Genomic DNA, 72,089 nt, shown 5'->3' with positions numbered 1-72,089 from the left:
AGTTATTCATTTGTTACTGTGTAAGTGGCGCAGAAGTTGCACCCAAGCTAGCACCCTGACAAAAAATAAGACAAACTGAGAAATACCAGTAAAATACCACTAATCACAGTAAAATAAATGTCACCTTTCTGCTGCCCTGTACAATCGTTTCCATGTTAACTATTTTAAAACTGCCTTTGGATCCAATACTGATTAACAGTTGGGCTGGGGATGCAATCCCAGAGAAGAAATCTTTTAAAATCCATTGCAAGATGGGCATATTCAGAAAAAGCATGTACCAAAATTGTTCTAAGTCTCCTTCAACGTAGAAGATACTCACTCTTACAATATTTGCAAGTGCAGTTCTCCAGTCCAGACTAAAACAGCTGCTGTTTTTTTTTTTTTTTTTTTTTAGATGAGGAATCAATGTAAAAGAAATGAGACTGGAGTACAAAAAAGGAGCTTGAAAATTCGACATTTACCATCCAAAATCTGTATCCCTCCGATGTTTTCTAACACCCTTGGGGAATGCAAAGCCTGAACCAGTGAGCTGCTGAGCAGCCCCAGCTTCTGCAAATGCTAACAGGAATGAAGGGTGCTCAGCCTTCAGTAGGAGCTCAAAACCCGCTGGGACCCAAGCCCCACTGTGCAGCATTATTCCCGAGCTGTGGCTGGCTGCAGATGTGTCCTGAACAGTGTTCTCACCCCAGCAGCAACGCGTCAGATGGGAGGCAGGATTATACAGCTTCAAAGCAGAGCATGCTCTGCTGCCCTCCAGAACGTTAGCCACATCTTTGGTTTTTATTCACATAACCGCACAAGTATCGGTCAAATTTAACTTCTACCTGTATGAGTCTATGAAGAATTTTGCATCAGCGGGCCTGCACACATCCTGGATCACTACAGAAGGTCCATACTAACTACCACTGACATGGAGTCCCTGAAAGTTATGGTAGGAAGTCAAGGACCTGCTTCTGCTACCAATTATAAACATCCAATCCCCCATCACTTCGCCCTAAAGTTTATTTATGGGAGCACGTGTTGATTGGGTGAGCAAAATATTTCATTCTGTATGGTAAGCAGATCAGAAGGATAAAAGTACAAAGCATGAGAAACCTGTTAAGTGCAAGCCTGACTGATTCAATTCCTCTCCTCGAGCAGAATTTCCTCCACACTCCAACAAAATAAAGACCAACGATAGTATTTAAAAGGGAGGTGTGGGGGAGAAGTTTTGCTAGCTGAAGGAGGTAGGCCATCTCAAGAAGAGAAACTCCAATCACCATCCGAAGCGATTTCAGAATCTAGTTACTTACAGAGAGCATCTTCAGGGATGCTGACACTATACTCCCAAGCTGATAACGAAAAATCCTTACAAGGGTATTTAGAAAGAGCGCTCAAATTGCACATGCTTGGAGTTAGCATCCACGAACATAATTTATTATGGTATTATAGCAGTTTGGCATAAAATAACACCCAACACTATCATTCATCGTAATATTTACCCTTCCAGCAGTGCTGGAGGAATGAAATTAAATGGTTCCAGTTTTCTGATGTTTACAATACACTTGAAATCACTGGAGTGCTTTTCAGTTTCAAAACAAGTGATGCACACCATTCCTGAGGAGCGCGAGCACGCTGTCACGCGGTTGCACCAGCACAGCGATGCATCTGAAATGAAAGTTAGAGGCTGGAATAACCGGAGGCAGAAAATTGTTCTAGGGGATTCTTTCATCCACTGCAGTTCTGGCACTTCTAAGAAATTGTTTTGGTACCAAAGGCTTTGGCAATGCCACTCTCTGATAAAAGTCAAGTCATTTTACCCAATACTTGACTGGGTAATCGATAATCCTAGCCAGAAAGGGCTTGGATTACTGCCCCCAGTTTGTTTTTGCTTTTATCTTTACCTCTAAAATTGAAATCCAGGAGCTCTTTGGAGAAGACTATTTCATTCTGACAGATAAAAGGAACACAATGTTTCCCTGTCACAGCTGGTGGATTAAAGACAGGATAACGTTAGGAAGCATCTCTGCTCACGGAGCAACCCACCAAGACAGAAATCTTCATTCATACATTGTCTTTACGGAAAATTACAGCAACACATCACAGTGAAAAAAAAAATATTGATGGAATAACGCATCTCGTCTTCAAAATAAAGTCATCTGAAAACAGAGGAGGGAGCTGCATTCTCGTGCTATCTCCAGGCCCAAAGCAGTATGCATGTACACACACTCACATACAGATACATGTAAGGCGCAGTGCTGCTGTATTTACCCCTCACCCCATATAATAAATTTCACCATACAGAGACTAAACATATTTTGAAGAAAAATTTGCTTACAACCTACCTAACAGGTAAAGTAGTCCATTGAAAGTCAACACCAGGTGAAAGGCACCATCTCCCATCTCAAGAACGTTGCATTTTTGTGTAATGACTTTCAGGGTATTTCAAAGGTTGACATATATTAAATTTCAAATTAGGACCTGCTAGACTCCATACACAAAGCCAGTCTCTGGTCTTAGAATTACCAGTTTGTTTCTTAATACACAGATGCCCTGACTCGTCCATGGAGATAGCCCGCAGCCAGAAAGCAACGACTACGGTGGGTTTATATTTGTGATCTTACTCTGTTCTTTTGCTGGTAGGAATCTAATCTTTGGGATGTTCTGTCACCCTTGCTGAAAAACGGGAGTGCTCACTGGTATTCACAAGAATGGTAGGTGCCACCCAATGGCCATAGCACTCTGCTCTTTTTTTTAATCACCAGGAATTTTAATTGACAGTATATGCATTAATAGGATCAATATCTATTCTGAAGAATAGCTGCTATTCTACAGAACCAGGCAGCGAAATTCAGAGGTGCAGTCATATAAGCCAAGGCTAAAATGGAGGAAAAACTACCTTCTACAAGGAGAGTAGTACTCTTGCTTCACTTCCACCTTCTTCAGGAGAAGAGGCACAAACCACTAATCATTAATGAGCGAAGGGGCAGGGTAGCAACTGCTTTCTGAAAGCCCCAGATTCTTTTAACGTCCTATATTTGGGGCTTCTTCCCTTTTCTTTTTTCTGCAGTACTTTCTGAACCATCACTTCAAAGGCTGTTGTGTAGCTTCTATCATAAACATCATTTTCTCCTGCCCTCAGGACACCGTTAATCCAAGGGAAGATACACCAGTGTGCTGTTGTCAGGGACACAGATGGTTGCAATCTGCACATCGATTCTACTGAACAGTTTTAATGTGGGATAAAGTAACCTAGCCCAGAATGATCTACATGTAAATGAGAAAACAGAAGAGCAATGCTTTCGGTGCAGATTCAGGTAGCACCTGATATTCAAGAGCAATAATCTTCAGTCACAAGAAGCACCTTCCCGCAGTGGATCCACCTGGGATGGGAGCACTCGTAAAAAGTATTGATCCAACGCCAGAACTGCAAAGATCTTACGGAGATGCTGTGTATGAAAAACTGAGCAGGATTTTAGGAGGGCCGCAGGGCTGATACCTGCTGTTTGCTCTTTGCAATTTATTCTGGCAATGACAATAAGACACTTGGAAACAAAAGGTGCAGAGTTGGGCTCAAGTACAAGCTAAAGCCTACAGTGTCACAGAGGACTGAACAGACATACAACACGCATCTTGTTATGCCAGCTGCCTTTCCTACAGGAGGGCAGCCTTAAACCCTTCCCTCCTCCCACGTTTCAGCATCTTTGTCCTTTTTTATGGCATTATTAATATCACTCAACAGTTATTTCTCCTGTCTTTGGTAACTCTGGAATACAGATGAAAGCCAGAGGGAGAGAGAAGCAAGTAAGAGGCAGGAGAGATACGCAGAGTGAAACCACGAGGAAGCAGAGAGAAGAGAAGAGAGCAGGGGAAGCCAAATGACACAGACGCAGTACCCACCTACAGCAATTGCACATGAGCATAATTAAACTTTAAAAAAGGAAAGCATGAGAGAGATACTTGTAGGAGAGACAAATGCTGCCAGTACAAAAATCTATCCTCAGCACTCAGAAGAATTTAAGAGAAAAGTGAGGTTAAAGCTACAAGGACCTGTATCCACCTTCCTCCAAAGAGACAAAGAGGTTTGCTAAAATGAAGATGGATTTCCCTGATAAAGCAAATGCTGTAGATGCGTTAAATATAGAAAGGCAAGTTGCAGAGAGAGCGCGCATGCAAACGCACACCAAGAAGCAGCATCACCTTATGTTTACAGAGCATAGGAGATGATAACAGAGGGGACTCTGCAAGGGAAACAAGAATACTTTGATAGCTAATCCTTAATTTAACTCAGTGACTTAACGAGAGGAAGAAAAATAACACAGAAGGGAAAAACAATAAGATAAAAAGGAATGGCTCAAGTCCCTTACACAGACAATTAACTTAGCAGGAAGCTAAATACCATCCGTGCTGGAGACAGAACCTCACTACTGTTGCTCCTACTTCCAGTTATTGTACAAACCTCTCTTTACATTAGCGGTCCCACAGAAACACCAGCTGACTTGTCACAGATATGGTCTGTTCATCTGCTCGACTTGCAGTTATATAGTGAAAAAAAGTTCTTTGGTCGAGTGATATCACAAAGAACAGCAGGCCACAAACAACAGTGGAGCTGAATAGGAAACACAGAAATATTTATATTGAAAACACAACCTGTGGATAAACAACGCACTCTATAAAACATAGTGTTGTGACTAGAGACAGGCACAGGTGCAAGATATACACAAAGAAGGGCTAGATCTTCTACCACGGTGAGTTACACTACACCATTTTATGCTGTAAGGATATGACTTCCATGTTTTCACTTCCATACCGAGGGAAGTCAAATCGCAGGCAGCTAGAGGGGCTCCAGAGCCCTGGGCGCAGTCGGCCAGCTGCCGTCGGAGGATGAGTGCCTGGTGCCATACCTGTACCAACACAGCCACTGGCCGAGTCGTAAGTGTTCCTCTAGGCACGGGATGATTAAGTACAAGATTCACTTGCAGGAAAGACAAACCAATGTGTGGATGGCAGACACCGCAACACAGCTCTGTCCTCCCAGAATCAGGATAGAATCTTTAATACTTCACACAATTTTAAACTGTGTACACTTTCTAAGTATCACTACATTTGGCTGGATCCCATTTGTGCTTTTTGTGTCTTCAGCATGTTCATTCAAAGAGTTAAATAATCCAGACATAGGTTTCCAACTCCACACAGGCACGTTTTGTACAGATGAGCTGCAAACTTTGGAGCCGGGCTCATCTAGCCACCTAAACCCGCATCTAAGACCAAGGCTGTGTCCTGCCTCCCTGATTATTAGGGATGCCCTCATAGATCAAGTGCTTGAAACTCCCTCAGCTTGGGCAAAGCCACAATCCAGGCAGATCTTCAGAGAGAGGAATAACAAAAGACAAATATTCATCTAAGTTTCACCTTAAAAACGTGTGACCTGGCAGAAATGGTCCAAGACTCTAAGCAGCTAAATTGAGCTAGATACATAACAACAACAGGTTTGTTGGGAATTTCCATTAATTAAAAGCCCATTAATAATCACGGCCCACCATATTTTCCTGACACTGTGCTGCCTTATGCTCCAAGTCACTCGTTTTGATCCACATCTGCTGATCTGCTGGTATGCCCTAAATATCAATTTGAAAAACATCCGATCCAGAGCCTCTGGCAATTATGCTCTGATATCATTATAATTAATCTTTCTTAGTTTGCATAGCACCTTTGTAGTAAAATGCTTTCTGGAAAAGAGACACTTCTGGATGGAAGAAGAACTGACATGTTATCTGTTATTTATAATGAATAAAAGTTAATACAAATTAAAGCCCCCAAACAAATTAGAAAAACTCCAAATATCTGAAACCAGAAATAACACTAAGAAAATCAAACCCAACTTTATATATGACCTCAGAATAAATACAAATCAGAAAGAGATTACAGCAAATAAACAAAAGTGTACATACATAAAAAATTATGTAGATAATGATACTTCAGCTTTGGCACATTTTATATCAGAGCCACTGCACATCTGTGGACAATGCTCCACGTCACATTTGGTGATATAAGGCACAAAAAAGTCAAGGTCACACATCAAATCTATGGCAGTGTCACTTCTCCATCTCTCACCCTATCCTCAAATCTATTAAACTAAAACCTGAAATCCTAATATGATATCACGTACAAAATTTCAGAGTAAGTTCAATGTCATCTCAGAAAGATTTGAATCCCAAATCAACAAGGGAATCTTAAAGGAAATAAGGCAAGTAATGAAGAAAAAACAATTATAAGGCTTTCCGTATGTTTGCATCCTCACCCTGAAACACTCACAATTTCTATATGAACTGTGTGTCAATGCAGAGACTCAACTATTTAGCAAATTATTTTTAGTGACATGAAATTCTCCAACATATATATTATTTTTGGTACACAAACTGTGTATACTAGTTGTATACATGTATATCCTAATTGTATGCAACAAAATTGGTGTCGGTAGTAGAGCTAGCAGGAGTTGCAGCATTTGGAAGCTGCTTATCACTTGTCAAAATTTGCTGGGAGGTGCCAATGGTCTATTTACTTCCCAGTTTGCCCTGGGAACTGAGTTACCTGTAAATCAGCACAGCACTTTTGGCTTCCATAGCTCTTGCTGATTTATAGCTGACCCCTTTACACAACATTAAAAAAAACCCCAAAACCCAGAGCAAGGCACCTGAGATCATTATTTAGGTTTATACACCAGCAGTCAGAGACAGGACGCACCAGCTTTATAGCTACTTCTGCAAACTGAATTACGCCATATTGCATGCTTCACCCCTATACACTACACCAAGTGGGGTCCTACACAGAAAAAATTTACACTTTATAACTGTAAGTAGACTGTAATGCTTTAAAAGCAACATACAAAAGGAAACAATTAAGATAAACGAGCCTCTACCCTCACACAGCTCATCTACTTTGCGGTACACGTAGGACAGACTCCAGGAGCTGGGACAACATCCCAGCCCTGCAAGAGGGAATCACACTGAGCGCAGGGATCAGTGCAGTCTGCGACTACTGCTGCGCCTCGTGCCACGCGGGGTCAGAGTGGGACCAGGGCTGCGGATGCTGCTTTGACTTGCTCCCAGTATCATTCAGAGGTCTACAGCTGGAAGAAGGGAGATGCCCGTTTTCACATATTCCTCTTTTTAGAAATTAAAAAAAAAAAAGCAGCAATACTCCAGCTAATGAATTTTCTTCCCAATACATTTCAACTATTGGTTGCAAAAATTCATAATTTAGGACAAACATTAAAAACAGCCAATAAAAAAACCCATACCTTTCTCTTTGGATGCACGCTTGCATTAAGTCCAATACTACACAAGTCAGCTGCTTGTTCTAGAGCAGTGTTAAAAAAATGAAAGAAATCAATCCAAAGGAGATATTTCATACTGAAGCTTTTGTATATCCAGAATACTTCTTAGACTCCTCTGCTCTACCATAAGCTCACGGTGTCTCTTTAAGCTTACTATTTTTCACCATAAAATGGATTTATAAAACAATGTGACAATGCAAATTACACTATGTATGTAGCACTAGCTCTTGGTGGCATTAAGCAGACTGCATCAGAAACCGGACAGGAAAACTTCAAAGCTCTAAGTTTTACAACTCACTCGAAACCTGTGGCAGCCAATGTAGTAACGGTTAAGAGAGCTTTTGGTTTCATTTATGAGGGAGGGAAATTTATTCTTTTGATTTGGAGGTGCTGAAGGGAGAAAATTAGATTCCTTTTTCCTCGAAGCGTCTTTGCCATTCCACTGTTTGACAGAAATCTACTGGACTCTAGGAAATGTTTAATCTGCTTTTTTGAAATATGGGCAGACGCAACTGCCCACAGCAAGTGGGACAAATACCAACTGCTGTAAGTTTATACAGCTCCATTGATTTTATTAGAATTAGATGTACAGAATAACTCGTCCTATAGAGCTTCTTAGTAGAGAGTCCAGAGTACATACTCTGCTGGAAGTGGTCCACGCTAAACACTGACCTCACTAAAAAGCATCAGAATCCCTAAACACTGACCTCACTCAAAAGCATCAGAATCCCTTACATTGTTCCTGAGGGCTAATGGAAACAAGGAACCAGCACTTAATGTGCTTCTCATATTATTGCAGCTAAAATGTCAATCGTGCCCTTTAAATCAGTAAAAAGTAAACTTATTAACCAACCTGAATTGAAATAAATAGTGAAATGATTTACATGAAAGCTGTTCCAGGCACAAATTTGTGAATAAATGGGGGCTGTTTAAAAGGCAAAAAGCAGCCTTCTGTTTTCTTCACTCCCAGCCACATGCTATCAAGATGTGATCAAGGTGCATTGTAGCTGGCTGTCTCCAAGCAAATTACAGTAGAGGCTTTAGGGTCCCACTTACAGCTGACATGTAACTCGAATCAATCACATTTGTTTTCATCATAAATTACTGAAATCCCAAGATGCTTTATGGTTCACCATACTTCACACATCCCTGCTCCCCTTTTCTAAAATGTCTTTAGTAATAGAATATACATGAGGAAGAAAAAAGTTTAATCTATATTGGTTTAAATGTGCAGCTTGTCAAAACAAGTTTTCCCTCTAGCTGACATTGAACTTTGTAATTACTCCTGAACATTGTGTTTTAGAGTGTCTCTGTGCTAATTCTATGGAGCTTGTGTTTTCTACATCCTGACTACATGCCTGCCTCTCTCAGAATGAACAGGAATATCGTGGCTTTTTAAAAGACACGTGTCTCTCCCCCTTCACTTTTCCTCCCTTAGGTTTTTTTATTCAGATATTTTAGCCCTCAGTTTTGTGGAGGCAAACTGCTGACTTTGAGGGCAAAACCTCAAGGATAAGGACAAAAAGCACAAGGTGAATTAAACACTCATATGCACCCCGAGTTTGACAACCGCACTCCGCGACTGCATTCTAGCACGCAGCCCAGACTCGAGCTTCAAGTGAAGCAGAGGTTCAGGGACAAGGGAAATCTTCCCACCTCTGAAGCTCTCGGGCATCACTTTCCTTCCAACTTCAGCACAAATACCTGAAAGAGTGACTTCTAGCATAGCCCTGGGGATAAAGTGCCTACCAGGCAAATCAGAGAGCAGGGTTCAAACCCACACCTCCCAGGCTGTTGAAGCATCTTAAAGCGGGGCCACACCTCCTCCAGAGAGCGTACTCCTGTGCAGCCAAACACGCAGAGGGTGGCAACAGAACACAGCATGTCACAGGCCAGCGTCCAGGGCACACGGCCGAACGGAGCAGGGAAGGGTGAAGCATGAGTGTAGATTAAAACACTCAACCAAAATTACAAAGATTTGACTCCTGCAAATAAAAGGCCTAAGTCCTGATGCAGAATTTATTACAGAGTACGTACCAAGTCTGCTTAAATTCAGTTCACTCATAACTATGCCTAGACTCAAAAGTGTAAACATTTCAAAATATACTACTTTTTTTTTTTGTAAAGTATCTCAGATGTCTCTGTGATTGAAGGCACATCATGAGTGCATAACTCAAGTTGAAAGACGGAAGGACAACACTAGCTGCAAATTATTGAACATGTTGTGAAGGACGCTCTCAGAAAACACAAATATACCAAGAAATGTATTAGCTCATATATAATCCCCATTAGAAGCCATCATCCCTGCGCTACAGGGCTGCTCTGCAGCTTTTGTGACATCTGCGTTAGTCAAGCAGGCAAAAGGTCACCAATAAGAATGATCCCAGTATAATATTCAGATTCAATATTGAATAATTAACGTTCTCAAAGGCTAAACAAGCTAAGCTGATTACAGTAAATGGCTTTCCCTCTTGCACGTTTGTAGAGGGAACGAAGAGAAGTCACACCAGAAGAGGGAAGAGATGATTTACAGAAGAGACCGCTGGCTGGCTGGAAAGAAGAGCAGAAACACGTATGAACTATTTTCCGCAACGGCACAGTCTTATCTCGATTTAAAGCTACCTTTTGTGTCAAGCTGGGAAGAAAGGGTCCACAAGGTATCAATACATCAGCATTTCGTTCTCTTTGTGACCTTTCAGAGGTGAGCCCATCTACCCAACTAGGCAATTTCCCCTCTCCCCTCGCATTCCCCAAGAGGCAGCTGGTGGGATAATCACCTCCTTCAGGATCCTGGAGGCTCAGAAACCACAAATAATGCACTAGGCCAGCAGTTCAGCACTCTCCTTCAATTACCAATATACGTAAGTCAGGAGAAGCAGGCAATAAAATATCCACTTTAAGGTAGGCTTTAAGAGGCAGAAAAAACAAACCCACACATACACCCTCCTCCTCTCCCCCATCACATAAAGGTACAAATTTGTTCTCCCCCCTCCTTCCTCAAAACATCATCTAGCAAGGAAAACTTTTTACAAGGAACAAAGCATATATTCCTCCTTAGACTCTCCTGTATCAGAAGGGAAATTTATCATTCTGTGTGCCTCAGCAATATTTTCTGCTTCAGCCTATATGCTTTCAAATTCCCTTCCAAACATAAAAGCAAAGCATTGATGAAAAGAAAATTGATGTCCCAACAAGCAAGAGCTCTTGCAGTCATTACAACCAAACAGCAATTGGCATGAACAGAGCCAACATTTAATACCATTTTAAGGTATAATTAAAAAGGAGAGCTGCTCAGAAAGGGCTCTTTACTATAAAATATGGCAGGTACACACTACAAATACTCCACCAGCTTCTTCCCATGTAGTGGAAGCCTAAAAACCTTCAGATGAGAATGTATGGTGGGTCTGCAGAAGCCCTTTACAATAACACTTAGGGGCCTTTCAGCACATAATAGACTTTGGCATCCTGTTCTCCCTGTCATTAAGGGTGGCACCGGGAAGATTTAGAGCTGGAGTTTGCCTCCTCCCTATCTCACCGAGCAAGTGCTATAAAAGGTTGGGGCACTTCCACTCCATGTCTGGTCACAGTCTGATTTAGGACGATTTGATGGGAGGACAAATAAAAACAGATTTGTTGTTAGATGCTTTGTCTCCTGTTGTAGAACTTGAGTAATTCTGCAGTTTAAAAGGAGCCGTGGAGTGGAGGGGAAAACCAGAGCAGTTTAGCAGCAGAGCACGGTAACCGCAGAGATATGAGCTATTTCACTGAATCAAATAGGAACTTCATTGCCAGGAATTTACGGGTGCAAAGCAGGGAGGTATTCAGTTATCTGGGATTTGGTACAGTTCTTTATCTACACAAGAGCCAGCTGCAGCTGGAACCGGACCCAATTTTCCCTGCAAAGCCTAGGATCTAAGTATAATCTCAATGCATGTAAGTACCTGACTGCGCAATGAGTAAAATCACAGGCATCACAGCCATCTGTCAAGGGCGAAGGTGCTGAATAACATATTGGATAGAAGACTCTGCAAGATGTCCTCACACATCTGATGGCTGGGTCTTCACGCTGAGCTGACAACCCCCTCGGGCACACCGAGTCCTCTTTTCTTCTTTCAGGACAAACATATTAATTTCAAGGTGTGGAAGCCAGAAATGGCTTTTGCAGTGTAGAAAAGCCCTTTATACAATATACCCAGGCCTTCTAGATTTGGCACCCGGCTCTCCCAGTCATCACAGGTGACACCCAAAAGATCTAGAAGCATCTCCATCTCTCAGAGAATATAGAAAATCTGCAATGAATTGGTGGCTTTAGTCTCTCAAAACCATTTGCTGCAACTGACCTGCAAGAGACAAAATTTTTCCAAATCATCTCTAACCCTTCAAATATAATTAACATCGATTTGTATGCTAGAAGCCCAAGGAAAAACTTGCCACCAGCAACTGTGGTGTTAAGCAATGCACAAAGCAGGACAGCTGCATTACAAAATCGCTGGAGGAGAACTGTAAGGTGGAGTTTCAACACCTAAAATATAACTAGTTTTCTGTGGATCAGCAAATTAAAACGCCATATATTAGAACCCCGGATCTCTTTCAGCTAGGGATTGTTCTGCAAGATTACATAGAAGTTTTAAAAATAAAATTATTTTGTCTTATGTGCAAGCCATATGCTTTCTGCCCAGTTTCACTGAAGACTTACAGGAAAAGCTCCTTTTAAAATCCCTCTTCACTCCGTTCAGGCTAGGTAACTCTCCTCCCAAGCAACCGACAGCTTTAGCAGCCTCTCGATTTAGAAACGTGCCGCAAATCCTTTTTTCTGGAAAGCTCAGAAAGCAGTCTGTACACAGCCCGCAGGAGCAGAGATGGCAAATGCTCATACTTCTTTGACTCCCAGCCAGATGTTTCAGAGCCATGCTAATGCAGCCTTCCTTGCACAACAGTGCTATCTCACCAAACTCTTGACACTTCCAAAACTGAGCACTTCCCTCCTCGCAAAGCGCGTACAGTGGTACCCCAGTTTATTCGTTCTACTTACTAGCCAGCATTTTGGGTCATCAGATAAAGCTGTGTCAAATGAATATTCTAAAAGAAATACAGTTCTTGTTGGAGAGACAGCAACACGTGACTCCATAATTGACTGGTTTAGAGAATGTCAAAATCTAGGCTGGAAACAAGATGGGCACTACCGTCTGACAGCCTATAGCGCACATCAGTTGAAAGCATATAAGAAAAATATCTAAAAGAAAACACTAAATATAGAAACAAATGTTTTAATAATCTCAGCTAAAGAATAAAACCAGTTGTTTCAAAGTATCAGGCCTAAAAATTTATTTAGCCACAAGAGGGAGACAAATACACAGATGGACGGTGTTCCACATTACGGTCAGTTTTCAATGGGAGAAAGTTTTATGGAAAACATGGAAGTGGTCAAGAGGCATCAATTTAACTTTGATTATGTAAATGAATTTCCCATGCATTAAATTTAAAGGATACCTGGTTCTAGTGAAATTCAAGTCCAAGCCAGAATAGTTGCATTGATGCTCGTGGTAACACCACGACATTTCTTTGCATATGCCAATTCCAGCACAGTAAGAGAATATCAAGACCACAGAGGAAACTGAATTTTCATTTTAAGCATCTTTCCTAGAATGAGGAGAGATCTTGTTGCAGTGATGAAACAGTTTGGTCATAAAAATCAAACTTTTCTGAAACATCAGGGTTAAACAGAGTTCACAGCATTCTCAAGATACACTTTTATGACATCTATAAGCCTATCATATGTCATAAATTAATGGCAGATACAGTACATTCTAATTATACCACCCATGTCTATATCATTTAAGTAATAGCTCTAAAGGGTGGATTAAAATGATAAAAATCTAAGGAATGGCTGCAGATAATTGTGTGAGGTGCTGCACCACACAGATTTACAACCTACTGTACAATATCACCCTCTGCTGGGCATCGGCGTGGAGAATTCGCATGGCAGCATCTCAGAGATTCCCACAATGCACCAGGGGCAGAACAAGACTGGTGGTGCCTTACTTGATTGCAGCACATTGTCCTTTTCCTGAAAAATGCAGCACATTTTTCCCTCTAAGGGTGACGGAGCACTGGAACTGGCTGCCCAGGGAGGTTGTGGAGTCTCCTTCTCTGGAGATATTCAAGACCTGCCTGGACAAGATCCTGTGCAGCCTACTGTAGGTGACCCTGCTTCGGCAGGGGGGTTGGACTAGATGACCCACAGAGGTCCCTTCCAACCCCTACTATTCTGTGATTCTGTGATTCTGTCCTATGCACAATTTTAAGCATTTAGGCTATAAGATTTCATGATGGCTCAGCATAAACTGATCAACTGACTCGATGGAACGAAATGGCAAAAGTACATTGGATATGTGGCAAATAAAATAATTTAGGCACCTGGTTTTACAAGGCTCTGCTTTCCCCTCACCTGCTATGGCTTTGAAAGTTCAGAGAACACTACACAAACAGGACGAGGCCCAAATTGCCTTTTACTTTCAAATCCTAGGGTAAAACCAAGTTATTTTAAAGAGATGAGCTGTTTGTAAAAGAGCCATTTCACAAACCAATGAAAGGAACAGATAACTTCATCCTTACTTCATGTCATTCGTATAAGCTGGTGTTTGCAACATCAGGCTACCCAGCACCACAGTTTGAAGTTGCACTTCTGGCATTCGGTCTGTAATACCACCGCAGCAATACAGCAAGACCTGTAAGAAAGTCCAATAACGCAGAACAGAGGGAACTGAAACATTACCTTACCCACTTTACACAGGCGGACCAATATTTAGATCTATTATTGCAGAACGTCACTCCGCGGATTAATTCACATTAAGACGAAGACGCGTTCGCACCGTACAATGCAGGAAGCTAAGGAAGGGCAGGCTGCAAGTCCCATGGCTGGGGACAGTGGGAGGGGAGGAGGTGGCTGCCTACAGGTGACAGAAGCTATCCCCAAATCAAGACAGAGTGCCCCCGGGCAACATCACATCCTTAGCTAGTCACAGCATCTTACTACCAGACTATTTTGCAGCCGGGAGTAGCTAGAAGGCAGCGCGATGCGCTCGCAGCTCATTCTTCCCACATCTCTGTGCAGGCTTTCACCACTGGGGAAATCACCTTTACGTCAGGTGTGGTTCCACTAGCTCTCCAGCCCCAACACTTTCCTGGAGTCAGGTCTCGACTGGAGTCCTTATCCTCATCGTTTGTTCATTTTATTTTAAAAATTTGCATTCTGACACAGGACCTATAACACCGGAAGCTGCTGTACTCAAGCCACTTTAGAAAGAACCATCCCATTACACAATTCTGTTCTGAGCACTTCCATACAGGTTGCAATTTTCCCTGAGTCCAGTGCACGCTGGAGTGAGCGCGCAAAGATGTGTTAGAGATCGCCAGCCTCTCCAGAGCTCCAGACTGCTGTGGATTTAAGGTGCATCGCACCGTGGAAAACGGATGCCGCAATGCCCCCACACTTTTAGATGCCCTACAGAGATAATGCAACCGAGCTTCTTTATTGTTTCCTGTATGTGAACGATAAGTTTAAAAATTATTTTTATTTCATTAAAAGATTAATTGATGTAGACTATGACTATATGCCATAGCAACACTTAGAAAAGCATGAAACGATGAATGCGGCTAGAAGGAAACACACACGCTTCCTAGACAAGTCTAGTTTTCAAAATTTTTGAAGTTCAGGCAATCAAGATTATTTCTGGACTTTTTTTAATCCACTGTGAATGGGAGACATGCAGGTCAAGTGTTGTACAAACTTACTTTCAAATTAAGACTCTATTTACTGATTCAGGTGAAAGGAAAATAAATCAAGCTTAAATTGAAATCAAAGCGATTGTCTCAGTTCGCGTCATACAAGTTCAAAGATGCATCTACAAAAAAACCCTAACCAAACACCCACAAACGCATGTACAAACTGATCCGAAGTGGGAGGAAATACACACGCTCTCTTCAAACCTCTTGCAGGCAGCTGGATGGGACGGACCACAAACAATTAATTCCCCAAAGAAGGGCGTACAAGCACAGTTTTAAGCTAATACTTCTTTACTTTATTCTCAGAAAGTCTGCTTAATGTTGGAAAAAAGTGATTTTTTATCCCAGCCATATGGATCAGGGTCTAAGAAACTCTGTCCAGCAACAGACTAAAACCCAACTATCCATCGCCCTTACGTGACCCCTAATTGCACAAGGAACCTCACTGGTGCTAGAGTGGTGTTCACGTGCACAAGGGTGGCAGAATCAGGACAGCACAATTTTCCCAATGAGCAAAAAGTTACCCCCAGTCTACGGATTTTCTTTCTAGGCTGCAGAGAAGTCAATAACTTCTGGAGTGTGAACCGCAGAGTAAACCCTCGCATCATCAAAGTCCTGTAAGTGAACTCAATTTGCCTGTGTTCGAATTCCCAGTGAACAGCATCACCCATCTCTGCCTAGAAGAAACTAAGCCAACAGCAGCACCAATCTCAATTTTATTCAAAACCACAAGTCATGCCTTGAGGATATAAATTTATCCCCTCCCTTTCCCATCAACACATACGTTTTGCCACTCGCCTTGGGAAGCATGTTATTAAAAAAAATTCATTTCCCCCTTGGATACATTTTTATATTGTATACTAAATTATGCATTTAAAATCAAATAAAAAGAAGTTACTGCCTTAAGATTACTGCACACAGCTCTCTGTTTCTAAATTTTGGAAGAATTTTCCACCTTCCCACCCAAGCCAAGCAAACATCCAGTGTTGTTACAGCTGAAGCAGCAGGGGAAAAAAGACAAAAATATTTTTCACATTAGAAAGCTGTGCTTGGACTAGTAAGGAGGAAAAGAGCCCATCTCAGAAAAGGTACTGCTCAATGCCTCCAAGAAGAAAAGGGCACTTCAATTTTGAAGGCATATCTGAAAAGTTCACAGTTTAGGTCAGTCTCAGATAACAACCCTCTGATCCTCTCCTAAACAATGTGAAACTTGGAGTCTGATTAATTGGCAGCCTAATACAGAAGTTTATCTCCCAGCATTTTGCCCCTTTTGGTCACGGTTGTCCTTGTTGGCAGGAAACGAAGAAGTTAAACAATACACAGAGTTGGTTCAGACATGGCAAATGTTATCCTAGGGTTTCGTTTTGAGAAGGGCAGAGGACGGGGGTGAGAGGCGACATTTTTTTGTGGTATTAACATAGACTGAAACACACAACTGTAAACATTTACAAAACCTGAAAATGCAAAATATAAGCACCCCAGTTCCTATTTAGAGACTTAAATAAAAGTGCCCTGATGTCCTGCAAGGATTCCCTGCCCCATCCCCTTCACCTGGAGCTACAATTGCTCAAATCTTCCAAAAATCAGGAGACTTAGATTATTAAGTATAATTTTGTGACATTAACTGCAGGTAGTCATATTTGGACAAGTTTAACTTGAGTTTCTATAAGGAGAAACTGCAGTCTGTGTCCGTCTAACACAAGGCTTGTTCTTCAACTGGCTCAGAAGAAACTAATAAACTAAGGTAAATAGGACAATAAGCAGGCAGAGACAGACTTAAAATTAACTATAGAGTTCCACCCTCATGCACTACAGCCAAATGAGAAACCTCAGCTGGACAGGGATGGAGACCCACCATGCTGAAATTCTTCTGTGGAACTCCACCAACTCAAGCGAGACCTGCTGCCCTGCTATTCGTGATGCTCCCAAGCTTGTCAGAGGATGGTAACTATGACTGAACAGAAGTTATGAATGAAAATAACAAAGAGGTGGGAGACAGACACCTAGGAGCTTTCTCGGATAGAGAAGGCAAGAGACCAAGTCAAAGCAGAGCAGACAGTACACCGAAAGAAGGACAGAGGTTTAGGACACAGAGGTACACACATGTAGATAACGGTGGCCTGGCAGAATAGCTGCGAAGACAAGGTGATATAAGAAAGAGGGGAAAAACAACAACAGAAAAAACAACAAAACACACACCAAAACCACAAATGTAAAAGAGCCAGCATAATATCAACCCAAAGATGTTCTAGTAGCAGTGAGATGAACATGGCCCAGGTCTAGAGGCAGATAAATATGCCAGGAAAGAGCAGGGAGTTTGGCACTAGTTACATACAGTGCCCCAAAAGAAAGACTTAAACTGAGAATGCCAAGGACAAAGCACAGCAAACACCTCAGCCTAATCAGTAACCAATTTTTGTGCATTTTTTTTTTCTTATTTTTAAGCAGATTCAGGTGGCAGGGAAGATGGTACTGGGAACTGCAGGAACCCAGTGGCAGGCTACAGCATATTTATTGGAAAATTTTGGTCGTGCCTGAACCATCAGGAAGGGTTTATCCAAAACCTTCACCTAACTCCACCGCTTCCTTACCCCTACTCTTCAACCAGACAGAACATGTGTTGGATACCGTCACTGAAATGGGTTTAACATTCCTACAGTCTTCCCCAGCTTTAAACTCCAGGCCTCTGCGTTGCACGTAAAGGATACCATCATAATTTAACTCAGCTCATAGACACTGAAACAGGTCAAACATTTGTCAACTCCCTTTAATGTCTTTTAAAATATTTCCAGAACCACTAAATAAGCCCCCAGAGAAGCACGAACAAATAGCCAGAGTCTGCTAAAGAGAAGCGGAAGGATTGCTTTCTCCCAAGAGGGGATAGTCAGGACATCTGCTGAACACTCCAGGTTTTTTCCTTTCCTTAGGTAATTGTTGACAGAGTCCCATGGTCCCACTTATGCTTTCAACTGAAAAACTAGAGTTTGGATAGTTTCATAATTCATTGCTGGGCCTTTCTACCCCTGAGTTCAACGAGTAATTAACACAGCTCCTGGGGCTGCGGTTGGACTCCTTGGCACTGCATGTCTGGTAGAACTGGAAGTCTCCGCAGCCTGTACCAACAAAGGCAATTCCCTCCCCAGGCTCCATGTAGCATGGCTACCAGGTATAAGGAAGGCAGAAGATTTGTACCGTTGCTGGTGATGGGTGGGAAGGCCATCAGCTCACCAGACTGCACAGGTCTCTCAGAAAAAACAAGCTTTGCCACGACCATGCCTGCTACAACTCCAGATTCATCTTCTGGGTACAACAAGGATATGACAGACTGGGGGGTGGGGGGCTACACCAGTGGAGATGTGCCATGACACAGGGCAGAAATTTCAGAATTAACAAAGCTGATGGGGAAGAGCCTGTCTTTGCCCATGTTCCACTCACGCTGAAAACAACAAATCTAGCACTTCAGTCTCAGAAAAACTGCTGCCTTGGGTGAAGACACCAGTTGTTCTGCCCCCAAGATAAAACCGTTTGCATTCCCCTCCTGTTAGTAAATTTAATGATAGTAACAGTTGCCTCATCAGTGAAACAGGAGATGTAATTTTCTGCTCTGGCAGAAAAAACTTTACACAACCCTCTGCATGCATTAAAGAAGCAGTTCTCTCCCTTCCCCAGCACTCAGTCACACTATGGGATTGCACAGAAAAACCAGAGAGTACAGAAACAATGGCAGAGCTCAGACTTCAGATTTCTGAGGAGCTGATCTGAGCAAACAAATTCCTTCCAGGCAGGCCACGGTACAGGTGCCTCAAAGTTACATATGGACAACCCTGCTCCTCATGTTATCTGTGTAAAAAAACTGGGTCTGCTATCCTAAACAGCTTTGCTAAGAAATTAGGATCTAGCTGATGCACCCTCTAAAATTCAAATAAACTCACAGACTTCATTCAAGGAAGCCTGTGTTCTTCCCCAGTTCATTCCACTGCAGTCAATGGAAGTCCTGTGATCAGCTTCAGCAGGACCAGGATTTGACACGAGCCGAGACACACAGCCCCTTAGTTAGTGGAGTTATATGTAAAACCTGATGCTGAGCATGCAAGTAAAACATCAAACTGCTCAAATATTTGTAAGTGTTTGTGACAACATGTCAGCTTGTCTTCTAGAGATTCTGTCAAGTGAAAATTGCCGCTGCACTGTAGGTGGGTGAAAATCTAGCCTCCTGCCAGCAGGCAATCACCAAAAATGACTTGTTCTAAAGGAAACAAAGAACCATCCAAAAACTTCCCTAGTACGTTCATGGTCAATAAAATAATTCAAAACGTGCTGTAAATTCACATCTTGTAAACTCCTTGGGCGTTCATATGAGAAATCAGGATCCAGCCTCTGGTGGCTAGCTGCTTCCCGCGACAGATCCTGGAATAAACAAACGCGTGCTCCATCTAACCAGCAAAGACAGCACAACAAGGACTGGATTGAAAATCTTCTGCTGCTTGGTGAGCTGTCAAATCCGGTTCCAATCAGCAAAATGCCTCTTGCATGACTTCTGCTATGTGAAAGTACTCCTGAACGTGGTGGGAGATTATCTTTAAAGGCTGTCCAGTTTTGAACTGGGTGACAAAAAACACATTGGTGCCAATTGAAGAGAAAGAGCTGATCTTTAGCAACAAGCCACCAACATATCACACTAAATGTTTTATACACACACCACAAATTGATACTTCTGCATTTCTTTCTGTTGTGGTTCTCTCAACTGCTCCCTAATGACATGCAGTCAAGTGTTATATTTTGATTTGCATGTTTCACATGAATCATTAATGCAACAATACAGAACATAATGTTGTTCCCACCAAAGCTACATTATGTTCCCAGAGATGGAGTATGCCCACACACTGCTTACACACAGAAAAGTCACACCACAAAAGAATGGGCATGTGTGCACGCTTGCTCGGCTTTCACCAGCTGCTGTGGGCAAAGGCCCCTCTTGCTTGTTTGCATTTACCTATTTTCCTTTGTTTCTTTGTTTGTTGTTTGGGGGGTGGTATGGTGTTTGCAACATCTTGTGTACAGGTACGTTTGGTTTGTTGTGTTTTTTAAGAGTTGTGGGATGTTAAATGGACTAGCTTAAAGTAAGCAGAGCTAGTGTTAGGCGATCTCTACGAGATCATTGCCATGTGGGTCACAGACTGTCGGTTTTTGTCCCAAAGATGTCAACACACGCTGGCACAAAGGAGCTAACACTTCACAACATATCCCCAAGCACCAGCTGGGCCGAGCTTTTAAAATAGACCCGCACATATTTTCTACATATCTCACTTCCCAAACTAATACTACAAATAAGGCGACTCCACCAGCCAGGAAGGCCAACCAACTGGTCAAGGAGATAATTTACAGTTAATGTAAACTTACTCAGCAGGATTACCAGCACATTTATACACTTACAAGCATTCATGAGTGGCATATGATGCTAATGGGCATTAAAAGGAAGGCTGCATGATAAATGACGGTAATTAATGATTAAAGCATTACACAACACGTTTCTCTGGGAGTGCCATGTTAGTGTCACTAAGTTAAGATCCATCAACCTGCAGCTTAAGAGGTCTTGGGGTTGCAAATCACTATTAGAAAAATAAAGGTATTTTTACCCTTACACTTCTACTCTTGTAACTGCATGCAAGAATATAACAATGAGGACATTTCCAGTTTGATAAACATATATTAAACACGTGCACAGGGGACATGTATGCACCCCGTTCCCTGAAAGCCTTAGCATTTCCTAGCTGCTAACGAACACTGTCATTGCACCCCTCTAAAAATGTTCCGTTAAGAGGCACCTTACACTAAGGCATTGTTTGCATCAGGAATTTTTCTTAATAACCAAGCAGGCTAGCTCACCAGCACAGAGAGAGATCCTGTGTGCTCTACTCTTCCTCATGGCTATATATTATGGCAGAATTGGTGAGGGAAAGAAAAAGCAAAAAAAAGATTCCCCAACCACCATTTTCTGTCAAGGAAAGGGAACAATTTTCATGTTGTATAAAAGCCCATGCAGCATGCACAAACTTTTCCTGCAGCGACAGAGCATGCTGTAGTCTGGCCATTGTTAAGGCACTGAGAGGTGTTAATTACGAACACATCAGAGCACTGATCATTTACAATTAGGCATCTTTACTATGCCTGAGGATGACTCCACTTGTCCTCTGAGCGGATCTGGGGGCCGGACACAGCACCAAGGAGGTGGCTGCTGCCTTGTGATCTTACAGCCATCTGCTGTCTTAGCCCAAACACGTGGTGATAGGTGCTTGAATTTAATGGTATCAACGGCCGAACGAAACAGCTAACACACAGGTATTCGTGACAGCCTGCCAAAACCGCTGCGGTGGCAAGAAAACCTCGGGCAGGGGAACGGAGTGGACAGACAGACGCAGTAACACCTTCAGCTGCAGCAAAAAGAAGAGCTAGAAAGTGGTCTGTCAAACTCCTTGCTTGACACAACGTCTCTGGGTGGTGACTACCAGCCTGCTTAAGCGAACCAGGTGCATGGGGGGGATTTTTTGGTGGTTTTTTTTTCATTTCTTTTTTATTATTATTTCTTTCTTACATAGGTTCAGTCTTGTCACAGCTGCAAGCCTTAACAGACCTGTTTCCTGTGATTTTTTAATTGCATCTACCCAACCTGTTTCTAGGAGGATTAGATAGCACGGTGATGAAGAGGCGAGCACATGCAAGCTGCAGGTCAGCATCAGAGCTTCCTAATGCAGTCAAGGTGCGAGCCGGTCTTATAGGCATCGGTTCTTAGTCCGAGAAATCGATTTTCCCAGTATCCTGCGCTAACCAGACTCGCTACTTTAACTTAGTATCTGCTGGAATGATGCTGACTCTGCTAATCTGAGTAAAGCTAGCTGTTACAGCAAGAGATGCAAGTACTAGAAGAGTTGCCTTGGCTTTGCAATCAAAGTTATTCCCTGTATTAAATTTCCTTTAAAAATAATAAAAGTAAATATACGAATTCAAAGAACACCACTGTATGCAGCTGGAGAGGATAAAAGACGTATATAAATTTCCCCAGCTATATGGTCAATCAGGTTCATTTCATCGGCCATCTATAGCTTACACATATTTTTCCATTCTCAGTACAAACACAGCACAACATTTTCAGAGCATGAGAAGCAGCCAGTTAGAAAAGAATGAGAAACTTGAAGGGATCACTTGATCCTCATAAATGCCGCTAAAGCTGATTTCAGAAGTGGGCCTTTGTCTTTCTAATCCCAGTAATTCCTTTAATTGAAACTGCAGAAGTTGTCTTGTTCAGCTAGGAAATGCTAGTCCTTCACTCTTAAAGCAACTGAAAGGCTTTTTTCTCAGCCTGGAAGGTAGGTAGCCTTCGCCAAAGCATGCTACCTGAGGGACTAAGAAAGGGCAATGATCAAACTAAAACCTCTATGAAATCATCCAACACTTCATTCTCACATGTTGAAAAGTAGAGAAAATGCTGTGAGGTATATACGGGGCGGGGGAGTGGGGATTTCTCCTTCCACATTATTTTCCAGGGAGTTAAACTGGAAAATTAGAGGTGATGAGTTATTATGAAGCAGTGAAGAGGAATCACACCTAACAGTTGTGTTCTAGTTAAAAGAGAATTAGAGGACAATTAGGAGTCACTGGTTCTGGGTTCTGTTTTATGCTCAGCTGGTGACTTTGGGTAAAACACTTGGGGCCTGATTCAAGAGAATAAACCCATATGAGGCCAGTGAAGGACACGCTTAATGTCAGTGGGACCTTCCACATGGGTCCCTTAAACATTTTAGGGCCAGATTTAGCAATCCAAGAAACCATCATATATCTGATGGTTCCCAAACACCATATAGAGGTTAAAAATAAAATAAAATCTGCCACTTCCAGGTAAAACCTATTCGAGTCCAACAGCAGGCATTCTTAATTTCTGATTTCCAAAGGAAACACAGTGCATGGTGCTATACACTCTCCCAGCAAAGAACGTCACTGTCCTGGAACGGGAGGAGGAGACCAACCGAGGCAGCGCTGTCTGCGTGCCAGGACACCAGCCAAAGGGCGATGGTGGGACTGAGATTTTTTTGAAAGACAGTTGTAGTGGTATCTTTAAGAGATGGTTCTCTGAAAAGGAAAGGGTTCTCTAAAGAGTCTTTCCAAATATTTCTACGTCCCATAAAGACTGGGAAAGAGACCCAAAGGATGAAAGCTGTCAGACTTGCACTTCTACAAAGCCAGGCCACAATTCACCTGCTTTAGGATATTTGATCATGATCTATATGAGGCCTGGTGCTTGTAGGGCCCAGCTGATGATACCCAACAGATTGTATTTGTTTTACACAAAGAAATGAATTAAGCCTTCAGAGACAGAGAAGTCAAGGGAAGTCCATAGTAATGAGTGTATCCATACCGCTTTTAAACAGACTTTACAAAGAAAGCCTGAAAAAGAATGAGTTCTTCTAAAATGAAAATACAGTTGTTTCCATCCACAAACAGAAGCAGAGATAGACTGCAGATGCTTAAGAAATTACAATGATACAAATACCAATTTATTACATTGAAAGCATCCAGATCTCAGCTGTACACCTGAAGATGAAGCTCAGCTTTATGGGTGTCAGTAGCACTACTCTAGATCTCAACTGGTATAACTGACACCGGAATCTGGCTTGCTGCCATTAAACTGCACAAAGCAATACTTGATGACTTTTTTGCAAGCAGAAATAGAGAGCTTATAGAACATTTTCCATGTTTTTCCATGTGCATCACTGTCAACTGAAGTATTTTTCATCAAGAAAACTTTAGAAAGTTCAGCAAGCACAGCAGTGCAAGTCCAACTTTAAAAACAGGAAAGTCCTGGCATCAAAGTGAAGAAAAGAAAAAGGAAATAGGCAATGAGTACTCTATCTCCACCTACAAAACTAGCTGAAGTTGCAGGACCGCAACTCATAAAGCCCTCATGTAAAGATCTTCCACTATTTAGAGCTCAAGCTCTTTCACTGTCATCTCTTCTTGCTCAGTTTTCCATACACTAGAGCAGACATAGTTGGTCATGTTAATTGGGTGAACACAAGTGATTGCACCTTTCCAGCCTTTGAGGCACCAACACCCAAAGTAAACAGTGCAGTTTAAATGATTTACACTGCTTTTCCTTTCCTATTACTGTGATAAGCATTTAGGTATGTAACACAGTGGTTCTTAAAAGCAATGATTATTTTAGTTGGTATACACCCACACTGAACTAAGACTGCCCTCACCTCAGAGCTACTGTAAGAGCCTACGTGCAAACTCTGGCAGGCATGGCACAGCAAGCACCGCCAGGTCACCCACTGGGTTTCCCTTACAACTTCATAGTTAAAAAAAGTCATCAGTAGCTAAGCAAAAGGAAAGCAAAACATCTGACACTTGAACACAAGGTCATTTCTTGAACAACCAGTGCTACACATATGAACCTAGTGGCATTTGGACTTGTCAAAACTGGCTTTATGCAGAGACTCACAGTACACAGACAACTTCAAGCAGAGACAGAGACTCTTGTTTATATCTAGAGATACCAAGGTTAGCCACGTAGTCATACTCAATAATTTCTTAACTACTCTGCTGACTACCACTGAAGATACTTTTGAGCATTTCCGCTCTGCCTCCCCTCCCGAAGACTTCTGTCTTATTTTCACAGGAGCTGAAAACGTCCCATTTCTTTCAGTTTTGGACCACTTCGTCTCCATGTTCAGTATCTAAACAGAAACCTACTTGCACTTGTGCACAACCTCCTCTCCTATAAGGAAATCAAACCACTCTTAAGAGTATTTGCTCATTAAACTCTTGTCTGAAGAAGACAGATCCCTCTCCCATCACCAGCCCCTTGAGCCATCCCAGACTGAGATCAACATAAGAATTACTACTGGATAGAATACACGCTGGATGACCACAGAATCACAGAATGGTAGGGGTTGGCAGGGACCTCTGTGGGTCATCTAGTCCAACCCTCCTGCTGAAGCAGGGTCACCCAGAGCAGGCTGCACAGGACCTTGTCCAGCCAGGTCTTGAATATCTCCGGAGAAGGAGACTCCACAACCTCCCTGGGCAGCCTGGGCCAGGGCTCCGTCACCCTCAGAGGGAAGAAGTTCTTCCTCATGTTCAGATGGAACTTCCTCTGCTTCAGTTTGTGCCTGTTGCCCCTTGTCCTGTCGCTGGGCATCACTGAAAAGAGTTTGGCCCCATCCTCCTGACACCCAGAGGTTTCTATAACACATTTAGAGGCTTCTACAGCCTTTTCTTCTAACAAAGAAAGTTTAAATGCTTCATCTATTCAGTAGCATTTCCAATCCTAATGAAACTAAGAGAACAATGAAGAAGCCGCAACAGAATACTTTCTCCTCTTTTGTCTTTGAACCAGAATACATATGTAATCTGCTTTTGGCTGGCAAGATAATTAGCTGAAGGCTTGAGATTGGAAAATGATTTGGTGACACTCTTTGAAAAGGAAGGAGTCAAGCACAAGAAACCTCTGATACCCAGGGAGTATTACTAGCAATGCACCTTAAACATGATTCATTTCTTCAGATGCAAGCAGTTTAACCTAGCCTGAATTATAATAAAAATTAAAGAATAGCATGAACGCAAATAGTTTGGGCACTCTTGAAAAAAGAAAACAAAAACACACCACTACATTAAGAAAAAGTAGAACAACAACAATTATCTGCCCTTCAAAAGGTATTATGTTAGTGTCTACCCCGTTAACTACCATTGGTCTTTTGGGTTTTTTTTTTTAGATATATTAATATTATTCCTTTCTTCTAGAACAGGGAGGACTGTGAAGTGATGAGACTGTGATTTTAACATCTTGAATGAGTGAACTTGTACTGCACGAATAAGGTCATGATATAGGTCACCAGCAACATTATTTTCACTAGACGGGCAATAAGATCTCAGATTTGACATATGACTTCACTGTCACAAGATGTTAATTATCCCCACTGAGGTAATATGCAGGCAAACAGAGAAGTGCATGTTCTCTTTTGATTTATTAGAAACTGTATTAATTTACAAGAATAAACACAGCACTCATTAATTTCAAATAATGCAATTTAACTACACTGAATTACACCTGTTCCTTAGCTCCACCACAGAACAGAAAGGCATCAGGTAGAATAAAAATCTGAAAAGGATTAAAATACTGAGTCAGGCCAGGGACTACTGCCTTTTTTATTTAACGCAGGCATTGTCTATTACAAGCAATTTTCTGACGGCTATTGCTCTTGCATAATATGCTGTATGAACATGGGGAGGGTGGGGTCCCAACAGCCCAATTCTTTTAATCCACTGAAGTGGAAACAGTCAAGAACAAATGGAAAGCAGAGATCAATTGCTCCCACTGGCGATGTCACCAATTATGAATTTTGTGGAATTAAAATGAATTTACCATCTTGGCTGTGTTGTTATGGTTACATTGTGTAACATTATGAAAAGCACATTCATCTCATATATAAGATTAGCTGAAATAAATGTATGATTTTTCTGCTATTGAAATACTGTACATGGTAATGATTCTTGATCTGTTCTAGCAAGATGTCTCAGGCTCACTTTTTAACTAGTCACAGAGCAGCTGCCAGAAGTATCAGGAAGCAAATGCAGCAAAAAAGGTAAAATTCATTCAGCCACACATCAGCACATCTGGTACAATCTCCGACAGCCGCTGAGGAATCTGACAGCCCCATTCTCCCACCCTAGTCTACCTCCAAAGGTGAATTGCCTCGCCTTCGTAGGGGTTGCTTCCAATTATATAGTGATGGCAGGAGGGACACCAATTTGGTCTTCAACTTCAAACACAGGCTATGTAACTCGGTGATCCAAGTATCAGGTAAGCAACACCACCCTGCAGAGACCAAGTGTCATACAGGAAAAGCAAACATTTTGTTATTCTTGATCCAGCCAAGTTCATAGCCTAATGTTGTACGGTAACAACCAGACCACAAGTGATTGCAGCGGAGGGCTAGACACGTGGCAACCTCCACTGTACAACAAGGGCTTACAGACCAGGAGCAAGGAGTAACATTTTTAACCATTTCTAGGAAATTCAACAATACTTCTTTACCACAGCTTCTAGACAGCTCCAAAGAAATTCTGTCTTTTGGGTTTGTGGAAAGAAAAATGCTTCTTATGGACAACTGACACTCCAAATCTGCCAAGTTTATGTTTGGAAATGAAACAAAGAGAAAGTAAATGTTTAATTACATTTAACAAGATTTGAGAATGGAAGTCAGAAAACACATATAGCTATTTTGCAAGCTAACATGGAAAAAAGGCTTATCTGCATCACTAGCTCCTAGCAGGGAAACGATTGCTATGGCACACTGCAGGCAGTTTAAGTCACAAGGGTCTCTCTTACATTATGCTGATGCCAGGCACATACTAGACTTATTAAGGAACAGCATTACAAAGGAAATAGGAACTGGGAGAGACAAAAGGAGGAAATAAAAGCTCTACAAAACTTTAGATTCAAGCAGAAACTAAAACTCCTAATAGCATGGGGGAAAGCAGGTAATTCCAACAAACCAGCAGAAAGATGACTTTACAGGGTGGAAAGAGAGGTTGCAGGGGGCAAAACGTTGGAGAGGAAACCTCCACGATCAGGACAACACTGCACGATGACGCTTTGCACAGCCTGGACTGCAAAGAAAGGGTAGAGGATTTGGTTAGAAAAAATTGCTTTTATCCAGTCAGCTAAGACCGCAGTGATCCACAGCACTTAAATGGAAGCAACTGTACTATCTGCTGAAGTACCAGAGTTTGGTAAATTACTTCAGATATATCAAATTCATTAGTGGGCACCTAGCAGCATTGATAATCTGCTTCCTGTAACGGCATTTCATTCTAACAGGTAAAGTACAGATAACGGTGCTCAAACACAGTTATGGTTAGTATTTTAGCACAAACAATAGGCAAGCCACAAAAAGTAATGTTTCGCCTTGGATCACATCTACCTCAAGATCTGCATGTTTGGTTGGACTCTCTCACTCCACCATTTCAGGATAAGTGTCTCCTGTGAACAGGCTTTTTTGCAAGACTGAGGTCTGCTTTCATCTTTTATTCTTATCATTTATATTGCTTTAAGAACCGAGAATCAAACTCTATCAAGCTAAACACATGCTGGGACAGCATTCTAGCCAAGAGTTGAAAACCTTAATACAGCAATTACACAAGGAGGGTAAGGAAAAAGGTGATGAAATATATGTCAAGAGACAAAATAACTTGTTCAGGGCCCAGATCAAAAGGACCACCAGGCAAACAATTGTACAGCCTACAACCAATGCGTCTGTGCTACCTTCTGCTCCTGAACTGAAGTCAGGAATATCTCTGAAGAAATACAGAACAGCGCAAAGAAATTGTGTGAGTTTTTTCCTAATCTGGATCAGCCAGTCATACTGCTAATAATATTATTCTCAAGGAGCCGAGGACAATTTTCTGTTGAGTATAAATACGAACTGCCCTCTCCTGGACAGAACTGGAACAACTCAGATATGTCATTAATGCAATTTCACGTCTATGGGCTCCAGAAAACATTAAAACTATTTTAAACACCTGGAAATTCTTTGGGGGTGGACACTGAATCCTCCAAATAGCATCCAAAATTTCACGTTTGTCTGTGAAACCTAATGTCAGGGTTCATGCTCTCTCCAGTCTGATCCAAGACATCATCAGGCAACAGCCATCAGACCATGGTAATACACGATAATGGTTTTTGAGCTATAAAGTTCAAGCAGGTGATGGGCTATCACAGATCCAAGACCTACTAAAACTTGAAGCAGCAACAACAGCCCCACTCGAACACAACCCGCATCCAAACACACCCACTGCTACCACTTCTAGCAAAACGAGGGGACAAAATATTTGGGGAAAACCCTGCTCCAGAAGGTCCCATTTGTGTTCCCAATAGCAGTACTGCGCAAAACAAATAAGGTGACTATGCAAAGGATATTCAGAGACATCCTGCAACGAGGCCAAATCCAGCAAGCTGCTGAGTAAGTACCTCCCATGAGGTACCGAGTGCCCCTGACTCCTGCTTGAAGTTATATCGCAGAAGCCTTGACACTTTCGGACGCGTGGAGGACACCCATTATTTCAGCCATTTGAAAGGGAGCCTGATTGATATAAGACACCCGCAGGGGCACTAGAAGATGGCTGCAGCCTGCGCAGTGACATGGGAAGGTCAGAGGGAGGTAGGTAGAGGGACTACGCTATGTCAGATTTAAAAAATAAATACCCCCCTCCCCCTCCTAGAGCTTTAGAAATGACCTACATATCATTTTGTCAAACAGTTTCAGTGGCGATACGGGCCAACGCAACCGTCGTGACAGCAGCCCTGAGTGGGACAGAGCGGTGCGGGAGATGCAGACATGCAGCAGAGATTGCTTGCCTCTTCCAGTATACGGTTCCTGAGCTCACAGCAGCCAAATGTTGTACTTGGGACCACAACAACAGCTTTCTATTTGCTACATTTTAAAAATATTAAGCACCTTCCATCAATTAAGAAGTTTTTTAACACACATATACCCTGTTAGACCCTATTAGTACCCTATAGCTCACCAGATGTATGGAGTGAAAGAAGCATTGCATTCCACTAGTTAGTAAACATACATAAAGATATATTTTTCACTGTGGTTTAAGAGGGTGAAGACAGGTAAATTACAGAAACAATCCTATAATATACATTTTCTGCCTAGAAAACCTAGTTTCAGAGTCAGTATTTCTAGAAATGTAAGCACTGAAACTGCACTTTAGTTGTCAGTAAATTCATTATCACATTAACTAGGTCTAAATTATTAAACCTTAATGATGTAGGTTCTCAAAATGCGTTGGGCTTTATTTTCCCCACACAGAATCAATGTTAAACATTAGCAGTATAAATTAAGTAATACTTTACCATGGCATGCTGCTGCTTTGAATTGAGTTACCCTAGGAAGATGTATATTCATGGCTACAGGCTCTCTTTGGCCTCCTAGCGAGGATGATATAGTTTATTGTAACAAATGAGCAGTCGACCTGTAATGATTTAAATGATGTATACATTTTTGCCAGTGAAAATGTACCAGTGAGGACCTTTCTGCTTAAGGGAATGAGAAGAAAATAGGAGCGTGTACTATAAACATAATTTCCATGAAAGCCTGGGGGAGCATCTCCCTTTACACAGTTTAGAAGCACGGCGCATATCACAAAACATTTTAGGACAGTTAAATTAATAGAATATAGACTCAGGCAAATTTGAGAAAGATTTTTTTTAAATCAGTACTGTAGATTTAATCCTGTGCTGCTTTTTTTTGTGGCCTTCAATCTGAACTGTGCAAAAGACAAGTTAGGAGACTATACAGTCATTACCTTGATGCAATTTATGGGTCCTTAAAAGAGGAAAGTATTTATATTGCAAAGTCATCAAAACTATTGTCACACATTATCGCCGGGCTTTCATTTCTTCTGTTGCTATTTCTTTTACTCATCCGCAGGGCTTTAAAATTGCAATGAGTAGTTTATCTGATAGTCTAAAGGTTACAGCAGTCCACATTTTGCAGTGATATTTGAATTAGAGAAAGCAAGGTAAAATATACTTCTCATGTCGCTTTTCCAGGATGCCTAATATCAGACTTAATAGCCATGCATGCTACCTTGTCAAAGTCATCAGCCACTATCCCCACCACACGCTATCAGGTTGAGAAGAACAAATTAAAGACTGTGATAATCCAGGCCATTTGCTACAGATCCCTTGGCTGAGCTGCCATACCCAAAGACTATCTCACCTCATTCGGAAGTGCAAAGTGAATGCCAATTCTGCCCAGATACAGAATCAGGGACTACTGAACCGAAAAAAAGCTATGTGATAAACCTAGAGGTGAGAGACTGCACACTCAGCGTGACAGAGCGCTGCTTTCTCCTCCACTGTTTGAAATACTAGGAAGAAATATTTCCCCTAACTACCATGAAGTACAAGAGACAAGTTACCAGGGACAGATGACAAAAACTTAGGCCTGACCCAGGAGGTAAAGAGAGAAGAAAGGAGGAGACAAACTTACTAATGTCAGCAACATGGTATAGTCCTGCAAACGGCACATGAAGATGCAGATGTCTCCTACCTCTGACAATACCCAAGCGATCCAGCTTTCTCTCTCATTTAGGTAATAATTACACAACGCCTTTTTTAACAAAATCGTGCTAAGCAACATCTTTCGAAACTGAAAAGGCAGCTGATGTCCTACGTCCCTGTCAGGGTAAGGAATAAATAGATACACAGGCCAAGTTCCACCCCCAATCCATTCGAAGAAAACACCACCAATGCCAGTTGGACCAGTCGGGGCATAAAAAAATCACACCACAACTTTATACAGTGGCATACAGAGTTCTTTTCTCCTGCTGGGATTGCATGTGGGATGGACTTCTGTATCTAAGACTACTATTCCTAACTGCGTTCAAGGACATCAATGGAAAAGATGCACCCCAGCGTTGCCAGGAAAGCAGAACACTGCCAACATATGGCAGCAAGTTAGGCATTCACGCCGTGGTTTAAGTCAAAACAACCACGTACACGAAAAAAACCCAAATGACCCCCAACCTAAAACCCAGGAAGGTCTGGGAAGGCAAAAGGAAGGCACAACTGCATTTTCAGCTACTATCAAAAATATTTTTACCTCCTCTGCAAAAACTTGGAACTGCATTCACATACTCTGAAATTACTTATAGGTAGCCAGTATTTCACAAATGTGAATCCATGCCTTTAGTCATTTCACACCTGGTTTCCCTTTTTCTATCCATTGTCGAACCTGCAAATGCAACCGATACTTAGAAGTAGGGATATGAGACTTGACCTTAGCTATCACCCATATTAGATAGTTGATAACACATTAAGAAAAAAAAAAACAAACCACCAAGCACCAGCACACACACCAAAAACCAGCCACCCAACAAAAGTGTTGCTGTGTCACTGGCGAGTTTTGCTCTTTCACACTTCAGTACTCCCAACACGCAGAACTTCAGATTGATCTTTTGTTTTGCAACAGGTTCGTTTCGACTAGAGACCCATTTTCACGCATTTTATTGGTCTAGGGGTAAGCAGTTCCTAGAAAGCCAACAGTGAAACATAGACTAGTTTCAACAGTCTTATCCTGCCTGCAATAAAAGATTACGCTTTATGGTATCCCCTAGCTGGCTTCTATGGACTCGGATTTATGAGTTTCTTTTGAAAAGTTTGATTGAGTAAGGATGCTAGCTTACGAGGGGCATCATCTCTCAAAACTAAGGTATTCACGAACATCTCTACATGGTACCGTACCAAACGTTGCTGGTATACATCAAGTACGTCCAGAAATGCTTCCATAATACTGTCTGTTTATATCTGCACCTCTGCTACCTCCTAAAAGTTACCATGTAATAGTTTCAGCTTGAACTGAGCACTTTCTCATTCACATATCATCAGATATGGTTTGAGTCAAAGGCTGCTTTCAGTAACATTTGTCCTAAAGAAATTGGCTTAATGGAATTACAAATCAATCTGCTTCTACACTAAAATGCTTCTTCAAAAAGGAAAAGAAAATTATATGGTGCTTTAAGAGCCTTCTACTAACTAGTGCATGTTGTACCAAAAACATACTCTTTGAGCTGTAGAAACTACCATAGTAGTAATTGCGGTCAGTAAGACGCAAAATAAAACCAAACCTGGATTTCCATTTAAATAGTATGCTTACAACTGGAATTATTTGTATGTATGTATTTCCTCTGGGGTTTCATTCCTGACACAGGGGATCTTTAGCTTCTGTAATCCTATTGCAGCATTTTTATACAACAGCAATTCAGGTACACATTATAGTTTAGAGCACATTTCTTCCCCATGGGAATGAGTTTTCCACTCACGTAACTTTAAGTACATAGAGTGCTATTGCCAGCCAAGTAGCAATAAAGCCCTTCCTTGACTCCTTTGGTTCAACTTCTCACTGGTTAAGCCACAGCTCTCATCTACCCATTTCACTTGTTTCATAAACCCAGAAAATGCAGCAAATTGCTTCCCTGCTCCTTCTATCTGAATACTACTCAGAGAACTTCTGAAAGGGTCTGTATTCAGTTTTGTATTAAAACTGCTCCATCGGTGCCAGTATCATGACCAATAACAGCAGAATTAGGCTGTGCATCTCCTGAGTGGTTTTAGGTACCGTGACAATATGACAACAATGTGACCAGGTTTGAAGGTGTAACATTATCATCTGTTTACACAACCTCTAACAAACAACAGCTTTCTGTTCCCTGTAAAAAGGAAATCAATCTAAAGAATGAAATAGAGGTTTAATCTATCTCTAAAAAACACCCAAGGCTCCAAAACTTCATCATGGTAAAGCCGCAGCTGGACAGAGAATGCATGTGTGCACCACTGTCTCACCACTGAGAGGAATAAATTCAGAGCAAACAAAGACTAAACACGCCAGTTATTAGGCCACCGATCTCTAACGCTACCGTCATACCCATGCCACCTATTGCAGAGAAATTAAAAAATATCTCCAAGTTAAAACAACTTACATTGAACAATATTCTTTACTTCTGTAACGGCAATCTCTCAGGGTCTCCAGCATAAAGCCAGGATACTTTTATACACAATTAAAACCAGAAAAATGGTATTGATACCAACAGATTGACCACTTCACTAAGTTAACACACACCTCAGGAAACAGGGTGTTCAGAAGAAGGTACTCCAGAAACACCAGGGCAACCACAGCAACAGGCTACAGTCGCTGCACGTCGACCATTCCCACAGGGAAAGAATCATAGGTTGGAAAAGACTTCTAAGATCATCAAGTCCAACTGCCAACCCATCACCACCATGCCTGCTAAACCATGTCTTGAAGTGCCACATCTACACACTTTTTGAATGCCTTCAGGGACAGCAACTTTAACACTTCCCTAGACAGCCTGTTCAATGCTCTGCAACTCTTTCAGCAAAGAAATTTTTCCTAAAATCCAATCTAAACCTCTTCTGACAGAACTTGAGGCCATTGCAGATTGAGACACGGACAGGAGGACAGTGAAACATCCGAGACGCAGGAAAACGTGGGAGTTGTGTTTGGCTGGCTCAGCTCTGGCACTGCTCGCGGTCCAGATGAGTCAGCTGTACATACAGAAGTTGAACTGCCGTGGCGCAGACATAAGAGCAATGTAACACCCAAGCACAGCAAAGGTCTCGGAGCAGAACATGGGGAGGAGGTCTGGATAGCTGAGCATTTCAGGCTGGGAAAGGTGGGTGACGTGATGGGGCAAGATTAACAGGCAAATACAAAGCCTCCAAACCTGTTTATCATCGCATCGTTGCGTTACAGCATATTCCAGTGGTCCCACTTTCAACTGTCCAAAATCAGACACTTACAGAAATTACAGTATTAAACCGAACATTCCATCCTTCTTTGAAATCAAGTTTAATGTTTGGTGCTACTCCATCTGTCTGCCTTTTTTAACAGACATTTCATTATGCGACTATTGGATAAATTCCAGATCTTAACAGAAGATGGAGAAAGTATAAACCCATTCACATAGTCATAGCTACCAGTTCCTACTGTGAACCCCACCATCACATGCAAGGTGCAGTGCTACTCTGTGGCAGGTTTTTTTAGGTTACTCTGAGTCAAGCAGAATGTCATTGGAGACCTTTTCAAAGATCAGTTACTCTGACAGGAAAATGAAATTATCCTGTATGTTCTGACTACTCGCAGCAGCACCTTTACATTATATGTATGGTTCTTGATTGCTCTTCGTGTGGGCAAATTGCAGAGCACACTATTAGGGGTTTTCACTTTTACGCAAAGGACGGGAATTTATTGCTGGTTTTATGCTAACATATTGGTGTTCCGAGTATTTATAACATATTGTTGTATTTGTTATTAATAGAGCAGTGTACTGGGAAGGGAGTAAGAAACAATAAAGCTCTCTCACATCTGCATTCATAGTATTTAAAAACAAGATAGAACATACATAGTCCACAGGGTTTACTTGGGGAGATGTGTTTCCTGAGCAATTTCATCATTCTACCGGGGTGGGGGTGGAGGGGTGGCTGAGTAACTGGTATTGTTCGAATGCAGTAGTGAAAATAAAATAAATTGAGAAGCAGTATTTTCTATGGGTTGGAAAGTGCCAAGACCCCAAGTTCTGTCCCATATCATCTATATGCTATGTGATACTCTGTGGGCCAATTTTAGCAGCAGTTAACTGCCTAAAGACGGTACCTCATGGGACTCCCAAAGGAGCCTCACCCTTGACCACCACGAACATCTCCCTGCTTATGAAACAGAAGCAGCTACACCACAGACTGAAGCCACAAGCAGTCTGAGGAGCTCTGAGAGACAATACCCTTCAAGCAGGTCTAGTGCAAGACCTCATCATATACAGAACACGATTCCTTGGCAGCCTGCGTCAGGTGCACAGCTGGAGTAGCGTTAAGTGGAGAGAAGGCTGCATGAACCCCCCTTCTCTAACTAGCTCAATTTTCCCAATTTCTACACCAAACTTCCCTTTCATTACCTGCAGGGATCTCCTGATATCGCTGCTCTGCCTGTTCTCATAAAGCCAGAACCGGCCGCTCCTGAGGTTTGTGTGTGGCAGGAGCTCCCCACCATCCACAGGGCAGAGACCACTGCCTGCACTCCCTGCCGGGCTGCCCATCCTTGTGCTTCCTACCAAACTGCCTCACGCCCCTCCTGAGGAACACACGCCCACCCTTCCAACACTCTGCCAAAGCAAAGCAGCCACGAGACAGCAGCATTTACTCCATGCTTTTCGCGGGTTTCCAACTCCTATTGGGAGAGGAGCTCAACAAACCCGAGAAACATGCGAGTGGCACAATCTGTCAAAAGACTCCTCAAATTCGCACACCAGCAGCCACCAGCACGCATGAAGGATTTTTACATATTCTGCCTGAAGGCATTTTGGTGGATGAAAGGTGGGTAGGTAGGGCAGAGAACTGAGTAAGAGAGAAGGAATATCATATTCTGCCTCTACCCAAGTAATAGCCTGCTGCAATGCCCCTACGCTTGCATGTGGTTCCTCCCTCATCTCAACTTCTTACTCTGCACAGAAGCTTATTTCCAGATTCCGTTCTCCCATTTCTCTAATCCCTTGCAAAAGACACTTTCCAAAACCTCGCCTCCTGTTCACACTCTCTACCCATCCTGCAGCCCTCCAGTCTTCTTAGCTCTGTTCCCAAAAGAGGTATATTTACCATTTTATATCAGATGCACAGGTAATTTTTAACATCATGCAGCTACTGGAGTGACCTTGGCCTAAGAAATTCAGTTAGTCTACAGGAACCGGTGATGCAAATAATAAAATTATTTACTAAGCATTAGCAAAAGGAGAAAAATACGAGAAAGCACGCTTGTACCTAACTGGCTGTACAGAGTCTAATTTATGTGGCTTTAGCTGCTAAGGTATCAGCAGAAGTCAACGGCTCTGGACCTGAAAACCCGGGAAGATGGGTATATCACAATAACCAGAGGACCAACAGTTCAGTCCCTTTGCTTAGACAGACTCGTATTTGTGGGCACGGTGGCAAACCGCGTATGTGTTAGAGTCAGCTCCCTGAGCAACATTTCCTTTCGTGCCATTTTTTTGGCACAGAGACGTATCACTTCCTGCGGGTGCCAGAATGGTTTCAAGCATTTGTGGATGGAAACACTAAACTATGCAGATAAATTTCAAAAGATGAATGAGCATCTGCACTCCAATATAATTTATATGCAATAATACATGTTATTTATACACTCTGAAGGCTCTGCGAGCCAAAACATCACCATTTTGTCTATTTTCCGAATGTATAAATAAGACATCGGATTGTAGAGAAATTATATTGGAGTGCAAAGGCTCATTTATCTTTTGAAATTTACTTGCATACCCTTTACTCTAGGAAAAATAACACCATCCAGAATTTACACAGAAATAAAGTCAGTCAGATGAAAGGCTCAATCTGAAGCGTTATGGTAACAAACTCAAATTAAGTAAATTCAGCCTTTTTCAAATTCATTAACCCCCACCATAAACTCAAAACAGTTTAAACTATTGGTACACAGAAAACATGATGCAAAGGTGGGTCAGGTTAGCTGAAAACAAAGAACTGCTCTTGCAAAGAGGGCCAAATTTTGCTTTTGCTTACACCAAGGTAACAGGCATGAGTTGCAAGTTATTATTCTAGCTTTGCACCGATCAAAGTGACAACGTCATTTACTCTGAGGAAAGAAACACTTGCTCAAGCTTTGAGAATCTCTAAAAACTCTAGCACAGGTAAAGTAAGTTTTGTTCCTAACTCCATAGCTCTTCTTCACTATGTGTAAGAAACTCCTGCTCAGAAAGAATCTATGTAATATGCCTGCTTGTTACCAATAATTACAAATTCACTCTTCTCAAGTCAGCTGATTAGAATTTACATCCTTCAGTTACAGTGTTTGGAAGAAAATATTTCAAAAACACTTTCAGAGTGTTTTTCTATATCAGCTTCAATCTTTCTTTAAAATAGAGCCAATGGCTGAAGGATAGATTCCTCTGTCCCCTTTACAACCACTGTCTGGTTCCTTTTTACACAGCCTAGTCTTTTAATGCATCACCCACTATGGTTTCTGTTCCACGTCTAGAGCAGATCCACAGTCTTCATGACTCAAGGTAGGGTTATCAGCTTCTGTGTCAGCTGAGAATCCACATCAAAACCTGTCCTACTGCTATTCCCACTTCTCCTTTCTGGCTGTCTCTTGTGGATGAAACACATGCTGCTCTCAAATTCATACTGAAACATCTTCTAAAGGCTTCTACATCTCTCTATTTTTCAGTATAAAAAAGGCATTTAGTACATCAGGTAGGAGAGTTCAGGGTCCATGACAAAGCCACCAAAACGCACATGTTGTCAAAAGCCTAATCCAAACCCTCTGAGATTAAGGGAGACATTTCAGTCCAGATATCAACAACTAAGCAAATGCTTATGCCTCATTCTCCCAAACTGCTCTCTCTCCTAACGCTTTTTAGCCTTTGATTTCTCACACCGGAATTTAATTGCACCATTACCTTTAATGCAGAAACAGCACTGGGATTTCTCGCTTTCATAAGCAAAGATTTGCTAAGCTATATGAAACTGAAAAAATACACCAAATCCCACAGGAAAATGATACTTTTTAGATTACTTCTCTCTTTAAAAGCTAAAAAAATAAAAAACACCACACACAAAAAACAGAGAAACCTCTCTGGGTAAAAAAAGAACCAAGTCAAAGAACAGCAAAGCAGGATTCTTTCTGTTGTTTCGCCTATATGGACAAATCGAACTTCTGCACTACTCAAAGAAGCAGAGAAGGATAAATCAAAAGAACGCAAAATTCCCTTAGTCTGGAAAATCCCTTTTTCAACATAGCCAGTTTTGAAGGAAACAAAACTAGAATCTAGGTTTGCTGTTTGCTGGTTAAATACAGTGCGGTATGCTAAAACTTCTGCTGCAAACTATACAAGTAAATAACTGATGTTTAAGTGCACTGTGGGATGAAAGCTTTATAGATCCAGAAACATTTTTCATCTGCTTAGTTTGCAGCACATACCTGCTTAAGGCCTTCTGGCAACATCGCATGCAGCTGCAGTCGGGGAGTTCCCAATCCACCAGCCTACCTCTGTATCTTTCTTTTTCTGCAGATGCTATAATCTTTTTTTTCTCTCTACGCACCTTCCTAGTACCAAAGAGCAGAAGCAAAGCTTGATAAAGTGACAACCGAAGACAAAGCATTTCTTAAAATCTAAACAGCCAGAAGCAAACATAATCACAATCTTTCCATACCTCTGGTAGGAAGGCAGTACATAAATACAGGAGCACCTCATTTAAACTACTGAACTGAGCTTGGTATCCAGGTTTGGGCAAGCTGTCTTCTAAGGATCACTTTTCTTTTCAAGACATAAAAAGAACATCTACAGGTTCACAACTCGTATTTTAGATGTTTATTTTACACTGGAAAATTAGGAAAAAAAAAAAAAATAATGCATCTGATGCAGCTTAAGTGGTGGCCTGTGTCACATGGTGCTGTTTCTTCTCTTAGATTGGGGGGGTTCCTCACCCAGCTGTACCAGAACCAGCTCTGCAAACAATTTCAGCAGGCAAATGCACACAGTCCCATGGAAGCACAGCCACTAGCAATGTCCTCTCTTAGCCAACTGACCATAGGAAACCATATAAGGAGTTGTGAACCTTGGAAAAGAAACACGAAGCAAGACAGACACAAGATGAGCAGGAACTATGGTACCATGTTTTTTTACAGATTTATAAAATCAGATACCAAGCCAGAGTTATGCTGGGCATCATGTCCAAACAAGCTGGGTGGGTCAGTCCAGGTGAAGGACACCTGGCCAGATAGGTTTGGTTAGGATCAGAAGTGGAAGAAAGGAAGGGAGGGGAAGTCCTTTTTAGCCAAATGAACACGCAGGATACCTTTTGCACATATGCAAGGAAAAGTGAGCACAGCAGAGGTGCAAAGGTCATACTAACGCTTACAAAGACTGTTTTTTCTTTATTATTCTTCTTTAAATTTGGGAAGGGGGTGTTGGCTGGGGTTTTTTGTCTCTGTGGTCTTACCTGTGAGAGAAAAGAGATGGTGGAAAATGTATGTAGCTCCGCTCCAAAAAGCACACAATTGCCAGCCCTGTCAGAAACCTCTCACTGTAGTTTTGCAATAGCTACGAAAAGATTACTGCCTGTGTTTCAGTTAGGAAGCAGAAAACAGCAGCAAGACTCCAATCCGGCAAAATCATCATTTGTATTATTGTATCATCTAGGGGCTTCTAGAGTGGGAACACTAGGAGGGTACAGTCAGTAGCGACTATCCCCCTAAGTGCTACCATTTAGATAAGCACATACTCGAGCGATAATGCATGCTGAATTGGATCAGTGACTTCTTGTCACTCCAGTCACCCACACATGCCTTCGCCTCTGGTTTCCAAGCCTGGAAGGAAGGCTACACGCTTTGCACGGAGACACAAACCCTTTCTCTGGCACAGAGAGCTCACAGCTGAACACCCACCAATGTCACCACACCATCGCCACCTCTGGGCATGGTTACAAGACAGGTATGGCTGTGGAAAGCTAGACTTAAGCTAATCTAAAAAGAGACTTGTTTTAGCAGTGCAGGGGCTAATTTCCTCTGGTTTGCAAGCAGATCTCGCATCCAACACCAAGCTCTGCGCTGCCATGGCCAGACTGCAAATGCTTCAACATGCTGCTCTGAAGCCACCTAACACAAGCAGCTCTTCATCACCAGCTCTTAGACAGCCCTCCCCCTCCTCCTCCTTCAGCACCCCCTTGCTTTGACAGGTACTTCACCATGGAGAGGGGACACTGCCCAGGAGCTCCTGGGAGCACACCGAAGGAATGTGCTGATGGAATGACAGCTCAGATAACCCAGCGGGTGGAAGATGAAGATCTACTGACCCAGCTTCACCCAGGGAAGGCGCAGACAGAGTGGACAGCAGAGACGCCACCTCCAGCAGCCTGTGACACCACGCAGGGCACATTCTGGCAACGGCGGGTTCTTCCCACCACTGCTCCCCACACAGTTTGCCCTCTCCCAGGCCAGAACATCCCCAGCACAGCCCTGGCCTTTGCCCACCATCCTCCAATGCACTGGCACTGCCAATCTCCACCACCTTTTCCTCCCTTCCCAGATACAACCCAACTCCCAGCCCTCCCTTTGAGGATGCTTCCATTTGATTATAAACCCTTTTGGGCAAAGATGATCTTTTATTATGTGTTGGTACAGTGCCAAGAAAAATGGGGTTCTGATCTCAAGGCACTGTCGTAATATAAATAACAATAATTCACTACTACTAGCCTTCAGTAACTTCAAGAGTTTCACCAGGAGATGGTGAGTCATGCTAACATGCCTTTCTACATCACAGAAATAAATCATTTTTGCACATTCCAGTATTTTGGGGATAAGTAGGAGGAAGAGAAGGAGAGAGGAAACGCAAAATGAATCTAAAACACATTTGATTCTTTAAATTTGTAATAAATCCAAATGATTTACCAGAACATAAAATTCTCACATGCAGAGTCAAGGACAATATTCTATTCATGTGCAAGAGTCATTTATTCATTTATAATTAGATAAAATGAACTACAATTTTTTAAGAAAAAATTTGCATGTGGCAACAGTAATGTATTACGGAAGGGTGGCACTTTGTTACATCCATTTGTTAGTCAGGACACTGGAGCTGCAATTTAATAGACAAGAAATAAGTACAGTAGAGGAAGGGAAAAAATTAAATTCCGCGTGATCAGCAAGGTTTCGAACAATCGCTAGCCAACTGAAGTGGGTGCCATATCTATAAGTCATTTTGTTTTATAGGCCATTAGGATCTCCTGAGAGAGGCTGCATGGAGACCGCTGCTTTTTGTTGAAATTAAAATGTCAGAGAAAAAGAAATAGAACAAAACAGGGAATCTGCAATTAATTACAAGGCCATAAAAATTCAATAATCAGGAGGCAGTGCTGCTGTAGGCACAGCGGTATCTGATTCAGGCTAACAGGAATGGAATACATTAATCTTTTCAAATTAGTTTTTTAATCTGACGGGGATATATAGTGACGTGTTCTTTTACTGTCTGAGCAGAGCTGCTGTCTAATATATAATGCTGAGTGTCTGGAATTAGGACATCTATAGCCATTTTGTGACTACAACATTTTCACGGAATTTATTCAACCCTATCCGTACACCTGTCCTACAGTAATCAGGCAAAACACGTTCAAAGTTCACATCCTAGATACTGCTTATGAAAAAGAATTAAAATGCTGGAATTAAGACAAAATAGCAGGTCCCCAAACAAGCTTGGCTCAAGACTGCTTACAATGAGTCTGCTCCTTCAGGATACCTCAGAAGGCTTTGAAACTGCGTTTCCGGTCCTTGTCTACATTGAATTCTCCTTTTTTTTTTTTTCCCCTCCCAAGGTGAACTACAAAAAAACTGTCTTCACACTTCCACGTTTTGCATGCTTTAGGAGTGAAGCCCTGAGAGTTTCATAGATTAGGGGAATTTCTTACTTCTCCCTTTCAATATCAATAACAACCGTCAGACCTATGCCTCTCCTGGCGAAGGCTTCACCACTCTTCCTAGCAGCCCTTTTAAGTAGTCCAAATGCACGGTACAGGTTCTTACATGTTACTTAGACGCTCAGGAGATGGATGAATACTTACTAGACACCAGTTATCTAGAGCGTGTGTTCAGCCTCAGAGCTGCAAAGACGTACAAAGATTATTTGACATCGTTCTTTTTTCAAACAACTCTCTTCCTCTCCTTTGTTAGGATTTACCCTCTATTTCTGCTAAAATTACATTCATTATATTTTCACTCATCACTGGATGTGGCCAGCACAGAGACTGTCCTATTGAACAAAAAACCCGGAGTCTGTCCCCTCTTTCCCCACCTGCCCAAATATCTTTCTAAAATTATGTACCTAAAATTATGTAAAAAAACACCTGAAAGACTATTTCAACATCATCTTTCATATGATACACGGTGAAAAAAGGCACACTTTTCAGCTTGTTCATAGATCACTTTGCATGTTTTACGAGAAGAGTCTTTTTACATAGACTCATACTTTAACTTCGCACTATTGAAAACAGGAATATGATTTCCAAAGCCTACTGGCTAAAAACTTTCCTGCGGGCGAGTAAAATCACTGCCATCCTTTGCCCTGGGTGCACTGGGCACACTGGTTTTGCTCCATTCAAGGTTTCAATTCTGTAACCACACATCCAAACAAAAAAAAAACCTCCCTAGGTGAACATTAAATGTCTAAAACTCAGGTTTGAATTAAGACTTTACATCCTTAGCTAATTCTATTTTTAGTTTACAGATTTTCCTCCCACCCATCAAATTCCAGTGCAGTTACTTGAATAGCTGTTTTTCAGTTCTTTACAGTGCCTGGATGTAGCGTAACATCATTTATGCATCCATTGCTTTTTCCTGCAAGGCAGAATAAATGGGCATGGATGTATCCTTTCCATGGATCCTTCAAAAGGATAATATTATGTTGGTGTGGGGGTAGATGAAACAAAGGAAGAGAGAGTGAGCAGCAAGTAAGCAAGACCTAACGCTCTGAGACAGGCTTTACAGGTTAAGAGAAATAGTAGCTCTATTTAGGAAAAATATTCCAAGCATGGGAAAGGGTAGGAAAATCTTCCTGCAATAGGCATTCATCATTTTCTATACATCACTTTTCTTTTAAATCATGATGATAGCAGAACTCTACCTTACGTGGTTAGTTTATCTAACATCCTTTTCCTATAAGTGTATATCCCTCATAGGTGTGCACAAGCACATTCATACTCAACGACAACAGAGGATACAAACTTACCTCCAGCTAAGGTCATCAACTATTATGAGTATTACTGTGGCGGGAATCTGCCCCTAAATCTCCAGGATGATCTGATCTGTCCTAGCTGTCTACTATCCCTCAGTCTTTAAAAACCAAACACGCTTTAGAAGTTTTGATGCAAGGTAACTACGTTCTCCCATCATGACCTTCCATAGGAAATTCCTCTCATCAGAATGGGTCCCAAGATGCAGTTTCCTGACTATGAAAACCATGTGTAGTGATAATACACCCACGAAAACGACTGAACGCAGCACTCATTCCATACTACACCACGCTGGTCCACAACAACTTGGACAGAGAAGAGCACTGCGCATGACAAATTTCAGGGGGAATTCAGACAGATGTAATTTCCCGAGCCACAGCATAGCCACCACACTGTGGGTCCTCATCTCTGCTACCCTCATGTTGTCTCATGGGAGGCACTGAGTACTGAACAGGACAGGGAGAATTAACTCTCCTTCGCCCATCCTAAAGGCGGCCTTCATTAGATGAAGTGAAATCAGAGCTAGGACAATTGGCTTAAAATGAATACATGAAAACTTTTCCCTGTATCCTAGTTTCGGCTGGGACAGAGTTAATTTCCCTCCCAGTAGCTGCTGTGATTTGGATTTAGTACAAGAAGAACGCTGATAACACTGATGTTTTTGGTTGTTGCTATGAAGTCAAGGACTTTTTTCCCCAGTTTCTCATATTCAGCTTACAAGCAGGTGTGCAGGAGCCAGGAGGAAGCACAGCCAGAGAGCTGGCCCTAGCTGGCCAACGGAAATATTCCATACCATAGACAACATGCTCATTTTATGACTGGGGCCTTGGCCAGGAGGCAGGAATATGTCTTCTCTGCTGCATGCGTTGGAATCCTCCCTTATCGAGGAATTTGAATTTTTCCCAGTGTTCCGTCTTTTGCAGGAGTTTTGCAAAATTCACAAAATCTGTGAGTTCGGGGTTCCACAATCGCTGTTCTGGGACTGACTGTGAATCGGTCATTGGGTGGTGAGAAGATTGTATTGCATATAGTTTATTTTGCATGTTCCTTACTACCGTTATTATTAGTAGTATTTACTTTGTTGTCTTATCAAACTGTTTTCATCTCAACCCACAAGTTTCCCATTTTGTCCATTTCTCATCCCCATCCCGCTAGGGAAGAAGGAGGGGGTGAGCGAGCAGCTGCCAGATGAAACCACAACACCCTGTTCAATAAAGTGTTATGAGCATATTGAACAGAATATTACTTCCATAAACATTAATGACTCAAAATTATTTCTAGTATCTTCATTGCAGGTTGCCCACTACAAGGTGTTGAATGCTCCAAACAAACCGGGTCTCCCTACTCATTCAGCTGGCTTTTCAATCACAACTGGACAAGCACAAGCAATTGGACTGATACCAAAAGAATTTTTTTTCTTCCACATTTACAATGCTTCCAAATATACTACTGCTGTTGTTTTAACAGAAACAAAGTAAGCACGGAGTTATCACAGAAGGGGCCTGAACACAAGAGAAATTCATTTGTTTAAAAATTTGAAAGAGAACTTTCAAAAATCCCCAAACTTTTTGCATAATTGTCCAGCTTTGCTGGAGACAGTGTAACTGTCTACACTACATCCTGACAGTTTTGAACACTGCTTCACGTCTGTGCAACTCTATTTCTAATCAGCAATGCCAATAGCACTAGAAGTCAAGCCAGCGGCATTTAAACAGGAGAAATCCCTAGCCCTAAAGTGAATAAAGCTTGGTATGCAGTGGCTGTAAGCTGTGCCGGTATCCCTACACCTCTGTTACAACTGGTGAAGCTGAACCAGTGAGAGCAACTGGGAAAAGGTTTTAAAGAAGTCTAGCTTACATACAGCATCCGCAGCAAAGCATGGAATGGTTTCCTTGGCTCTTTTTTCTACTGTCCAGACTCTGAGAATAAACAGATGTCTCTTAAAACACGTCCTACTTGCAAGAGACAGCCGCCTTAAATTCACTTAGGACAATGACACATTCCAGGGTAAATATTCATTGTGACTTATGGGGAAATTAACCATGCGGCTCTGATTAGCAATAATAAAGAGACAGACAGCCAGCATCTACAGCTCACTATGAATATTAAACATACACTGTCCTTTCTCATAATTCCTGTATTTTAACAGAAAAACACACATCCTAAAAACTGCCAAAAAGGGAGAAAAATAATACTTTGCTGTTATCTTGCATTCTGTTCAGCTGAGAAAGAAAACACTAACTGTTTAAACCTTGCTATAGCCATAAGACTTGCTATATTTATATACAGATGGTATCCTGAGCCATCTGTTATATCAGAAGAAAACCTAGGAGTTTGGAAGTCTAGTTAGCCATCCAGTTGTAAGACACATATTCCTGGTGTTATCAAAGTTCTGGGTTTTTTTAAATAACAGTCTTCAAAATAACGCACATGTTCACTATAAGATATTGAAATAAGATACCGAAAATAGGATATTATTACAAGTTGATAAGACAATAAGTCATTGAAGTTTTACTTCACCAACCTGGAAGCCTTCTACAAGATAGCTAGTTCAGTGGATGCAGGAACAGCAGTGGATTTTGTTTCTTGACTTTTGCAAGGCTTCTGACACTGCGTGCCATAACATTCTCATAGACAAACTGAAGAAGGGCTAGACAAATTGACAGGGAGGTAGACTGAAATCTGGCTGAACTGCCAGGCTCAAAGAGTTGTGATCAGCGCACGAAGTCCAGCTGGAGACCAGCCACTGATGGCATAACCCCAGAGGCCAGTACTGGCACCAGTACTATCTAACATCTTCATTAATGGCCTGGATGACAGCAAAGAATGCACCCCAAGCAAGTTTGCAGATGATAAACTGGGAGGAGTCCTTGACAGATGAGATCATCATGCTGCCGTTCAGAGGGACCTTGGCAGGCCAGAGAAATCGGTCAATGAGAATCACTTCAAGTTCAACATAGGGAGATGGAAAGTCCTGCACCTGGGGAGAAATAATTCCATACACCACGATGGTCTGGGGGTCGACTGGCTGGAAAGCAGCTTTACACAAATGGACCCTAAGGTCGTCCAGCCGGCAGACAACAAAATTGACCATGAGTCAGCAATCCGCCCTTGCAGCAAAGGCAGCCAGCAGCACCCTGGACTGTGGTAGGAAGACAATTACCAGCAGGTGAAGGGAGATTATTCCCCTACACTCAACACCAGTGAGGCACATCTGGAGGGCTGTGCCCAGTGCTAAGCTCCACAGCAGGGGGAGGGGAAAGAAAAAAAAAATTACATTCACAGACTAGAACAAGTCCAGCACAAGGCCGCAAAGATGACGACAGGACTGGAGCGCCTGTCATACAAAGAACAGCTGAGAGAGTTGGGACTGTTCAGCCTACAGAAGAGGCGGCTCAGGAGGATCTTATCCATGTGTATAAATACAGAATAGAAGTGAGTAAAGATGACAGAGCCAGACACTGCAGTACACGGTGAAAGGACAAGAGACAGCAGACAAATTGAAATACAGTATATTCTATTTAACCATTAAAAAAACCCACCAAACAAACTTTTTACCATGGGGCTGATTAAACACTGGAAAAGGCTATGTAAAAAGGTTCTGCACTCTTTGTCCTTGGAACTGCTCAAAATCTGACTGGACACGATCCTGAGCAACCTGCTCTAGCTGACAATGGTCTGAGCAGAGAGATCCTTTCCAACCTCAACTACTTTGGGTCTCCGTGAATGGTTCTCAGTATTACATACGTATCATAAGAATGACTATATGCACTATGATATGCAATACAGGGCCCAGCCATGACTGTAAGATGAACTTTAATGTGCATACATTGGGGGGGGGGGGGGGAAGACTCTCTCTTCAAGACACTGCTTGGCTTCTCTTCAAAAATTATACATCTAATGAATCAGTCCTCTGCTCTGGTAGTCTCATAGGAGCACGAGCAGGCAAAAAATTGTCTCTCCTCAGCTTCCTTTGGGGTAGGAAGACATATACTTTAGTCTCCAGTCTATTAACAATACGGATTCAATAACAGCATTCCGTGGACTTTCAGGTAACTGGAAATTTCATTGCATATTCTGGACAGGTATCCTGCCTCATCAAAAAAGTGGCCCATTCTCACCATATGCCTACCTCTATGTAATGTCTCCTACATTAAGTACTGATTTTTACATAATAGTAAGAAAAAAGCATGTGCTTTTAACCTGCATAGTCTCATTCATTTGATGCGCCATCTTTAATTCTTTCAGTAGGCAAATGGAAGAATGAAGAGTGGATGAGAATGAAAGCCGAGCAGGTCAGAAATCAAGCTTTGCAAGTCATTGGGGAAAAGGGAAGGGGCACAGCAGTGAAAACAGAATTCAGACCTATTGGAAAAAGTTGAGACGTCAGAAAAAGAAAAAAAAGAAACCCAACTCATGAACTGTGCAAAAAGACCAATGATACACATTAACTACATAAGAATACACTATACAAGCCTAGATCTCCCAGAGCGCTGCTGTTCTGGGCGTCCTGCAGAACTGAGGAATCCCATTACTAAACAGGGAAAAAAAACTAAACAGGTCAAAGGTTGAGCAAGAAGTAACCAGCTAAGGGTACTGAATGAGAACGTGAGATAGGGAAGGTCAGTCCCATGAGCAATGCAGAACTGAGCTGAGGATGGAAGGAAAAGGAATAAAAGGGGAGAGAGCACTCCAACACCTGAATGACTCTCAGAAGCCAGCTCTGCCCAGCAAGGCAGTCATTAGGTGCCATTTTGACACACCGCTCAAACCCAAAAGCCTTATAAAAAATGTTAGCTTCTTCCTACTGAAAATGAATTTAAAATGCAGCCCTTGTTTTGGCATCTCATATTGACACAGTACGCCCCGTCTATCTGTTTTACTCTCACATGTGCAACCGCAACACCAGCCTTTCAACAATACACCAAAATAACAGAAGGCACAGGCAAAGGAAGCCAAAAATGCAGCATGGGACTTTAGTCTGAATGGCTTGTGGTGTCAAGAGATGGAGCAGCAAAAGTACGTCATTTATGAAGAAGAGATTTAGTTGTGCAAGCCAGGAGACTTGATGATTTAATAGCAAGCTTATGACTAATCTATTGTACTTTGAGCCTTTTTTAGGCTACCACTAAATCTTTGGAGTCTTAGACTCCTAAAGATACTCAAGACACCTTGGCTGCCATTCTCCACCCCCACTACTTCTTAAGCTTGATGTGCAACATGCTCCAGAAATCTGCTGAGAATTACACCAACCTCTGCAATCACACTGTGAGCCCAGAACTGCCAGCATTAAAACATTCCCAACTGCAAAGAACTGACAATCACGTGGGCAGAGCAAAAGCTCTGGGTTCTAGTCTTCTTCCATATAGGTGTGTCTGTGGCTTGGCTGAAAGCACTTGCAAGAGAGATTAAGCAATACAAATACTTAAAATTTTATGCCTAGAAATGGAACAAGACCCCTGCATGCTTCATTATTTAGCCATTTATGCCTTATTCAAGAAAAAAAAAAAATCCCTTGTGCATTTCATAGCTTCTGTCTTTTGGCTCTGGCAGTAACAGAAGGAAGGTGTTTCAACTCAGCAGCCCTGGATCATCAACCCACCATTTCTGCGCAGCATTACCTTGATGCTATACCTACTAGAGCTGCAGGAAAAACTGCATCGATTTCACATGACACAGCATAGTGACTCAGCGCTTCAACCACAACATACATATTTCCTAAAGGGCAACGCAGCATTCAAAAGAATTAATTTGAATTATTTAGAACACAAAGAGGTAGAAAGGATGAAGGCAGTGTTTCTCAATCTTCTCAGACTGATGAGCCTGCTTCATCAAAAGCCAAAATGTTAAGATTGCCATAACTCTCTTAGTAAAGCTAAGAGTAGAAATTATAGCCATGAACACACTCCTACATATGCAAAAATTTATCTATATGTTCCAAGGAGCTGCCAGAATATTTGGCCTGTAGAAGTAAGAAGCAAGAGCATGATTTTCTTTTTACTAAGCTGAAATCAAATTTTCAGTGCTTTGAGAACCTCAGACATCTTCTGAAACATACCACTTCCCCACTAATAACAGCAAACTGCCAACCGAGAGACAGCATGCTTTGATACAACGCCCCCAAGAATCAAGGGAACTGGGTTCAGTTCTCACTTGAGCCACAGACTGCAGCCTTGGCTCTGGGAAAGCCACTCAGCTTACCTGCACTTCAATTCTTCATCCGGAAAATATAGATATTATTTTACTTTGCTGCATCCATCAAATGGCTGAACATCCATTGCTGACTCTGCCATTAAGAGTCATGTACGTATTTAGATACACGTGGGAAAAGCTTTGACTACATGGATATAATTTTCCAGGATATTCACCCTGTGATTCAATTTACTCCTAGATTTTGCATTTATAAATTGCCAATATTTATGCCTTTGAATTTTACTGGTAGAAACAGTCAGTGAAAATTTCCTAACATAATTCATTGCAGAAGTTCTTTTCAGTGCCCACAGGAGTTCACAGACTATATGTTCCCCTACTCAGTAACTCTTTTTGCGTTTCTGATCCGGACACCAAATACACACTGTTAACACAAATATGTTTGAGTAGCAAATAAACAATGAGGGAATGGCAAAGATCTGCACGTATAGACTACAAGTACAGTGAGATGGATCCAAATCAAGTTAGTCATTAAGATGTATTTTCACTGTTTCCCACTCTGATATAACTACAGCTCACCTGCAGCCCTGTGTTGGTGTCAGAATGCCTCATTAGTGGAAAAACACTGATAAATTGAAGAGGGATCAGGTATGAGCTGCAGAAATGATTAAGAGACTAGAGGGACTGATTAATAGGGAAAGACAAAGACTCCAATACAAATAACTTGGTTAACTGAAGACTAAGGGAGGGGAAGGCGAACACGATTAAGGCCTACAAATATCTGAGGAGTATAAACATCAGGAAGGCAGAAGAATTATGAAGTTCAGCAAAAGACAGCGTAACAAGGAGTAACGAGATCAACAGAGACCATTTAGCAGGAGCATCATGGAGAAACTTCCAAAAGGAGAACTGACTGGCTGCTGGAAGGCTGTTGTAGGTGCAGCCCTCGGTAACTCACACAGCAATGAGAAGGCTCCATGCTGCAGCTGGATGGACTTACAGCGCTTTCATGGGTCTGCTTGGGTCTGCGCTAGGCAGGCTCAAGCACTCGACATGGGCACTCGCAGCCACGGCTATACGAATGCTGCAGCACCTTATTTTTTGCCCAGTCACGCGCTCCTACATTATTCCCCTGCTAGCTAGCCAAGGAGAAGCAAGCCTCATCATGCGAGGTGTTTAGAAATAGATTGGACAAGCATTAGAAACTGTACCGCAGGGGACTGGCCCCAGGGGACAGATTAGATGACCTCATGCAATTTTTTTTCTTCTCTCTAATTTATGCAGTCTGATGAACACTGAGCTTCTACTGAAGGTTCATCAAGGGTGCAATAATCGCAATAATCATGATTTGATACAACAGTTTTCTTCCAAATTAGATGGCTAATACAGTCTTTGTCTCATTCCCGCCTTCCTCCCCCCATCTCTAATTAACTCCTCTGTGCAGTGGCTCAGGAATGCACGTAATCCCTCCTGGAAGGGTTTTTTCCAAATCCTCCATGACAGGACTCACTGCATGCTGATATGGACTCCACAGACAGATGACTCAGTGCAACTAGAGAAGCATGTAGCAGGCTTGCTACAGAAACCTACCACATTCTGCTCTGTAGTGACTATGAGTTAAAGACTATGCTCGTGCAACACAACATGGAGTGCTTTGTATTGCAAAGCAGCGTAGATAACCAACATAGCTTTCAGCTTACACTGGCTACTGGAGTTAGTACAGCCATGCCATTGTACAGCACCACAAAGTATTTATTCCCATTTCCCTGTACCGCTTTTGGCAAATGGCTTCTGGTGCACGAGCAAGCCTGATATGCCCTTACCACACTGCAGCATGTTCTATATAACTCTAGATGAAAGAAGTGCTACCCACAGTGGCTGTTTGGACCTTTTTTTTTTTAGCCTAAGCATTGTCCGCTACTGTCAAAAGAAAACTATCAGATCCAGATTTAAGAGTTGCTCTTTGTTATTATTAACAAAAAAGCCTGCTTTAAAACATTATATTAAGTTACACGGAAGAGAGACCTGAAGATGACTAAACAATGTAAAAGTGTAAAAATTCACATTTTAAATGTTAATTAGAAACAAACCACCCAGGAACAATTTTTCATGAAATACAAGTCCAATAGAAAAGAACGTTCTAAATTAGCGGAGAGTAGGTGATTAGCAAGATGGAGCCTGGTGAACCTCAAGCACTAAACTGGATATCAAAGCATACCAGTAATAAATTAAGACTGTAGGTGAACAAATAAGAAAACCACAATGTAGTAAGTTTCAGGAATCAAAAAAACATTAATTCTAAGCAAGAACAGAAATCACATAACCTTCCTAAACAAGTGATGTTGGGGAAAAAAAAAAAAAAAAGTAAAGAATAATAGAGCATATTTCCCTAGTTTATTCAAATGATTGACTAAATAGTGAGAATCACTAGTTCTAGATTTCATATTGTGCTGTACCTAGAATAATAGTGGCTTAGGGCTTGGGGGTTTTTTGGAGGTTGGTCTGGAAGTGGGGGTGTTGCCACATTTTTAAGGTATTTACTGGACAGTTCTCCAGCTGTTCCCTATGAGCTCCCTCAGAACCACTGTGTCACTATACAATAAAGAATCATGCAAAATTTAATCTGAAGTTTTGAGTAATCAAATTATGTCACATTTAGCACTGTCATCCTTACCTACAACCTGTTAGAAACACCCCTCTTAGTAGTTTTATGATAGCAAAGAGGACTGCATAGCAACATGCTTTCAAATTGGCAGGACGGTAAATGAATGATCTCAGGGAAGTCAGCTGACTTTCATCTTTCCCCAAGAAAGCGTTGGATGAAAAGCAAGACTGCTAAATATACACACCACACCAAATCAAATTTCCTGACATCAGAGCCAAACATGATGACTGATCTCATTCATCAAAGGATTTGGATTTCACTCACAGTGACTCTCACCACATCTGAAAGATGACAGGAGCTTCCTGGGAGGTGCTCAAAGGCTTCAGCATAAGAGGCAGACAGCGATGAGAGGCTTCAGGGTGCAGGAGGTAGCTGTGACTTTTCAGTTTCGTATAAAAGAAGGATTATTTTAGTATCAAATTTCACAATTCAATTAATATCTGACCATTAGAGGATTTAAAGCAATTTTGATCCATTATACAGATACAGAAAAGCGTCAAGGTAACTAAAAAAATAATCTTCAACTGCTATAGACAAATATAAGGTGTTAATATATAAATAAAGTTGTTTTTACTGACAGCTACTCTCATCTATACTCTGCTGCCGTCTATTGCGAAAGCAAAATTTCTCTAGAAGGCGATGCTGAGCTGCGTCATCGGCGATTCAGAGGAGGGTCTTGGTTCCAGCACCAAATTTTATTGAGTCCCATTTATGAAAAGGTGGTGGATTTCATGGGCACAACAATTAATATTTCTTACTTTTCCACTCACCCAGGTATCCACACCTTCTACTCCATCTAAAGAAACAAAAACTGTGAAAAGAAAGAGACCAATACAAGCATGTCAGCTTCATATGTTTTAGCACGAGAAACAGAGAAACCAGTACAGATCTACTGCCAACTGCCATGAAGAACGTAGCAAGACTAATGAATTCCACTAAATCTCCCAAAACAACTTTTCTTAAAGATTACAGATGAAGACAACAACAGCATTAAGACAGACACATCCTACTTGGATAGTTAAAATCCCCAGATTTAATCAGACTTCATTACAAGAAGCCAGCAAAAAGACAAACAAACCATACAGCACACACCCAGGAGAGGTGTATCACTCAAGGGACAGAAGTTGAGGGAGAAAGCAAAAGGGAGGATGCAGCAGTTCTGTAAATAAAAATGTCTGAACGATTTGGATTTTTTTAATGGTTATTTCTTCTTTAGTCTTATTTAAGTGGTCCAGATGAGTCACGCAAGTGAGTAGAATGTGTCATGTGGGACTAGGGAAGAGTAACTAACTATATGCTGTACAGCAAGCAAAATTCTTTAAAAAATAAACACCACCCCTTAAACCCCAACCCAAAATGCCACTCTTACAGCATGAGAAGTCAGAGAGAAATTAAACTGTCAGAAAATTTAAGACTGCAAGTTAAGATTATCCTAATCAGTTTAATACCTGGGACTAGCGAGCATAGAACAAAGCAGCCATTAAATTCGTCAAAAGGGCCATGACAACATAAACATATGATTTGGAAGTCAGATAAAGATATAATAGCTGTCTCGTGGACAGGGAAAGAAATCCAGTGACTCAGGGAAAGAAATCCAGTGACTCCAGAGTTACTCTGGATTTGCAGTAGTGAAGCTTAGATTAGAACCCACCCTTCAGTACATCAGCTGTTCAGGTATAAATCTACCTGAACAGAAAAATATTTGTCTTCAAGAAACCATGGAGCAGTCCCTAAAACATGGGCGTATTTTTAAAGCTCCATGCAGGATATGAGCAACATTGCTTCCTTTAACGATTTGCCATGTCGGTCTGCTCTGCTGAGTTACCGTAAAAACGCCATTGTGAGGTTCCACTTTTCATGTCTTTCAATAACTTTAGATCAAATGTAACAAATCTACAAAGACAAGAAAAATATTTTTCCTCCCAGCCACCAGCTCTGAAAACTCACCCCAAGCCGAGTTTGCTCTTTCCTCCCCTCAACTCCTCCTCATTACTAATGAAGGTCGCACAGCGCAAGCCAGGTCTCCCCAGTAAAATGACAGTACATTCCCATTGTGCCCTCTGGGTTTACACAGATGGAAAAGATCCTTGACAGGAACATACTAAGCTGCTCAGCAGAGGCACACAAGGAACCCAGTCTAGCTACCACTTGTCCTCCACCCCTTCAGCTTGTATTCCAAAATAATTCAATGTATGTCACCGAGAAACAATTGCTTTACTTGCCAGCTGGAGTAGAAAACCAGATTAACTTTCCAAAGTGCTTTTTGGTGTATTTCGATGACACTGAAATTGAGTAGAAAACCATGTTTTAGTGAGTTTGCAGATGAGAGAACTTAGAGGGGAATATATTTTTTGCTGCTAGCAAACTGAACATTCCTACATGAACCCATATGAACCAATACTGCTGCACCTATCTTCGTTTATTTGTGGTACATGAACTGTCCCGAGATAAAATTTCCTTGAGGAGTACAATCTATAAAACACACTCTGAATGTCTCCCCGGAAATCTGGGGGGAAAAGCCTCCCTTAATTCTAAATAAAAGGTCATCCACTGATGATGCTGTCGAGAGCAGTACGTTATGACTGTAACTTGACTTATAACTTCTGTTATAAGATAAAATGTTATGAATCGGAAGATGAGCTGCAGGGTGTAAAAAAAAAAAAAAAAATGGAAGTGATTGTTTAGTTTGACACAGTTGTTCTGTATCTTAAAAATACATAGAATTCCCTGGGTTCCTGTACAGGAAAGCTCTTAAAGGATTAAGTAGTGTCAGAGACAACACTATTTGTTCAAATTTATTTTCTTTTTAACTTATTTAGCCATTCAGGGTTAACATCTCAAAAAACTCATTACTCCTGCAAAGTACTGTCAATATGATAAATGAGACCAGAAAGATGAGAGCAAGGAAAGCTAGTATGAAAGTACATAGCTTACATAACACAGGCTTTATCAGCAGAGAAAAATCATTTCCATGAATCAGAAGTTACTTAGAACTTTCCTGCTAGCCCCGTGACTTTCTAATCCTCCTCAACATGGCAATTTATTTATAGGAAGAGACAGAGGGGCTTGTCTCCTAGCTCTGTCCCATTAGATCCATCTTTTAGCTTCTCAGTAGTGCAATATAGAAGCTAATACTGATGAGGGAATGAAACACTTTCAATATGAGAAAGACCTTCAAATAGGCTTTTACTTGCACGACAAACATGAACAGTTGAGCAATGAAGCATACAGCATAATTTGTGCCAATGTGAATGACACAGCATCAGAGATACAGTTAGAAGTGTCAAGGAGAAACTTTAAATAAAAAAGGAAAAGGTGGCTCTCTAGTTTGCGAGTGTAAATATTTCTTAGCAGACAAACATTGCTTTTTTTCATCCAAAATATTTGGCAATGAGATACAGCAATCAAATGCTTAGCACAGATTCCCTGGACTAATTATCCCAGACAACCCGACATCCAACCAGGCTATGAATTTCGCTGCAACAGGGGCCGATATGGAATTTAACAACAAAACTAGGTGTTCTTTCACAGACACTAATGTAGGTCCTACAAAAGCATCCGAGGTTGTATTTAAGAGGTGCGAACAGTTGTGTGTCATTACACTAGATAGTTATAACAAGATGTTCATTAATAACGGGTTGTCATTCTTTTTATTAAGGCAAGAAGCCAATATTGTTCAGCGTTCCTGGGAGGCTGATGTTTTTCTTTCATTAAACAATGCATGCTGGTGCAAAGCTCTAAAATAGATGGTGACTGACCTAACGCTACAGGACAAGGTAATGCAAACAAACTTTGGTATTCTGCCAAGCACAAATATTTTTATTCTTGGGGTTGACTTCGTACAGAATGCTGGTCCTCTAATAAATTCAGCTTCAGGACATTACTGTTTGAATGAAACCCAAATCTACTGTTTGCATTGGAAGATTCTAATGAGACCAGTCATCTAAATGGATAGGATTCAGAACTGAGACCCAGAAAAAACATTACTTTTGGTTAAAAGCCATGTCGTCATTGGGAGTTCCAACCAAATAAACCAAAAACTAGTTGAAAGAAAGGTACCTTGCACTACCCAGTGAACTGAAAAGTATCAAAATAATCAGCTACACCATAATGACTGGAACATTGACAGTGGTTTCTGTGATCTAGAGTAACATCCATCAGCTCACATGCAGGCAAGCAAAAAGTTCTGCTAAGTGTCATGAGCATTATTTTTGCAACAGCTATTAAAAAAAAAAAAAGCCCTCACATAGGGATCCAAATATTCACCTACTGAAAGGTCTATTTGACTTCAGTGGAAACTGGGCCCAGGTAAAGACTGCAGGAAGAAGCACAGAATGAAGGGAGTGAGCAGAGAAAACAAAGGAAAATTTCAAAGAACATTGGCAGAGGGTTTCCAAAGTGTAAGAGGAAATTGGAAGTTGGATGTGCAGGTCCCTTCTACTGACTTTTAAATGTTATCCCTTAAGCAAACAACACTGACCTAGATAGGACTCCAAACGTGCCACACATTAATATTGGAGAAACTTGGGAGCTCACAGTCCACCCTAGACGGAAAAGTAACTTTGATTTGACAACTTTTGTAAGGGTAATTAAATCGTGACAAAGAAGTCAAGATCTTTTTCATGTGGCAAAGAATGGGTGTTTTCTAAGGTGCCAAATTCCTGAGTATTTGTTCATCAGAAAATATTCTGAAAAACCACTAGCAGAACCTGATACTATTTTTATATTTCCTCCCCCCCTCACCTTTTAAACATACATGGAGTTTTAAACACTAACATTGCTCTCCTGGGACCCTAAAAAACTGGCATGAATTTCTCAAAAAAAGTGGGGAGTGAGGAATAGGCGGTGCAAAAGATTCCTTGCCCGTTTTGCTCATCTGATCTTCTAAGTTCTCAATGTCATTTAATTGATTGTTTCTGGGCTGAGTAAAATAGGACCCACTCTCTAAGAAGTGGAAGCAATCTGCAATATTAACTGTTGGAGCTGGACAAACTGTTCACTATGCAAACCTCAGAGTTGCATCAACTCTTAACAGTAACTGTCCTTCAATAAAATTCTGTTCTGTTCATGGTTTACAAAGTAATTTGAACTTAGAAGCATGTGAAATTAAAGTTACTCATAATATTGCAGAACTCAGTTAATTCACTACATCAAGTAATTGATGCATTATGGGTTTTAGTCAAGAACAAAAGAATCTTAAGTTCCCACTAGTAAGGCCTTTTGTACAACAGCAGGAGCATAAAGAAGCCCTGAAAGTTGTGCACAGGGAACAAAGTACAAAGGAGAATTCAACCCGCAGAGTCAAGCTTGCCTGAAGACACTAGCTGGCAGACCTCAGTCTCATGCTGTAATTCTGTGGCTTGTTCCTTCTTGTCTTTCAAGCAGGGGAACCTCTGCTTCCACTGTCATGGTTTGAACACTGCCTAAACAAATCTGTAAAATGTGAAACAATTCTGTTCTCACTAATTAAAGCCTGAAGAGGATTATACTTATTTGTCCTACTGAAAAATACAGCACGACCCAGAGAATTTTTAAGTTAGAAGAAAATTTCTTTATACCATTTCTAAATCAGTATTTCAAATCACATTCAATACATTAATGATGAAGATTCATCATCATCATCATCTGGTGGCTTTTCAGCACTTCTCTTGAAATGCTTTCATAGTCTTGACCACAAAATTCAGCAATTCACAATTAGACTCCGTTAAAAGATTTCAACTAAAGAGGAAAAAAAGATTTTCAGATAGCAAATTCAATTTTGCCAACAACAAAATCTTCTGAAATATTGATGTTGTTGATGGAATATTTAAATAGAATATTTAATTTAACTTCCTGGTTTTGGCTGTCAGACTGTATTTCATTCTGACTTTTAATTTTGTATTGCATTTTATTACAATATTGGCATATATAATTTTATGTGATGTTGGAATGTTCCCACATAAAAGCATTCTGACATCTCTACAATGAAGTATTTCTGACTTTTCATGCCATGCTTAATTTTACATGCAATGCGGGGGGGGGGGGGGGGGGGGGGGGAAATTCAAAACATCACAGCTACCTTCCGGGACAACACATTTATTTCTCAGCCAGCTACATCCACAAAGAATAGTCTGACTGCATTAGCTTGCTAGGTCCTGATGAACAGACATCCACAGAAGAAACACACCACGATCTCCGTGCTCTGGTGACAAAACCCAGAACCATGGACATGGAAATGAAATTACATTCTACTTCTTTAGTGATGGTCTGAAGCACTGTGAAGTATTTGGGTCATTTTGCATCTGTTCTGTGACTAGACCGAATTTTGATCTTGAACATCTTTCTCCAACAGCAAAATTGATTTTAAGAGCTTCAGGGAAGAAACGGCCTTGCAGGCAGAATGCGTTGGGAGCCAACACTTTCCAAGCAGCACATTACAGTTTTGTCAGCTGAGGAAATTAAAGATCTCCTCTCTGCTTTTGTTGAAACCAGTGCCCAGTGTATGTCTTCCAGCCTACGTTGAAGGCAGCCTTTGACGTAGTAACACAACCATTCCATTAGAGCTCACAAATGCATTTCAAGAACACAGTTGAACAAGGTGCAGTGCTACAGGTGGTGACTAACATTCATCAAGCAACTTAAATTAGGCAGAACCAGAAAAAGAAAAAACAAACAAACAACAAACGCCCCCAGAAATTCTCAATATCACTCTTCTTTCATAGCCTGATGAAGCCAAGACTCCTCACAAAGGAAAACTCAGGTAACACATCCCTGTGAGCAGACTGATAAATTACTGTTTCAGATGACTGAACTCCTTAATATTACTGGCATGTTCATTTTCAAAGTCAAGAGAAAATGAGCTTTTTCCACAACTGTTATTGAGAGGCTCCTGCCTGGAAATGTATATTCAGACATTGTTGCAGACTACTCTCACAAAAAGGAAACAACGTCGTCCGGTTGCCTGCTAAAGTGTGTTTTATGAAAATAGAAATTCAATTTCAATGCTGTCAGCTACAGTATATTGATGGCATTGATGATACTTCCCTTGATCCGCAAGCCTGTGAATCACACAGTGGCACAGGCTGTGTGAGACGGTAGGAGTGTCACTGTCTGCTGAAGGAACCTCCTTAGATTCACGATCAGTCAGATAACCAACCAAGCTGTCTAAGGATAAACAAATCATTTCTCCAAAGTCCCACACCATACATCTTTGTGCAGTGCATTCCTTGATTAATACGCACCTTCATTTAGCAGCCACAGCTTTGCAAGGAAGTTTTAACAGCTGTTGACCTAATAAAACGGCCACTTTTTTGGCACGGGGTTCTTTACAAAGCAAGAGGAGGATGCAAAGGATAAAAGTCACCCATAGTAACAAGTCAAAGAGAATCACCTGAAAAACTACAAGCAACCAAAACAACCATCTTAACCCAAAGTACATTACTCAATATTTGCAAGTTGCTTGCGCTAAACTGGATGAATTGCTGCTGCTTCTCCTGAAGCTCACGTGTTATTACTGGTGGATGACAATATTTTCCCTTTTCCCTAGATTCCGTCACGCACAGAGGAAATAACTTCCCCAACCCACTTTGCACCATGTTGCCACTCAGACTCCTAGACAAGCAGCACATTAGGCATCCATGATATCACCTTAACCCAACAACTCCAAAGTGCAGTCAACAACTTTTTGAATTTTTTTTTTTTCGATAATTAAGAAATCCAGCCTGTTGCCATAGATTAGCAGGTAGCTTGAAGGCAAGTGCAAGTTTCTTTGACCCCGTGAAGAGTTAGAGGAAACTATTCCACGTGGTGGCAGCAGTGGTCTGAAATACAGTGAAGATCCATGTTCCAAAACACCAAGTCCCACTTTCTTCAAATTCATTATCTAGGAAAAGAAGTCTTCCTTTCCTTGCTAACTTCCCATACTTTAGTTTATCTTTTAAACATGAATAAATTTGATACATCCCTGCTTTTTCACCTGTGATTTTGAACTTTAGAGGATTAGAAACAACTTCCAAGAGAAAAAAAGTCAAAGTAGCTTCCTTTTTTTAGTGAGGCTGGCATAAGCATAAAAAAGTTTGCTAAACAGTAGTCTCTCTGAGAGGGAAATGACTTTGTTACCCAGTATATCCACTGCATTGCCCCGTCAAACTTTTACAAGGAGAGGAATATAGGGGAAAAAAGGTCACCTTCTCATAGCATTCAATGGGTTAGCTTTCTGCAAGGAGATGGGAAACAGACATGAGGCTCTATCATCCTATGGCCTTCGACGCCAGCTCCTAGACAAACAACATTACAGGCCAAATCCTTATCCCTAGAGCAAATCCTGGATATAAAACCCATGCCCAGGTGTTCCTCCCTGGCAGCAGGCAAAGGACACTGCTGAACAGTGGCATACTAAAAGAGCTGCTCCATCATAGCTATAGCAGTTCTCCATAGCACTCTATGTTCCCTCCAAGGTACGCATGACCTTTAACAGCAATTTAAACAGCTACAGGCTAGTGCAGCACCTCGATTTTCTCCTCAGAAAAAAAACCACCACAGCAAAAAAACCCCACCAAATTATTCTACACACAAGTAATAACCTTTCTCATTGTGGTTGTCTCTTTGCTTTACCAGAGTCTTTTTGAAATTAAGTTTCTATGCTGAAAAGCACATACGGGAACTAAACACTCTCCCCTCTTCTTTTAACTGTATCTCTTGTAGGTGAGCTCGCTCTAGGAATTTGCTGCCTTAAGCCAACTAGGAAATGAGCAGCATTCCTAACTCAGATGCCTGCACACTACAGAGCCAATGAAGGTGTCTCTGCTCGAGACAGCCACCTGCTCCGAATGCATGCCGGTGCCATCTGCTCCTGGGATGAGGAACACGCCGCCCTTGCAAGACTTGCACCAGAGAGCTACTGCCTATGGTCTCCCAGTCACGAGACAGGATGAGCAAGGGGCAACAGCTTGTTAGAGCAGGGAATGACTTATATTTGGGTATTAGACAATAACTCCCCCCAAAACTGCTCTCCAGTCGTCATTAACTTGACATACTTGCTTAAGTAAGGCTTTCCTACACAGACTTGAAGCATGAGGCAAGGGAATGGGACAGCTGGAGAAAAGGCGCTTAAATCCAACCAGAGTTAACCTGGGCAATTGCATATTCTTCTGACTGGGGCCCCTGCACTTCATCTTCCCTTGGGCACCTTCCACCTGCTTTTTGTCAAATTTGCTACTTGCATTTTAACTTCAGTTAGGTCATCTTGAGCCTCTGAAACACTTTATTAATGAATAAAACCAGTCAACTACCTTGAACCGAAACAGAGCTCTTTGCTCCTGAAAAAGTAAGCACCTGCAGCTTGAACAAAGAGCAAGGCTTTCCGACCGGGTGGCTGCTGGCATCTCCGTGGATAAAGACAGAGGAGAAGCGAGAACATCTAAACACCAGAGGGTGGGTGCAAGTGAACACGGTGAGGTGCTACACAGACATGTAGGTTGTGACACTGCTGATGAAGGAGCAATGCTTTCACATGCACCTGCGAAGACCTCTGGACTAACAGCATCTTCATCAAGTCCTCCTGGAACTGCTGTGACAGCATCTGCACGATTCCCAAGAGGCTTCACAAGTGGAACTTTTCCCTAGCTTGTGACACAAGAACATCCCGATTCACAATTACATCCCTGCGTTCAATTTGCCTACAGAATGCTTTTTTGGGTTGTTTTTTTTTGTTGTTGTTGTTAGAGTTTGTTTGGGGTTTTTTGTTTGTTTAGAATATGCAAATATGGTAAAAACTTCAGTTTTATAGATTACTTTTCAGGTCAGGGGTGAGGAAGAAGAGATCTTTTAAAATTATAGTACGTAGTTTAAAGCTCATTTTCCCTTTTCCCTTCATACTGGATTGTTTGGAAAAGGAAAATCCATTTGTTAACGCCTCAATTTATCATCAAAACAAGCCTGACATTAATTGCATTCTGTTATTACAAGCGGAGGTCATATGTGCTTCTCTTAACAGAGTTAGCAGCTCTTCTTTTCATAGATATTCCATGTGAGCTAATTAACATTAAGAAAGCTAAGGTCAATGCCCAGTCATTTCAAAGGAATAAGGGGAAAGATTCACAAGCCATCTGGTGAGAACAGTTTATAAGGGGAAGCAAGGCTTTTCTTCTGAGATTACACCAATTCAAGCCTATATTGGGGAACAAGTCCCAAAGGAAGACACACTCCACACTGCTCAGAGATGCAACTCATTTGATCTCTCTCACACTCCAGGAAGCTTCCCTCCAAACACTAAGTTTTGATTTCCATGAAGCACCTTCGGTATTTTCTCCCCTCCTCAAGCTTTGCAACAAAGCAGTCGGATGTCCTGTTCACAGGTTGCCACTTTGAGGTCACCCCAGCGGTTTGTCACCAACCCACACCTGCCCTCACAGATGTGTTCTGTCAAGTCTATTGGCATAACAGCTCTTGAAATTGTTTCCTAAACCACTTAAAACTATTTGTCTGGGTTTAATGATTTGTTCTAAGCTGATGGATTTTAACCACATTAAAGTACAGTTATGCCAGTTCGCCAGAGTGAGGGGTCCCCATGGCAAGGAGCCAGGGACAAGGATGGCCATAGGGCAGTAACCAAAGCCTGCTGTTGCTGTACCAACATCTATTTCTACTTTAATAAAGGAAACAAACTTTCTTTTAAAATAATCCTTAGCATCATTAAAAGTGTATTCCTTGCTTTTAGTGCTTGCATGCAATCCAGGAGTTTTACTCTGTGCACTTGGCACATCACCTAACCTCAGATCCAGAGGGAAGTCAGTGAGACCTAATACATAGTTTCACCTTATCAAGAGCTTTTGAGCTGATTTATTTCTGTAAAGGCAGAGCAGCCCGCTCACCCACCTCACAGGACTCTCCTCTCCAGCAGCAGAAGTTTATTCAATCCCACACTCACCTGGGGCTGCAAACGAGATCACGTTGGTACATCCCCCTCCTCTGCCCCCACCACACAAGCAACAGAATCCTTCCCCACCACCCCCATGCCAAAAAATAGTAATAGATTTGATATTTTAGATAGCTATGTGAGAGATCCAAGCTGTCAACACTGAGTGAAGCCATCATCAAGTGATGATAAGTTTCAGCAACTGCCAAATCCGAGTTCAATTCAAATTTGCACACTGACCTGGAAATGGTTAGGTCTATCCAGCTGCTGTCTGTTTTCTTTGCTGCCCCGCATTTCACACTGACCATCAAACCCCGCTCCCTGTGGGAGGTAGTACAGCTGGTAGGGGCCCTGCTGACCCACCCAGAGCCAGCCACCAGAACACAGCTTCTCACCTCTGTGCGCTCCACCCCACGAGCTCTAGTACTGCCTGCTGATGCATTAGCAATGCCCTCTGATACAGGTTACAAGGCAGGACAGAAGCTAGGTCTCAGAGTGAAAAATGGCTTGATTCTGGCACTCCTAGGATTCAGGGAGAGTGAGCTAGGGATGAGGGCAGCATATAGCAAACTATACAGCCCAGAAAAAAAAAAACAGTTTATAAACAGGAAATTCCAAACTTCACACTAATCCTGCTTAATTCTTATTACAATGTTAAGAAACAACCATCTGAACCACAGACAGTTACGTACAACTGCTCAAAAGCCTCCACAACAAGGTGTAATTCTCTTAATCTGTTGAAATGCCTGCAGCTATATACCCTGGTTGTGTGGAATTTAGTGTTTTTGAAAAGGCATGCCATTATTTGGTCTTACACGAGAGATATTAAGGCTCTCTCCAATCAGACCTTTGGCCCTTAGCAAACTTCGGGTCCTCATGGGAAAACAAGAACAAACCAAAACCAAAGCCAATCCTGGTTTGCACGTCACAGAAGGAGAAAGAAAGGCCAAGGTGTTCTGATCTACTAAATTTTTCCTCTTGTCTTCCTCCTTGTGCTTGCTTTTAAAGTGTAATCCGTTGGTCCCTCTTCTCCCTCTCTTACCCAACAACCCCTGTTTAGTTCTAGTGGAGAGTCCCATCACAAATCCTGCCGAGAGCTCACTTCTTTACGCAAAGCTAAGAACTGCTGATGCTGGTCCTTCTCAATCACTGCAAGGTCTGGCTTCAGAGCCCATATACCAAACCTGCATCATCTGCTTTAATTACCTTACATTTTGATCAGTCTCCTTCTATTGCTCTACCCCTGTAATAGTAAGGCCTTTGCTATGCAATCTGAGACTGTTTCTGGTGCATCTTCAGTAACTTTGCAATTAAATAGTCTGGCTCAGCATCTTGCCCTATACAAACTATGTTGTTCCACTGGCTTCATATACGTGCAAGATGCTAAAGATACGGTGGACAGCCCCTTTTTCCTCCTCTCGGTGACCTATTCAACTATTATGAGTATAAAGCACTGCCTGGATCCTTTCCTTTTTGCATTCATTTCAGTCCTGACCCCAAATATCTAAAAAATTATTATTTTTCATGGCTTCAAGTTAGTGCAACTGTACATGGCCAGCTGAAATATCTGTAGCCTGTAGGTTTGCCTCAGGCTAAACCATCTCCTGTACTAGTAGTCAAAGCAAGTATCTGCTCATTTATTAAACATGTGTTACATTCACAAATCTCCAGCAGCTGCTGTGGCTAACGGTATAAAAGCTAAACTACAGTCAACCAGTCCGGATGAGGTTTTCAGACTTTTAGCTCCCAAATCAAAAGAAAACAGGTTAGAGAGAAATCTTTTAGATTTTTTTGGTCTGACCATCTGGAATTATTTAGAAATATCAGCTAGAAGTCTGGACGTCAAAAAAAGTAGTGAGTCTAAGGTAATACAAACAGTCCAAAGCTGACAGATCTTTGTAACAGAGATCTCAGGCCAATCCGGTATCCAAAACCGGAGGATAATCAGAACAAATACAGTAAGGTCATGATAAAAGCTTAGCCTTTAGGCCAGTATCTTTCATTTAGCCATTTGAGTTTAAAGATTACTGTGGATATAGCAAGGTCCTTTCCGCAACTATAAGGATTATCATATTCAGCATGTAAGAAGACATTGTGTTTTGTTTTGGTTACCCAAGTATTACTGTTCAGCACATCAGCATTTCTCAACAGAACTGTTACAATATAGAAACACCACATCAGGTTTGTAAGCAAACAGCTGGAATTTTTTGTAAGCGTCATTCAGGAGGCGTCACCACTGACCATACAGCTTCACCGCAGTGTCATCCTGTAGGTTTCAGGAAAGCTGCTCACAGACTGAGAGTCAGACCGACACGGGCTCAGACCTGCCAAGGTCCTGCAGCCCTTTTTCTGGGGGCAGTCATGCCGGAAGCCAACACTGAAGACTTAGCTAGTTTTTCCCCACTTGGTCCCTTTCAAATTCAGCAGTTTCTCGTTTACACAGGGTCAGTATTTTAATATTCCCCCTGCTGTGACTGGAAGGTAGAAATATATTTAGTTTACTCCTCAGAACTTTTTCCTAACACCCCTATGTCTGCTACAGTGCTTCTCATGCTAAGTCTTTAAGAAGAGGTAGAGACCTTCCTTCCCTGTCATGAGGCTACTCTCTCTAGGACTGTACGTTCTGCCAATAAAGCCCTAAGTCGTTTTCAGAATCTTCTCCAAAACCCCATCAATTTTATAAAGTATGCAAGGGCAGAAGCCAGCCAGCCCTAAATTGCATGGGTTTGACGATACAACCGCTATATTAATAGTCTGCACAGTCTCAGGCAAAAGCAGTGGGAATGACCTCAGGATGCTCCCAGAGCAGAACATTTACACCTACGTACCTTCTTGTCACAAGCTCTTGTTTTTGTGTAAGAAATTGTTCTTAAAAAAAGACAACAAGCAAAAAACCACACCAGACCACCACAACAAACATGCATACAACAAAACAAAACACCACATACCAAAAAAACCCACACCATCAAACCAAACCTCCACAGGTAGAACTTCTACAGCCTTCCTAGGTAATCTGTTTCAGCATTCAGCTATCCTCAAGCTGGAAAGTTCTCTTGGCATCTCAGCTAGTTTTTCAGAGAACATCATTCTCTTGATTTACCTGATCAGGAAGCCTGGTGACATGACAGTGGAAAAAACCTCAAACTTGACATTTCAGCTCAACATTTCCAAAATAAGTAGTTGTCTGAAAACATCAAAGTGGACCTTTTGTAGAACAGACATCCAGAGATCCTGTGCAAACAAGCCCTGCTTGCAGGAGCCAAGGATCTGGTCCTTGGCTCTAGAAAAAACCCCATTAGATTCTTTGTGTTAATTCAAGTGTAGTTTATCATGACTAAGATACAGAGAAACCAACGATACCCTGGCAAGAAAAACAAAAAGGCAAAGATAAAGTTTGCAGGAAAACGATCTGATTAATTTCAAAGTAGAAAATATTTATCCTCTGACAGTTCTGCAATAGTCACTTTTCCCCTACTGTCCAGGAGAACTAATATACTACAGATACCATATTTTATCTGATGGATACAGACTCCGTACAGCGAAAGCCACTCATTGCGATATTCTTGAAGAGGTGCGTGCTGATAAGCCTTGAGATGGTCTTGTTCTGAAGCTCAGCCAAATCAAAACTCAGCTTGCTCTTAAAAAAGCAGCTCTTAAATAATTGTATGCGTAAATCTTACGCATAAACTAGTTTGTGATAAGCTGAAATTTTACCAATGTACTTGCTGACACAATGTAGCTTCATGTCATGCAAGTCAGAATTAGAACAATGATTCTGATAGGTCAAGAAGCTACAGTTGCATTATTTTTTTTAGCTATGTCTGTACCTAAAAATTTTTGATCTCAAGGATGGTATTCAGAAATAGGTTTTCTACAGTACTTGTATCTTCTTCAGCCTATGTACTTTTCCTTCAGAAAAGCAGTTTCATGGCCAAGCTCCTAGGCTAGAACCTGGATTCATTTCTCAGCTCTGCAGTAGAATTCCTGCGGGGCCTTTACCAGTCATTTAACCTTTTCTAAGCCAGGGCCTCAATTACTTCTGTATCCGTCAGCTCAATTTCTCTGTCTCTGAAGACTGGTGATAGTGCTTATCACATCTTGCCTTTGCTTGCCTCACCAGATGTTAAACTTCATGAGCAAGGACTGATCCCTAACATATGTCAGTACAGCACCTAGCATACTGAGGTCCTGGCTAAGCAGCAGCTAAAATAAACAAAACACCCCAACCACCATTCCCCCACAACCAAAAAAACCCCAAAATGTGACTTGATTATGTACTATGACTTTTTTTCAGCCCTACTGTTTTTGTCTAACATCTTCCAGGATGCTTTTATGTGAAAGGCGGCAGTAAATCCTACAGCAAAACAGAGGGAAGGCCTCATTGATCAAACACCAAACCCCAGTCCACCTCGCTGGGGGACCTGCAAGCCAAGTTGTGGGGATCCAGTGGAGAAAACCCCACTCAGCAAAACAGAGTCAACATTTATGCTCCAGAAGAATCAAGCATAGAAATGCCTTTTACGCCGAAGCAAGCTCAGGACCATCAATTTTGAGGGATTTTAAAAGATCGCACACCAGAGTCTTCAGCAAAAAAGCAGAACATATTTCCTAGCCCTGATACAGCAGATGTGACAACCCAAAATGTGATCAAGACGTGTCAGAGGTACAAGATCCTCTACCTGTTCCTACCCTTCCCTTGCTACTGGGCCGCCATGGCAGAACTGTACATTATACTTCAGTCAGTCTAAGTTACTCGATTCCTTACAATAAGAGTGAAATTTAACAGCCTGTGATGCACAAGAGGTAAGATGAGATGACCTAGACTCCTAGCCTTATTCCCCACCTCAGTTCACAAAAGATAGGCTAATACTTACTTAGCCAATTATCAGCCTCTGGCTGTTGAAAGACACAAGATTGTCTATGGACACTGCTCCTCTCCACCATGCAGTGGTGGAGTTACCATAGTTCTGGCTTGTTGCAAACTGTTCCTGATAAAGCAGCTCGATTTGAGGGCTCAGGCATGCCTGAAGTATCCCCCTAAGCACCTACTGAACCAAGTGGCTCTGAAGACGACCACAGATCTGCTCTACTCAAACCTTCCTAAGAGGGTCTACACTTTGCATCTCCAACAGTTACTACTCCTCGGACCCATGCAGCCATTCAGGAGAATGAGCCCTTGCCTCGCAGTACTATGATTGCGTCAACTAATTACAAAAACACTAAAAAAAGTGAAGTATACAAAAGTGTGGCCTCTTTTCCAAGTAAGACATTTGCATTCTTTCACCAAATTAATATAAAAGTCACTTGAATTTTGAATGCCACAACTATAATTCCCAAATAATAGCTTTCAAACAAATGCTGCGCTATACTCACAATAGAAATCAATGTCCACTTCCAATGGATATTCCACTGTTAAGCCATAAAATTCTTATTTAGCAAAATATGCCCTGCCAACACACAAACAAAAACCTCTTTCCAAAGATTCCAGCAAGACACGACAGGTATCGGAAACAAAAGCCTTCGGCAGGCACACAAATTCTAAGGATGAGCTAAAATGCCTTTTAAATTTTACAATCTAATATTGCAAGGATTTGTAAAAATATATAACAAGTTACCACATAATTTTCTGTGAACTTCTGCTTTTTCCTCATGCAGGAGTGTCTACCATTATTTTTCTAATAATTTTTTTGCTTTTATCAGAAATTAATATGGCTCATCAGAGCAGCTTTAGTGTGACGGTTCTGTGCTAAGATAATACCCCATGTATAATAATTTACATTAAATCTTTTTGCTAAATACATATTGTTCCCATCAGTGAACAAACAGCCTATCCAAACGTCCAGATAATTTGTTTTAACAACATGTTACTGTTCCTGGGTAATGCAACAAAGCAGGCAATCACAGATGAGTGAGCAATATGTCAATAAAATTGAAAGAAATAAATTAGTATCATGGTAACACATGTGTCTTCACAATTAATAAATTCCACTCCATCAGTCTGTGATTTAATTATGCATTATGTATAGGGCTACCATGAATCATTCATGTATTTTGTTAACTAAATGGCTAGATACAAAGCTTATGATGAGAATATTTACATGAAAACATGAATGTTCATGAAGAGGAGGACACAAAATGATCCCAAATTAATTTTTAGTTCCTAGGGTTTTTTCTAGGGGGCTGAGGGGTTTGTTTCATTAGTTCTCAGGTTTTGGGTTTTTGGGGGGTGTTTTGGTGGTCTTTGGAATTTTTTTTGGTTTTTGGTTTTTTTGTTGTTGTTGTTGTTTTTGTTTTTTTAAGTTGCAGTGTTTTGGGTTTCTTTGGTAAGTATGTTTAATTTTTTTAATAAAAAGGATTAACATTTTGGCCAGACAAAACAGCTTTCTGTACACTTCAGCTGTAATGAAGCCAGTTTTTACCGCAATAGTCCACAGCTAAGGGTGCTATGCAATTCCTTAACATGCTCTTTTTCAGGAAATCCAGCTCTGTCCATTGTCTGCCAACAGAGCTCTAAATGAGGTTGCTCAAAGTAAGCTCTGTCCCTGTGGTCTCCTCATTCTCCTCAAACTCTATTGCTCCTTTCTGTCAAGAACCATCTCCATCAGGACTTCCCAGCTCCTGACAGACTGACAGGGCCACAGATTAAGATGTAATGCTTTCTACAGAGGGGAAACGCACATATAACAGGAGCAGAACACCACATAGTAAGTCAGGACTACACAACTTGTATCTATTGCAGCGGGAAAGAATAATACTCGGTCATTCTCTGCATGGAGGAATTATTCACTCCCTTACTCTCAGGCCTAGTAAAGAGGAGGCTTACCCTTTCACAGCATCTACTTTAAAGATCACTGAAGGTAAGAGTATTTTGATCAATTTTAGTGAGTTATAGATGAAACTCACTTAGCAGCAAACACTGAGACAAGGAGGCATGACTGTTTAGGGCTCGCTGCCTGCTGCTAAGACAAAAGGTATCTGTAATCACAGCAAAATTCCACAAGATTGGGCATTATCAAAGGCAAGAAATCCTTGCAAAGGCAGAATAGGAGCAGGGGGTCCCCTCCTTTCGTACATCCCTTATGGCAGATTTTGATCTAGTCCTATTAAGCTAAAACTTCAGAACGATTTATATAAACACCCAAGACAGTCTTGTTCCAGAAGCTATTAAATACAATTCCAGTATCTCCCTTTACCACATACTTAAGAACAAAGCAGGGACAAATGTTTCTCCGATTTCTGTGATATGATAAAGAGTCCGATATTTCTAGATGCTTTTTGAAAGTTTATCCAGATTTATCCTCTCATTTCCAGTGAGTTTTGCTGAATCTTACAAGACAGCGCTGCGACACTATCAGTTCTTGGCTGAGGGTTGATAGAATGAGAAGCTTTTGAGTCCTTTGTGTTATACTCAGCACTAAAAAGCCCTGAGTGACTGCTACTTCTGTGTTTAAGTAGGAGCTAAGGAGAGAATTTGACTGCAACTAAGTTTGGATTTATTGACCTCTCGTTGTCCAGAAATACTGAAAAGGTATTACCAAATGCATCCTGCACCAAGTTACAAAGTGAAAATATGCAGTCTGCTCCAACTCTCCGCTCAAGCAGTTTTATCTGAAACATCCCGTTTTAGAAGCACACGCTGGATCCTTACACAGTGCATTGCGTCTGGCACAAGCAGTCTGCAGTGTGTCCTAACACAGAACTCTGCCATCTTCACAGCTGCAGAACTGCTTGCAAGGTAAATGCTTCCCGACAACTCTCTAGGGAGGTGGCCGCAGGGGACCGCTTCCCCTCCCACCGCAGAAGCAGCTTTTCTTTCCTGATGTTCCTGAAGCTCTCCACCTCCCCACACAAATCTTGGTTGCTGCTGCCAGAGGCAGAGGAACCTCATGAGCATCCCTCACTCTTCCACTGCTACCAGTAAGAGCTTGGTGGACTTGCCCCAGTTATAGACAGACAACTAGCAAAGGATGGCTCCTGAGCCTATAGAGGTGCTACAGGAGCTAAAGCAGAAGACCATTCACCAGTTACTGTTCCTGTGTTTTCTGTCCCAGAGCTGGATAAAATGGTGTGGAGATTCCTCCAACTGAAGGGAGCTTTTAGGTAACCATCCCCCATTGCCACCCACAACAAAGCAGCAGCAGATGCTGCTGTGGCCACCTTATGAAGCTTTCTGCATAACACAATAAACTAAACATATCAAAAGGGCGTACTTGTTTGCATCTAGACTAGACACCCTGGCTTATTGCTAAAGAGGAGGGACAAAACCTACATGCATTTTTTTCAAGTTGTGGAGCTAGTGTTATATGATAGCAATAATGTCAACTGTGTAACTGCTGCAAAGAGCCTGGAGGACCAGAAGCAATTTTATACTCCTAGAAAGAAGGAATCACTTTGAGAGATGGAGAGAAGAACGTAGCTGTTATCAACAGGATACACACTTGGTGATTTAGGGATTATCTAGTGCCTGGTTCTAGGAAACTCTAAGGTTAAATCCAGTTTGAGTTCTTCATAGTTTGAGAAACACAGGCAGCATCTTTCCTTCAACAGCTCAGTCCTTGAAGGAACAAAGCCTGAGCTCTTCCCCAGAAGGTTCCTGCTAGTACCTCTAGAAACACACAAGCCATTGGACTCAATGCAGGATTGCCAGTCAAAAGAAGTTTAGAACATCTGGAAATGATTAAAAAAGCAGCCGACACACTATGGGGACACCATAACTACAAGGTGGGAAGTGCTGGAGCGATAGCAGGGCTCAGTTTGTGCCAACAGTCACCAGTGCCGAGAATGCCCGAGTTGAGAACTTATCTAGCTGACAAGGAAATCCAAAGGCAAGCTCAGTTCATAGGCACATCAGGTTTTGTTATTTTCAGTCTACTTCTCTCTGCTTGTAGTGTTT

This window comes from Opisthocomus hoazin, chromosome 6 (genome assembly GCF_030867145.1).
Source record: "Opisthocomus hoazin isolate bOpiHoa1 chromosome 6, bOpiHoa1.hap1, whole genome shotgun sequence".
NCBI lineage: Eukaryota > Metazoa > Chordata > Aves > Opisthocomiformes > Opisthocomidae > Opisthocomus > Opisthocomus hoazin.
This window is presented reverse-complemented; position numbering follows the sequence as displayed.